Below are 72089 nucleotides of genomic sequence, written 5' to 3'. Positions count from 1 at the left end.
AAAATGTCAAAAATTAAATGGGTCAATATAGCTATCAGTCATCCGATTGTTTTACTGACGAAGGGACTGTTTGGAAGAAACATTTCGACATAATTAAAGAAGGACGTATCTTTCTGCGAATGTGTTGTTGTTTCAAGAAATGTATTTTTTTTAAAAAAGGAGAGAAAAAGGAGAAATAGAGTTCGTTTTGTGGCTTTTGTGTTTTCTGTTTTTCTGTGGAGAACAAATATTCATCTTTCTTTTTTCTCTGAGGAAGCGGATACAGTTAGAGATGGGTTAACAGACCTTCCAATTAAGTCCGAATTTGATGTCAGTTATTCATTAGAAATTACGGACATATAAAGCAGGCACAGGTGGCAATATTGTGTTGGTGGAGAATTGTGCATGAAGTTGGACCAAAGAAATAAAGATATCCTGTGAAGTAGAACTTGTGTCTTCTTTACTCTACAGCAACCGAGAGGTTCAAAAATGAGTCGGGGATGTCAATGTCCGCCACCAAGTGTGGCTCGGCAGCAGCATTACTGATCGAGCTAGTCGGGGCCTAAAGGATATAACTGCTAAACTGAGTTTGCAGCAGGTCGTGAATGAACAAACAAGAGGAAAAAAAAACAGACTTGACTTCATCCTTTCCAATCTGCCTTCTGCAGATGCATCTGTCCATGACAGTATCAGTAAGAGTGACCATCGCACAGTCCTTGTGTAGACGAAGTCCCGCCTTCACATTGAGAAAAAAAACGAGTTGTCAACCTCGTGAAACGACATGCAGGGATATTTGCATGTCAAACGGCTAAGAAATCAGCAAGTGATTGAACTAAGCAATTCCACAACCAACGGGGCATATCAAAGCTCAGCAGTCATAGAATCATAGAAACCCTACAGTGCAGGAGGAGGCCATTCGGCCCATCGAGTCTGCACCGACCACAATCCCACCCAGGCCCTACCCCCACATATTTTACCCGCTAATCCCTCTAACCTACGCATCTCAGGACTCTAAGGGGCAATTTTTTTTTTAACCTGGCCAATCAACCTAACCTGCACATCTTTGGACTGTGGGAGGAAACCGGAGCACCCGGAGGAAACCCACGCAGACACGAGGAGAATGTGCAAACTCCACACAGACAGTGACCCGAGCCGGGAATCGAACCCGGGACCCTGGAGCTGTGAAGCAGCAGTGCTAACCACTGTGCTACCGTGCCGCCCAACAATGGAGTACTGGAGTCCTTCCACAATGAGTCGTGAATGGTGGTGGGCGGAAAAACAACTCACTGGAGAGGAGGCTCCACAAATATCCCCATCCTCAATGATGGACGAGCCCAGCTCCTCAGTGCAAAAGATAAGGCTGAAGTATTCGCAACAATTTTCAGCCAGAAGTACCGAGTAGATGATGAACCTTGGCGTCCTCCAGTGGTCCCCAGTATCACAGATGCCAGCTCCAACCAATTCGATTCACTGCACGTGATATCAGGAAGTGGTTAGACCACTGGATACTGCAAAGGCAATGGACCCTTATAACATTCCGGCAATAGTACTGAGGAATTACGCTCCAGAGCTTGCCACTCCACTAGCCAATATCTTCCAGTACGGTTATAACACTGGCACTTACCCAACAAAGTGGAGAATTGCCCAGGTATGTCCTGTAAACAAAAAGCAGGACAAATCCAACCCAGAGAATCACCGCCCAATATGTCTACTTCCTATCATTCGTAAAGTAATGGAAGGGTCGTCGACAGTGCGATCGAGCTGCACCTGCTCAGTAATAACCTGCTCAGTAACGCCTAGTTTGTGTTTCGCCAGGGTCTCTCGGTTCCTCACCTCATTAGTGCCTTGGTTCAAACATGGGCGAAGGTGCTGAATTCCAGAGGTGTGTTGAGAGAGACAAACCTTGACATCAAGGTTGCATTCAGCCGAGTGTGGCATCAAGGAGCCCGAGCAAAACTGGAATCAGTGGATATCAGGGGGCAAACGCTGGTTGGAGTCGTACGTGGTACAAAGGTAGATGATTGTGGTTGTGGAGTGTCAGTCATCTCAGCTCCCGGACATCTCTGCTGGAGTCCATCAGGATAGTCTCGTAGGCCCAACCATCTTAAGCTGCTTCATCAATGACCATCCCTCCCTCATAAGGTCTGAAGTGGGAATGTTCGCCGATGACTGCACAATGCCCAGCACCATTCGCGACTCCTCAGTTACAGAAGCAGTCCATGTTCAAATGCAGCAAGCTCTGGAATATATCCAAGCTTGGGCGGACACGTGGCAAGAAACATTCGCGCCACACAAATGCCAGGCAATAAACAACACCAATAATAGACACTGTAAACACCGCCCCTTGATATTCAATTGTGTTATCGTCACTGATTCGCCCACTGTCAACATCCTTAGGGTTAACATTGACTAGAAACTCAACTGAACTCACCACATAAACATAGTGGCTATAAGAGCAGGCCAGAGGCTAGGAATAATGTGGCGGGTAACGCACCTGCAAACTCCCCAAAGCCTTTCCACCATCGACAAGGCATAAGTCAGGAGTGTGATGGAATACTCCCCACTTGACTGTATTTGTGCGGCTCAACAATGCGTAAGAAGCTTCACACCATCCAGGCCAAATCACCCCGCTTGATTGCACCACATCTCAAAATATTCAATCCCTCCCCACCGACCCTCAATAGCAGCAGTGTGTACTATCTAGAAGATGCACTCCATCAATTCACCAAAATCCATGGACAGCACGTTCCAAACCCACTACCCCGTCCCATCTTGAAGGACAAGAGGAGCAGATAGCAGACCATCACCACCTGCAATTTCTCCTCCAAGCCACTCAACATCCTGACTTGGAACTACATTGCCATTCCTTCGCAGTAGCTGGGTCAAACAACGGAAATCCCCCCGAACGGCATTGTGGGTCAATCCACAGCAAGTGGACTGCAGGGATTCAATAAGGCAGCTCACTACTCCCTTTTCAAGGGCAACGAGGGATGAGCAATAAATTCTGGACAGCCAGCGACGGCCATGTCCCTCGAATGAATGAAAAAAAAACTGGAAACTGTTTTTGATTTTTGATAAACATACATGCGTATATACATATATACATATATATACAAACACACACACACACACAATGGAGGGTCGTGGCGAGGTTGGGAATGCATTGACATTGCATCTTACCTGTCTGTAAGCGTCTGGTAAGTCAAACATTTATTATCTATTACGGGATGACGAGCAACTGGCTTGAAACACATTGTCTCTATGGTTTAGGTCCATTCATTGTGACATTAAGAACGATTTCCTGTAGTTTACCCAGAGCTTCTGAAGGCACGGTGATATAGTTCCAAATCAGTATATTTTGTTGCTTGGAATGGAAAATGCAGGTGACGTTATTTGTATGCATTTTGCTGTAACTGTTCTACTAGATTGTGGGAACTTAGGAACAGATCGTGGAATTAAGGAACAAAACGTAGAATCGTTATGGGTAGAGATAAGGAATAGTAGGGGGAGAAATACACTTGTAGGCGTGGACTATAGGCCCCCAAATAATAATGTTGAGGTGGGGAGGGCTCTAAACAAGAAAATAATGGATGCGTGCAGAAACGGAACATAGAACATAGAACATAGAACATAGAACAGTACAGCACAGAACAGGCCCTTCGGCCCACGATGTTGTGCCGAGCTTTATCTGAAACCAAGATCAAGCTATCCCACTCCCTATCATCCTGGTGTGCTCCATGTGCCTATCCAATAACCGCTTAAATGTTTCTAAAGTGTCTGACTCCACTATCACTGCAGGCAGTCCATTCCACACCCCAACCACTCTCTGCGTAAAGAACCTACCTCTGATATCCGTCCTGTATCTCCCACCACGAACCCTATAGTTATGCCCCCTTGTAATAGCTCCATCCACCCGAGGAAATAGTCTTTGAACGTTCACTCTATCTATCCCCTTCATCATTTTATACACCTCTATTAAGTCTCCCCTCAGCCTCCTCCGCTCCAGAGAGAATAGCCCTAGCTCCCTCAACCTTTCCTCATATGACCTACCCTCCAAACCAGGCAGCATCCTGGTAAATCTCCTCTGCACTCCTTCCAGCGCTTCCACATCCTTCCTATAGTGAGGTGACCAGAACTGCACGCAATATTCCAAATGTGGTCTCACCAAGGTCCTGTACAGTTGCAGCATAAGCCCACGGCTCTTAAACTCCAACCCCCTGTTAATAAAAGCTAACACACTACAGGCCTTCTTCACAGCTCTATCCACTTGAGTGGCAACCTTTAGAGATCTGTGGATATGGACCCCAAGATCTCTCTGTTCCTCCACAGTCTTCAGAACCCTACCTTTGACCCTGTACTCCACATTTAAATTTGTCCTACCAAAATGAATCACCTCACATTTATCAGGGTTAAACTCCATTTGCATTTTTCAGCCCAGCTTTGCATCCTATCTATGTCTCTTTGCAGCCTACAACAGCCCTCCACCTAATCCACTACTCCACCAATCTTGGTGTCATCAGCAAATTTACTGATCCACCCTTCAGCCCCCTCCTCTAAGTCATTAATAAAAATCACAAAGAGCAGAGGACCAAGCACTGATCCCTGCGGCACACCGCTAGCAACCTGCCTCCAATCCGAAAATTTTCCATCGACCACCACCCTCTGTCTTCGGTCAGACAGCCAGTTGCCTATCCAATCGGCCAACTTTCCCTCTATCCCACACCTCCTCACTTTCATCATAAGCCGACCATGGGGGACCTTATCAAACGCCTTACTAAAATCCATGTATATGACATCAACTGCCCTACCTTCATCAACACACTTAGTTACCTCCTCAAAAAATTCTATCAAATTTGTGAGGCACGACTTGCCCTTCACGAATCCGTGCTGACTATCTCGGATTAATCCGCATCTTTCTAAATGGTCGTAAATCCCATCCCTAAGGACCCTTTCCATCAATTTACCAACCACCGAAGTAAGACTAACTGGCCTATAATTACCAGGGTCATTTCTATTCCCTTTCTTAAACAGAGGAACAACATTCGCCATTCTCCAGTCCTCTGGCACCATCCCCGTGGACAGCGAGGACCCAAAGATCAACGCCAAAGGCTCTGCAATCTCATCCCTTGCCTCCCAAAGAATCCTAGGATACATTTCATCAGGCCCAGGGGACTTATCGACCTTCAGTTTATTCAAAACTGCCAAGACATCCTCCCTCCGAACATCTATTTCCTCCAGCCTATTAGCCTGTAACACCTTCTCTTCCTCAAAAACATGGCCCCTCTCCTTGGTGAACACTGAAGAAAAGTATTCATTCATCACCTCGCCTATCTCTACTGACTCCATACACAAGTTCCCACTACTGTCCTTGACCGGCCCTAACCTCACCCTGGTCATTCTTTTATCCCTCACATAAGAGTAAAAAGCCTTGGGGTTTTCCTTGATCCGACCCGCCAAGGACTTCTCATGTCCCCTCCTAGCTCTCCTAAGCCCCTTTTTCAGCTCATTCCTTGCTAACTTGTAACCCTCAATCGAGCCATCTGAACCTTGTTTCCTCATCCCGACATAAGCTTCCCTCTTCCTTTTCACAAGACATTCCACCTCTTTCGTGAACCATGGTTCCCTCACTCGGCCATTTCCTCCCTGCCTGACAGGAACATACCTATCAAGGACATCCAGTATTTGTTCCTTGAAAAAATTCCACTTTTCATTAGTTCCTTTCTCTGACAGTTTCTGTTCCCAACTTATGCCCCCTAATTCTTGCCGAATCGCATCATAATTACCCCTCCCCCAATTGTAAACCTTGCCCTGCCGTACGGCCCTATCCCTCTCCATTGCAATAACAAACGACACCGAATTGTGGTCACTGTCTCCAAATTGCGCTCCCACAACCAAATCTAACACTTGGCCCGGTTCATTTCCCAGTACCAAATCCAATGTGGCCTCACCTCTAGTCGGCCCATCCACATATTGTGTCAGGAAACCCTCCCGCACACACTGCACAAAAACTGCCCCATCCAAACTATTTGACCTACAAAGGTTCCAATCAATATTTGGAAAGTTAAAGTCCCCCATGACAACTACCCTGTGACCCCCACACATATCCATAATCTGCTTAGCAATTTCTTCCTCCACATCTCTATTACTATTTGGGGGCCTATAGTAAACTCCTAGCAACGTGACCGCTCCTTTCCTATTTCTAACTTCAGCCCATATTACCTCAGTGTGCAGATCCCCCACGAAGTGCCTTTCCGCAGCCGTTAAAATATCCTTGATTAACAATGCCACTCCTCCACCTCTTTTACCAGCTTCCCTACACTTAGTGAAACATCTATACCCCGGAACGTCCAACAACCATCCCTGTCCTTGTTCTACCCACGTCTCCGTAATGGCCACAACATCGTAGTCCCAAGTACCAATCCATGCCCCAAGTTCATCTACCTTGTTCCGGATGCTCCTTGCATTGAAGTAGACACACTTCAACCCACCTTCCTGTCTACCAGTACCCACCCTTGACCCTGATACCTTCCCCAATACCTCACCACCCTCACTGACTTCTGGACTACAACTCCCTTTCCCACTCCCCTGACAAATTAGTTTAAACCCCCCTGAAGAGCCGTAACAAATTTCCCTCCGAGGATATTGGTGCCCCTCTGGTTCAGGTGCACCCCGTCCTGTTTGTACAGGTCCCACCTTCCCCAGAACGTGTTCCAATTATCCACGTATCTGAAACCCTCCCTCCTACACCATCCCTGCAACCACATATTTAACTGCACTCTCTCCCTGTTCCTCAACTCGCTATCACGTGGTACCGGCAACGTACCAGAGATGACCACATGTTTCGTCTTGGCTCTCAGCTTCCAGCCCAGCTCCAGAAATTCCTGCTTTAAATCCCCGTCCCTTCTCTTACCTATGTCATTGGTACCAATGTGCACCACGACTTGTGACTGTTTCCCCTCCCCCTTCAGAATCTGGAAAACACGGTCTGAGACATCACGGACCTTGGCATCCGGTAGGCAACATACCATCCGTGAGTCTCTTTTGCTGCCACAGAACCTCCTATCTATCCCTCTAACTAACGAGTCCCCAATAACTATCGCCCTCCCGCTCTCCCCCTTTCCCTCCCGAGCCACAGAGACGGACACAGTGCTGGAGATCCTCTCACTGCGGCTCCCCACTGGTATGTCATCCCCCTCAACCGTATCCAAAGCGGAATACTTGTTGCTAAGGGGAACGACCACTGGGGATCCCTGCACGGACTGCTTCCTCCCAGCCCCTCTCACCGTCACCCATCTGTTTTCAATCCTCGGAGTAACTGTATTCCTAAAGCTTGTGTCTATGGCCATCTCTGCGTCCCTGATGATCCTAAGTTCCTCCAACTCCAGCTCCAGTTCCCTAACACGGTTTTGGAGGAGCTGCAGATGGGTGCACTTCCCACAGGTGTAATCAGTAGGGACACTGTCGTCGTCCCTCACCTCAAACATAGTGCAAGAGGAACATTGCACTGCCTGCACACCCATCCCCTCGAGATACCTTGCCAGTACCAGGTAGAAAGTGCAAAAATGAATTCAAACTCACCCCTACTCGCCCTTTCTGCCTAAGCCCTGTGAGCCAAAGTCTTATAGCTCACACTCTGCTTCCCACACACTACACTGCCCGCTCCCGACGCTGCCCGCTGTATACTGCAGCCTACCTTTTATACTTCACGCGCTTAAAAAACCCTTCCCAGACTCCTTTGCTGCCCACTTCTAGTTTTCACTTTAAACTTGAAAAACTGCTGTTCAAGTAAAGGCCAAAAAAATACACACACTAGCTGACTAATTAAATAAATAAACAATTCAATTAATCCAATTAATCTCTTACCAGCACTGCTGCTTTTCAATCACCCCTCTCAGCTTGCTCCAGTGGATCAATGAGGGGGAACCTCCCAGGTAACTGACTTTTAAAGTTAAAATAAAAACCCTTCCCAGACTCCTTTGCTGCCCACTTCTAGTTTTCACTTTAAACTTGAAAAACTGCTGTTAAAGTAAAGGCCAAAAAAATACACACACTAGCTGACTAATTAAATAAATAAACAATTCAATTAATCCAATTAATCTCTTACCAGCACTGCTGCTTTTCAATCACCCCTCTCAGCTTGCTCCAGTGGATCAATGAGGAACGGCAATAATCATGGGGGACTTCAACCTGCATATTGATTGGCTGACTCAAGTTGGAAGGGGTGGGATGGCAGAAGAGTTCTTAGAATGCTGTCGGGATAGTTACCTTGAACAGCATGTTAGAGAACCGACGAGGGAACGAGTTATCTTAGATCTGGTAATGTGTAACGAGTTAGGTAGAATTAAGGATGTTCTTGTGAAGGACCCTCTTGGGTCAAGTGATCACAATATGGTCGAATTTCTGGTACAAATGGAAGAGGAGAAAGTAGGGTCCCATACCAGTGTCCTCTGTTTCAACAGAGGGAAGTACGATAGAATGAGGGCTGAATTGGCTAAGATGGACTGGGAGAGCAGACTGGTATGGAGGACAGCTGAGGAACAGTGGAGGATTTTTCGGGAGATCCTTTTCAGTACTCAGCAACAATATATTCCGGTGATAAAGAAGGACTGTAAGAAAAGGAATAACCAGCCGTGGAAGACGAAGGAAATTAAGGAGAGTATTAAATTTAAGGCCGATGTGTACAGAGTGGCCAAAAAAAAGTGGAGAATCGGAAGATTGGGAAAACTTTAAGAAACAAAAAAGAACGACTAATAAAGCAATAAAGAAAGGAAAGATGGGTTATGAAGCGAGGCTAGCTCTAAATATAAAAAATGATAGTAAAAGCTTTTACAAATATATAAAAAGGAATAGAGTGGCAAGAGTGAATGTTGGACCCTTGGAGGATGAGAGGGGGGATTTAATAGTGGGAAATGAGGAAATGGCTGAACCTTTAAATACGTTTTTTGTGTCGGTCTTCACGGTGGAAGACACAAATAGTTTACCGAATATTAACGATAGAGGCTTGGTAGGAGGAGAGGTACTCATTACAATTAATGTTACCAGGGAGGCAGTGCTTGGTAGATTAACGGGACTGAAGGTGGACAAGTCCCCGGGCCCGGATGAAATGCATCCCAGGGTACTGAAAGAAATGTCAGACGTAATAGCGGATGCGTTAGTGGTTATTTATCAAAATTCGTTGGATTCTGGTGTAGTGCCGGTGGATAGGAAAACGGCTAATGTTACGCTGCTGTTTAAAAAGGGAAATAGACAAAAGGCAGGTAACTAGAGGCGGGTTAATTTAACGTCTGTAGTTGGGAAAATGCTGGAATCCTTCATTTATGAAGAAATAGCAGGCCATCTGGATAAGGATGGTTCGATTAAGCAGATGCAGCATGGATTCATGAGGGGAAAGTCGTGCTTGATGAACTTGTTGGATTTTTATGAAGATGTGACTAGTACGGTTGATAGAGGGGAACCGGTAGATGCGGTGTTTTTGGATTTCCAAAAGGCGTTTGATAAGGTGCCTCACAAAAGGTTGCTGAAGAAAATTGGGTCACACGGAGTTGGGGATAGGGTGATAGCGTGGATTGGGGATTGGCTATCAGACAGGAAGCAGAGAGTCGGATGCTTTTCTGGTTTGCAGATGGTAACTAGTGGCGTGCCGCAGGGATCGGTACTGGATCCTCAAGTATTTACCATTTATATAGACTATCTGGAGGAGGGGACTGAGTGTAGGGTAACAAAGTTTGCAGACGACACAAAGATAAGTGGAAAAGTGAATCGTGTGGAGGGCGTAGAAGGTCTGCAGAGAGATTTGGACAGGCTGAGTGACTGGGCGAGGATCTGGCAGATGGAGTATAACGTTGACAAATGCGAAGTTATTCACTTTGGAGGAAATAATAGCAAATTGGATTTTTATCTAAATGGAAGAAAATTACAACATGCTACTGTGCACGGGGACCTGGGGGTCCTTGTGCATGAGACGCAAAAACCCAGTCTGCAGGTGCAACAGGTGATCAAGAAGGCAAATGGGATGTTGGCCTATATCGCAAGGGAGATAGAATATAAAAGCAGAGATGTCATGCTGCATCTGTACAGGGCATTGGTGAGGCCGCAGCTGGAATACTGTGTGCAGTATTGGTCCCCTTATTTGCAGAAGGATATATTGGCCTTGGAGGGAGTGCAGAGAAAGTTCACCAGGTTGATACCAGAGATGAGGGGAGTTGATTATGAGGAGAGACTGAGCAGATTGGGTTCGTACTCTTTGGAATTTAGAAGGCTGAGGGGGGATCTTATAGAGACCTATAGGATAATGAAGGGGCTGGATAGGGTAGAGGTGAGAGATTCTTTTCACTTCGGAAGGAACCTAGAACTAGAGGGCACAGCCTCAAAATAAAGGGGGGTCAGTTAAGGACAGAGTTGAGGAGGAACTTATTCTCTCAGAGGGTGGTGAATCTCTGGAATTCTCTGCCCACTGAAGTGGTGGAGGCTAACTCGTTGAATATGTTTAAATCACGGATAGTTGGATTCCTGATCGGTAAGGGAATTAGGGGTTATGGGGATCAGGCGGGTAAGTGGAACTGATCCACTTCTGATCAGCAATGATCTTATTAAATGGCGGGTCAGGCTCGAGGGGCTAGATGGCCTACTCCTGCTCCTATTTCTTATGTTCTTATGAGTATGTCATTCAGCCTGTCTCGCCTGCTTAATCATTTAATACGAGCGTGGCTGATCAGATCAATTATTTTTTTTACGTTTGAGGTAGAGATTGATAGATATCTGATTAATATCCAGTAAAGTTTTATGTGGGTCAACCCACAGAACGTGGACTGCAGAGATTCAATAAGGCAGCTCACTACCACCTCTTCAAGGGCAACAAGGGATGAGCAACAAATTCTGGCCAGCCAGTGACGGCCATGTCCCTCGAATGAATGAAAAAATAACTGGAAACTGTTTTTGACTTTAGATAAACATGTATGCATATATACAAAACACACACACACACATATACAATGGAGGGTCGTGGCGAGGTTTGGAATGCATTGACATCGCATCTTACCTGTTTGTAAGCGTCTGGTTAGACAAACATTTATTATCTATTACGGGATGATGAGCCACCGGCTTGAAACACAATGTCTCCATGTTGTAGGTGCATCCATTGTGACATTAAGAATGATTTCCTGTCGTTTACCCAGAGCTACCTTAAACCTAAAATAAAACAATTGAACTGCCACAGCGCTTGGGGTAGTGAATTCCAAAGATTCACAACTCTTTGCTTAAAAACAATCCTCAAATTAGTCCGAATAGCAGTTCCTTATTAATGTAACTATGCCCACTGTTTCGAGTCCCTCTGACCAAGGGAATCGTCTTTTTTTACATTTACCTCATCAATTCAAATAAGTAGAATAAAAGTAGATGTTACATAAGACAGAAGGCACTCTCTCATCTCCGGAAGAAGTCTGGTGGAACAAGCTGAACTCCGTGTATGTCAATCATCCCATGTCTGAAGTAAGAGGATGGAATCCACACACTGTATTCCAAGTGCTGTCTAACCACGTTCATGTACATTACCTCACTACTTTGTACTCAAACCCACTTGCCACAAAAGCTAGGCGTCGCGGGTTTTGAAGGTTTTTTTCAAAGAGGCCTTGGCTTTTTTTTGCAATGCAACTTGTGGATGGTAAACTGTGTTGCCAATATTTAACAATTGTCCCGACAGTGTATGTTTAACGTACTGGTGACGAGTTCTATTTAAACAAGTTCCTGATACTAGAAGGCATCAGACCTCGAATCGAGTTTTGGAACCGCGCTCTGCCCCTTTTATTCCATATGCTTACCTGGAAGAAGAAGTACATAATTTTTTTGTTTCTGAATGAGAACAAACTGCTAACTTTAGAAGAAAACACGTATCATCTTGAAACTCTACTGGAACATGGCATACATGTTTAGAATTAAGAAGATTTCAAATTTTGCATTGGCAATACACTGCTAGCAATATATTGTCAGCAAATAATGCAGCATCCATTCAAATCAATAGAATTAGTGTTTCAGAACGGTGAAACACTGGTGCTGCCTGGCCTTCTGCAATTTAAATGCGTGGTTTTAAGGGTAATGGGCCTGGGTGGGTTTGTTGTTGGGGAACATACGATGGGCCGAATGGCCTCCTTCTGCGCTGTTGGCATTCCATTACTGTATGAAATTACCCCTAATGTTATGAGACCTTGTATGGCAACTAATCAAAAGTCTTCTGGAGTTCCAGAGATACTACAGCAACAGGATCACCATTTTTCACCTTGCTTCTTAAAACTTCGAAGAGTTCAAGCAAGTTAGTCAAATATGATCTTCACCTTACAAAACGATACTGAGGCTAATATATTTGCTTTTGACATTGTAATGATATTCCTTCCTTTCTCGTATTATTACTTCCTTTATCATAGATTCTATCAATTTCCCAATGACAGATGTTACACTAATTGATCTGGAGTTTACTACATTTTGACTGTCGAACTTATAAATCATTCTTTTTTTTTCCATGTTTCCAATCCACCGGAATCACTCCTAGATCCAGTGAACTTTGTAATATTGTGGCCGAAGTGAATAACTTCAAACGTTCCTACAATATACTGCATCTAACGTGTATTTCCCACCCATCCATCTTGCGGATTCCTGAATATTCATTGCTCGTTGTAGACTTAACACCAGAAGTGGACGACGGAATGCTTTATAAGTTTTTGTTGAAAAGTTGCGGAGAAAAAGATTACCGCCAAGTAAATGTTGCAGAGAAATAACAATGGCATGAAAAACCGAAAACTTCACCGCTGTGAGCAACAGAAATCCTCGACCACTGCGAGATTAAATCCAGAACTTTGGTGCTATTCGCACCACGCTCCAACAATCTGGGCTAACTGATGATTAGCGAGCACCAGCACTTGTATAGACATTGCAAATGAGCAGGAATATACGCCTGGAAATCAGCTGCGAGTGATTACTCCTTCCTTAAACTGTTCCCGGGCTCAAGCTGGAAAGTGAGCACATTCACTTTCACAAAACCAAAGATTCCTCTGACCAGGGAGCTGCAATAATCTTAATTTCTCCATAGCAGTCTGAGTTTTACAAAGTTCCGAACTTCACACAGTAGCTGAACAAAAGCTCCACATTGTTAAAAGTATCCTGTTCAATACAACCCACCTGCTGTGTCATTCCAAATTATCAAACGCAATGAACTTGTACACAGAGTTTGCAACTTCCCCTCACTCCATGACCAGTCTGTATTGCCCACTCGGAATTGCTTTTCAGAAAAAAAGAAATCAAATTTTATCGAACAAGGGTTACACCAAACTCTCAAAGCAAAATATGATGCGGAAAAAAATTTGACTAAAATCTGTACAACAAAATTGTCAATAACGGTAAATTGCCCATTGTCAGGCAAGTGCATTGCCGGCAATTCATCGTAAAATCCAATTGATTCATCGTCTATCCATTGAATTTTATGTTCAGTCCAAACATTTAGCGTTGTTGCAAGGACACGGAAATGAAAAATCTATCTACCTGGTTTTCAATCAATATTTTATTTATTTATGTGGAGTTCGTAGGAGGTTGGCATTATTTCCCTGAGATCAGTGAAGGGCAATAGAACAGAAGAGTTCAAATGAGCAAGTTTTTGATGTTGATGGAGAAAGTATTTTCACTGAAACAATGATCAGGCACAGAGTAAGGCAAATTCATTGTCTCCTGTAATTGTTAAAGGAAACAGAAAGGAATTTTTGAGTGAGTTGTTTGATCTGGAAGGAACCATCTAAAAGCCACAAGCAACTCGCAATCCTGGCCCCTCTCCAACTGCCTGATTGAGGATTTCAAGATTTTGAAAGGCATTGATCAGTTGACAGAAACTGTAGTCACTGGCGTGGGAGTTCAGAACACCGGGCAAATAGTTAAAAATCAGAAAAAGGATATTGAGAACCTAGAACTTTATTGTGGGACAGTCCAATGTTAGCTGGCCAGCCCTTAGTTGGGTACCAAAATTATTTTGTTTTCAAAATGTTCTGCTTCTAATATTAGTGTCACTAACAATACTCAAGGCGGCACCATGTCACAGTGGTGAGCACTGCTGCCTCACAGCGCCAGGGACCCGAGTATCATTCCGGCCTCAGATGATTGCGTGTGTGGAGTTTTACATTTTCTCCCCTCGTTTACGTGTGTATCTTCCAGGTGCTCCGGTTTCCTCCCACACGCCAAGGATTTGCAAGTTGGGTGGATTGGCCATGCTAAATTGCCTCTGAGTATTGGGGGAATGGCAGAACAAGTACATGGGATTGTGGGGATAGGGCCTGGGTGGGATTGTTGTCGGTGCCGGCTGGATGTGCCAAATGTCCTCCTTCTGCACTGTCGGGATTCCATGATTCAGATTTCTAAAGACTCGGAGACCTGCAACGCGCTGCTGACTCAGAAAATAGATCACCATCTGACGTTCCAGTAACTGTCGCTGCCCCTTTCCCGACTCCCATTGTCTCGGGGCTCCCGAGCAGAGTCATTGTCTACAGTAACATACTGCTTGTTCCCTCGTTACTGCAAGCAAGGCGCTAAATCTGGCTGTTGTAACAATTGTTGTGTCATTAATTTGAAATGACAGAGCGGAATTCACAGACAGGATTCTCATTAATTTGCCATTGAGTATGGCCAAGGATCCTAACGTTATGTTTAGGTGCCAGTTTCCCCTGGAGGCGTGTTCAAAAGCCACTTCTGAACAATGACTTCCTAAATTTTATTCAATACATAATTGGACGGGTCTTAGTGACCCGAGAGCTATGGAGCGGCAGACATGTAGGTGGAGCAAATCAACCAGGATTTATTGAATGGGGGAGCAGCCTTGAAGGCGAAATGATCCATTGATGTTCGCCTATCGTGTTACTGATGGTGATTGTGAATTTGAGCCGCTCTCTTACAGTTTTCAGTTTCGGCCAGCAGACGTCGCCACACTTTTGAAGCATGACGTTTAAAGTTGAGAGAAGGGCACGAAATACAATAATTGTTCAAATTTCTGTGTTCTCGAGCTCTCGGTACTATATAACTTCTACAGTGCAGAAGGAGACCATTCTGTCCATGGAGTCAGCAATGACTCTCCGAAAGTGCTTTTATAGTTTATGTGAGCGAGATCCGTTGAGTCTTCCTCCACCTCACTTACTGTCACGAGTACGAGTATTAACATTGGAGCAGGATTGGACTATTGACACTGGGAATTGGGGTTGCAAGATTCATTTGTCAGTCTCTGGAGTTGTCTGTGAATGTGGCGTTCATTCTGTATCTGTCAGCGTCCCGTGTTGCGTGTGAACGTAGGCTCATTCTGTATCTATCAGTCTTTCGTGCTATATGCTTGTTGGGGATTCAATGTGTTCCTTTCAGTGTCTGATATTGTCTGTGGGCGTGGGTTGCATTCAGAGTTTCTCAGTCTCTGCTGATACTATATGTCAGTTTTGGAAGCAATCTGTATCTGTCAGTCGGTGGTACTGCATGTGACTCTTAGGTTGATTCGCATTTCAGATTCCAGAGTCTGTTTGCAATTCTGTTGCAACTTCGTAATTGTCTGCTGTATGGCTGTCACTATATTAACGAGAATTACATTGAATGGCGAAAAGCGTGGTGTGATCAGGTTTTGAATTGAGGCATTAACAAATTCACCTGAAAATGGAGGGTTATCCCAATACTTTCAGGGATCAGTCACCAAATGTTTGACTGGATGGTCCCGAGGCTTCCTTCACTTATCTCGGAGTGAGAACAGGGCTCAATTCCCTGACGGGGAGAAAAATAATTTTATTTGTTATGAATTGAGAGCGCACATTCCCATTGGAAACATGTTGATATACATCAGAAAGTCAGTGCGGATTGTGCGTCAGTGACACTTAGTGAGAACTTTGTTGAAGATCAGTAACCAGACCGCTGTCTGAAAGTTCAGAGCTTACTGGGTTAAAAAATAAATAGAAACCCGGCTTCAATAGGAAAGCAGGGGCGAAATGCTGAGCCTTTCTGACTGACTAATCAGAGCCCAGAAGGAGAATCATCATCCATTCCGGACACCAAACTTTAGGAAAGATGACAAAGCATCAGAGGAGATTTACTAGAATAATATCAAAGATGCGGGACTGCAGCTATGCGGAAAGAGTAGGAAGCCGGAGTGTCAGTCTTCCAGCAGAGAAAGGTCTAGAAGGTAGGGATGTGTTCGGCACAACTTGTGGGCCGAATAGTCTGTTTGTTCTGAAGTTTTTCTATGTTCTAAAGTTAAGCGAAGGTTTAATGGAGCTGCTAAAAATGCTGAAGGCATGTTGAATAAAAGCAGAATGAAGGGGGCAATTCTCCCGTTCCGCTCACCACGAAACTCGTAGCGGGCAGGGACGGAACATGCAAAGGTGCATTGACCAGAGGGATTCTTTGGTTTGGGGATCAGCGCGGCCGGAGAATCCCACCCAACGTGTTTCCATTGAGAGACGTGGCGCTAACCAAATGACAAGGGGACGAACGAGGGGTAGACAAATTGGATTTCTCTTCAAAAGAGACAGCACGGGTAAGATGGGCCGAATAATCTCTTTCTGTGATGCAACGTTCCATTATTGTATAATTGATTGAGGTTAACAAATCTTTTTATAAGCTCAAAGTGCCGCATTAATCTCCCTCTTTCAGTGCAAAATACTTACTTATTTTAATGTTGAACCATTATTCAGTCCATCCCACTCTGGCACAGTCCATCTTTGATCTCACCAAGAATCCTATATTGGAGTTTGCATCATCGGCTGTCAGTTCACCCAATATGAAAATCCATGAATCGGACAAAATTGGGGACAGCACATTTCCTGGGAGGCCGAGTCCTCAGGAACAGATCCGGAGCTGCAGTGTCAGAAACAGAACAGCTGTGATACTCTGCTCTATTCACTGACTCTTCAGTGCAACCAGTGCCAGGGGTGATTTATGTTCAAGTATCCATGAAAGGCAGGTATGCTGTGGGGAATGATCCCAATGGCGCTTCTTAAGGCGGCAAACGTCAACTTCAAAGTTTCTCAATCCTTTGTCCCAGAGTGAGACGTTTTGTTCAGATTCTGAGCACAGGGAGATGTGCAAAATCCTTCATGCTAAAATGTTCTAGAGACAGGCAAGGCAACAATCCTAATGTTAAACATTAATGACTGACACTGTGTCCATGTCACCTAATATCTCTGACTAAACTGCACGATTTCAGACAGACTGATGGAATATTGTCTCATGAATAAATTATATATCCATATCCTGAAAATACTCCAATTCCGACCTGTCTCAGCCCTTCTGCTGCTGAAACGCTCTTCCTGCGTTTGTTCACTCGAGATTTGACTATTCCAGCGTTTCTCTTCTGGGCAACCAGCCTTGCACTTTGACATATATCTGGGCTCATCCAAAATTCTGCTGCCTGAAAGCTCACCTGAACGAAATCCAAGATTAATCCCTGTGTTTGCTGACATATATTGGCTCCCGGACCGGCAATGCTTCCATTTTTAAATGTTCATGCTTACTTTCAAATCCCCCATGTCTTCCTCTTCACTTTCTCTGTGACCTCCTCCAGCCCAGCAGATCTTCTAGATTTCTGCTTTTCTGCTATTTTGTGCATTGCCGGTTTTAATCGCTACAGCATTGGCAGTCGTGATTTCAGCTGACCTGCTCTAAAATTTTAGAATCTGCCCCCTAAAACTCTCCACTTCTCCAGCTCCCCCTCCTCTTTAAGATCCTCCTTCAAATCTACAAGCATGAGCCACATATCCAACTATCTCCTGTGGTGGACCAGCAACAGGGTGTTTCACTTTTTTATTGATGATGTTTTGGTTATATGTCTTGGGATCATCGGTCAGAGTGCTATTGCCTACGAACGTGTTCGGTTCAGTGCCATCACAGTTGTTGCTTTCTTTAAAAAAAAGTCTCAAATCAGAAATCTAAGCATGAGGCTGAATTTGAACCGTTGCTGTGAGGTTATTGTTCTGCAAAAGCGTAATCCATATAAACCAATTTCCAATGTCCAATTATGGTCCATTTAAAATGTAACTCAGCTTTGTTCCTTATTGCTGATAATGATGGTTGTCAATGAATTGTAGCGTGGAGCCGGGATAGCATTACTCGGATTCAATGAACTTCACTGATTTTCTGATTTTTATGTCCCTCCACTTCTTCCAATGTCTTACTTGAAATTCGATTCTCGCCATTTGAATTATTTTATTGTTCAAAAGTTTGAGACTGCTCACACTGGGAAACGGGAATAATGACAGAAATTTCTGTCAATATTCAACAGGTTCGGCAGCATCTGTGGAGCGAGGAAGGAAGGATCAAAGTTTCAGATCAAAGTAGAGTCAAAAACAACAGAAATACTTGAAGATTGTCTGAGCTGCTGTGTTTTTCCAACATTTCCGTTATGTTTCAGTGTAATTCGTTTTGTGTTTTGTTCCCATTACATCTTTACGTGATACTTCCAAAGTTGTGTTCAGTTGTTTGCATAGTTATGCTTTATTTGGAATGATTTAGAACGTATTCGAAGAAAACAGACTAAACCTTTCTTAATCTGCAGTAAAGTGTTACTGATGAGATTGAAAAATAGCCAGCTTGGTTCTCAGCACTTTTTTTTATTATTCATAAAAATTGGTTATTTTGAATTTTAACTCTGAACCTGTCACAGAGTGTCGAATTTACAGAGAAAATAGATTTGCTAACATTTTCTGTTTCTTTTACGCTGGCAGCGAATTTACGTCAAGAGGATTAAAATCTCGATCAGATCACATTTCATTATTCTATGGTCAAGAGAAGAGAATCAAGGCGAGGTTCCTCAAAGGGAACATGTACAGTGACCAGGGAGAAGGCTGCGGAGCACTTCTGGGAGGACTGCTCCTTCAGCGAGCCCGTACAGTGGCTGGAGCAAGTTTGGAGATGGAAATCAGCTCTGGAGCGTTGGCCAGACTCTGTTCATCCCACTGTGGAGTGTACAAAAATGTATTTACGCTACAGAATCCAATTTAGGGTGCAGATCGTTACTCAACCTGTTACCTACCACACCAAACACCAGTTAAACCAACGGAGAGTAGAACAACTCGAAAGAGTTGACTATGAGGAGAGGTTGAATGAACTGGGATTGTTTTCACTGAAAAGGCGGAGGCTGAGGGGAGACCTGATTGAGGTCTACAAAACTATGAGTGGCATTAACAGGGTGGATAGCCAAAGGTTTTTTCCCAGGATGTAATTGTCATTTACAGGGGGGATAGGTTCAAGGTGAGAGGTGCAAAGTTTAAGGGAAGTGTATCGGGGAAGTTTTTCATGCAGCGAGTTGTGGGTGCCAGGAATGTGTTGCCAGAGGAGATGGTAAAATCAGACATATTAGCAACATTAAGAGGCATTTGGATGTTTGCAGGAATATGGAGGGACTGGAGGAATACAGACAGAGTCGGGCGGAAGTTGTTTTCTTAGCTTACTTATGGTAATATGCTTGTCACATGATTGGAGGCCCGAGAGGCTATACTTTTCTCTGTTCATTTCCTTTTCTCTTAACTGAATCACTGCTAATGTCTTATTGTTACTATAATATTTAAACGTTGCACTCTTCCGGGCATTGAGAGTGTTTAATATCAAAATCTGTTTGTTGTGAGGTTACCAGCAAATTTGGTAGATCTGGAAAACGTACACAACATGCAATAGCTAGGAACGCCTATTCAATTCCCACTTTTTGTATCATTGCTGGTCCCGCCACCACTTACCTAGCAGCACCTGTGACGCTTAAAATGAAGAAGGAAATACACAATTCTCTGTTAATGCCACGACATCTAATTTCCCTTCTGAATCACGAACACTGGCCTGTATTTGTTTCAGTCGTGCTCCAAAATCATTGAACTAAGATAATGTAATTCCCTGTAAAAGTATCCTGGAATAGATATATTTTTTCAGAACACTATTGTAGCAATGAATCTCTGAAGGACACGTTTCATATTTCTATGCTACAGGGGCTAAGAGGGAAACTAATTCAAAGTTGCTGGTCACAACCACATCCTGAGAGCAACTGAAAAGAAAAACTACGCGAATGGCGAACAAGCAAGATTCACATGAATGGTGCAACAGGATGTATGATGTTCCACCTTTCCTATGCCATCGGAGAGCACTATATTTACATTAGTACTGGAAGCACTTCATTGACATTATGAGGATTGGAAAGGTAGAGCAGTGAGCAGCTGTGCTTTCCACGAATGCAGATGGTTGTCATACCTCAATGTTATCTAACCCCGGAAATGTGCAATGTCTTGAATTGTTGTCACTTGACGGGTGGCACTCGAATCCCAGGGGGACCAATATCCTGGCAGGAAGGTTGGCTAAGGCAACTGGGGAGACTTTAAACTGGAAAGGTTGGGGGGAGGGAATCGTGATGAGGTGACTGAGAGCGAGGAGGTTAGCCCGCAAACAGAGAAGGCTTGTACACAGTGTAAGAGGGAGAATAGACGGGTGATGGACAAGGGGAGAGCTCTGACCAAAGTTTTGAAATGTGTCTATGTTAACGCCAGGAGTGTAATGAATAAAGTGGTTGAGCTTAGAGTGTGGATCGATGCTTGGAATTGTGACGTGGTGGCCATTACGGAGACTTGGGGACAGGGACAGGACTGCATACTTTAGGTGGCGGGTTTCAGATGTTTCAGAAAGGACAGAGAGGGAGGCAAAAGAGGGGGGGGGGGAGTGGCACTGCTGCTCATGGAGAGTGTCACAGCTGTAGTGAAGGTGGAAGCCGTGGAGCGGAAGTTCAGAGCGGGAAGGGGTCGATAACTTTGTTGGGTGTTTTCTACAGGCCGCCCAATGGTAACAGGAATGTTGAGGAGCAGATAGGGAAACAGATCCTGGAGAGATGTAGCAATAACAGGGTTGTCGTGATGGGAGACTTTAATTTCCCAAACATCAATTTGAATATCCCTAGGGTAAGGGGTTTGGATGGGGAGAAGTTTGGTAAGTGTATTCAGGAGGGTTTCCTGACACAGCACGTGGATAAGCCTACAAGAGGAGAGGCTGTACTCGATCTGGTACTGGCTAATGTGCCTGGTCAGGTGTCGGATCTCTCAGTGGGGGAGCATCTTGGGGATAGTGATCATGAATCTATCTCCTTTACGCTAGCATTGGAAAGAGATAGGATCAGCCAAGCCAGGAAAGTGTTTATCTGGAGTAAGGGGAAATATGAAGCCATCAAGCAGGAGATTAGAGGCGTAAATTGGAAGGAGACATTCTCGAGGAAAAGTACTGAAGTAAGGTGGCAGATTTTCAAGGAACTCATGGAGCTCTGCATGACAACGTTCCGATGAGACAGGGAGCTGTTGGTTGGATACGGGGACCGTTGTGCACGAAAGCTGTGCTGAACCTAGTGAGAAATAAAAGGAAAGTGTACAAAAGGTTCAGAGAGCTAGGTGATGATAGGGATCTAGATCAGTATAAGGCTTGTAGGAAGGGACTTAAGAAATAAATTAGGAGAGCCAGAAGGGGTCACGAGAAGGCCTTGGCACGTAGGATTAAGGAGAACCCTAAGGCATTCTATAAATATGTGAAGAGTAAAAGGATGAGATGTGAAGGAATATGACCTATAAAAGGCGAAGATGAGAAAGTCTGTCCAGAACCGGAAGAAATAGCAGAAGTGCTTAATGAATATTTTACCTCTGTATTCACGGTGTAAAAAGACCTGGGTGGTTGTACTACAGGATTGAGACGCACTGAAAAGATTGAGCATGTGGGCATTAAGAAAGAGGATGTGTTGGAAAATTTGAATAGCATCAAGATAGATAAGTCGCCGGGTCCGGATGGGATGTACCTCAGGTTACTGTGGGAGGCGAGGGAAGAGATTGCAGAGCCTCTGGCGATGATCTTTGCGTCGTCGATGGAGACGGGAGAGGTTCCAGAGAATTGGAGGATTGCGGATGTCGTTCCTACATTCAAGAAAGGGAATAGGGATAGCCCAGGAAATTACCGACCGGTGAATCTAACCTCAATGGTTGGTAAGTTGATGGAGAAGATCGTGAGGGACAGGATTTATGAACATTTAGAGAAGTTTAGTATGGTCAAAAGTAGTCAGCACGGCTTTGTCAAAGGCACATCGTGCCTTACGAGTCTGGTGGAGTTAATTGAAAATGTGACTAAACACATAGACAAAGGAAAAGCGGTAGACGTGGTTTACATAGACTTCAGCAAGGCGTTCGATAAGGTCCCCCATGCAAGACTTCTCGAGGAAGTGAGAGGGCATGGGATCCAAGGGGCTGTTGCCTTGTGGGTTCCGAACTGGCTTGCCTGCAGAAGGCAGAGAGTGGTTGTAGACGGGTCTTTTCCTGAATGGAGGTCGGTCACCAGTGGAGAGCACTAGGGATCTATTCTGTGACCCTTGTTGTTTGTCATTTTCATAAATTACCTGGATGAGGAAGTGGAGCGATCGGTTGGTAAGTTTGCCGACGAGACGAAGGTTGGTGGTTTTGTGGATAGGTTGGAGGGATGTCAGAAGCTGCAGCGTGACATAGATAGGATGCGAGACAGGTCAGAGAAGTGGGAGATGGACTTCAACCCGGATAAATGTGTAGTGGTCCATTTTGTCAGGTCAAATGGGATGAAGGAGTATAATATCAAAGGTAAGACTCTTAGCAGTGTAGAGGATCAGAAGGAGCTTGGGGTCTGATTCCATAGGACTCTTAAATTGGCCTCGCAGGTAGAGGAAGTGGTTAAGAAGGCGTATGGTGTGCCGGCCTTCATCAATCGAGGGATTGAGTTTAGGAGTCGGGAGATAAGGATGCAGCTTTATATGACCCTCTTCAGACCCCACTTGGAGTATTGTGCTCAGTTCTGGTCGCCTCATTACAGGAGGATTGTGGAAATGATTGAAGGGGTGCAGAGAAGATTTACAAGGATGTTGCCTGGATTGGTTGGCATGTCTTATGAGGATATGCTGAGGGAGGTCGGTATTTTCTCCTTGGAGAGACGAAGGATGAGAGGTGACCTGATAGAAGTGTACAAGATGTTGAGACGCAAAGATCGGGTGGATTCTCAGAGGCTTTTTCCCAGGGCTGAAATGGCTCCTACGAGAGGGCACAGGTTTAAGGTGCTGGGGAGTAGGTACAGAGGAGATGTCAGTGGTAAGTTTTTCACTCACAGGGTGGTGGGTGAGTGGAATCGGCTGCCGTCAGTGGTGTGGAGGCAAACTCGATAGGGTCTTTTAAGAGACTTCTGGATGAGTACATGGGACTTAATCGGAATGAGGGTTATAGGAAAGCCTATATATAAGTCCAGGTAGGTGAGACAAGGCCAGCGCAACTTGTGGGCCAAAGGGCCTGTTTGTGCTGTATTTTCTCGATGTTCTATGTTCTGAAAGTCTCCTCCTTTTTAGCAGTGTCAAGTGTAGAATTAGTTTAATCTTTATAACTTAACCCATAAAGTTGTAAAATAAGATCTCCTGAAAGAGAGATGCCAAACATGGAATGAAGAATTCCCAAACTTCCAGAGAAGACTGCAGAACATATGGAAGAATTTTGAACTTGGCAACACAGAAATCAACCCCAGCACAGGGTTATGCTCTGAGGTTCCTTCCAGAATGCTGTAATCTAATATCAAGCCTGAAGGAAATAAAAATAAGAAACAGCCCCATTGAGACCCGGCAAATTAAGGAGGAATTTACCTGTGCACATATCCCAAATTTCGATACGTCATTTGTGCATCCAACCTGCCATCTGTAGCTGGTCCTGGGCAAACTTGAATTGGTGCCAATCAGTGTTCATACAGGAGCTCTATTTCTTACGTACATTGAGTCAAAAACAGGGGCCCACGCGATTTCAAACAAAAGCATATACCTTTATGATTGTTATCTGCCATTTTAATACTTTAATTGTCAATCCCTTCTAAAACGCATGTCCATCCTTCAAGCGTCTTCCTTGGCTGCAGAATTGGTCTGATCGATCTTGTCATTTATTTCAGAGGGCAGTCCTTGCAATGTCAGATGCGTCGTACAACTGGCTTCCGCCACAATTCCTAGTTTGCAGTTATTTGACGCAGAAAGCTGAGATGCACAGCAGTAGGTCACCAGGCAGGGCGGCTGACAGCATTGTGGGTCAGAGCATCTAACCGGTGAAGACTAGTGTTCCGTCATCGAATGTGAATGAGCCTCCAACCAAGTTGATGAGGTCAGAGAACCGGATTTTCATTGTCTTGATCTCAGAAGCAACTGTCACCAAAACGTGCGATATTGTCCCCTCAGTGAATTTCCAATGGATGCAGGAGAGTAGCTTACACGCGTTAATGTTGAAGGGCAACCTTTTATACTTGCAAATGTACTTGGTATGCGAAAATTCCAATGACATTTTGCTACATCGTTCAGCAATATTTTTTAAAGATGCACATTAACACAATTCTACTGAAATGCACATTCTTTGAATATGAAGTTATGTTGGGGACACTGCATAGAGTGGCTCGGCGCCCGATCCCTAATAGTTTATACAAAACATACAAGGCCAGATCAGGGCGGTGATAGAGCATTCTTCCATTGACCGCATGAGTACACACCTGTTCTGGATAGAGCAGTTTGCTCGATTGTTATACCTCTCAAAAGGTATACCTCTCAAAAACTCATCCTATATCACCAGAGTACTCGGAGTGGAGTAAGCACAATTCATAAGTAAAACTGAAGCAAGGGACAATTTTGAGTTCAACATAGCAACATATCCACTATCCCCTTCCTACCGGCTCCACCACGCCATCCACAATCCCCACCCCACCTCAGAGAGGCTAGTTAGGGTAAATGCATGGGATTATGGGGATAGGGTCTGAGTGGGATTGTGGCCAGTGCAGACTTGATGGGACGAATGTCCTTCTTCTGCACTGTAGGATTCTATGATGCTATGATTCTATGAATCTATGATTTTATAATCGTGACAGGGACTTCAAAGTCCACCATTCTCTTTGTATACCTAGATAGGCAAAATTGCCGGTCTTGCCAGTGGTATGCACACGAATACAGTGAAGTAGGCCATTTTCCAAAGCCATATTTTTATTATCTCATCAACATTCATCTCATTAAACATATTCATTTATTGGACTGATTGGCACCATTCATAACGTGCCCACAATGCAGAGGGGAACACCCGAATGGACATTCGTTTAAATCCCCCTCTGCACAGCTGAGAAACCTTTAATTCAAGTTTGATGGAAGATCCTTATTCTGCCCAGCAACAGCACGAAGCTGCATTTTAAAACGGCCCTTGGCCAGAAGATCGGGATATCTGCGAGTCAAGACCTGGCAGTGGGATATATGGCATAACTGTACTGTAAGTAAAATATTATGGGAATAAAATGGCCAAGGCCGGCAAAGGAACTTAATAAACCAGGATCGAAAGAATAAAAGATTAGATTAAATCCCCCGACACACAGCAGGACAAAATGACATTAACATCTAATCTCGCAAGCATAGAATACAGACACAAGCATCGGAGGTCGATTTAGATAAGGGGACTCATAGAGAGGATAATGGGAAACACATTAAAACACCGGGGCAAGAAAAGACAGTCCCATTAACACGGACACACACCATACAGCTGCAAATTGACAAAATCTACCAGGAAACTTCCTGACCGGATAGGATACATACTCTTAGTGTTCATTTGTTCGAATCGAAACTGTCCGCCAAATCCTCAGGGCAGCAATTAAAGAATCCCGCCACTTTTTAGGTATTGTAAAATGTATAAGCAAATGTTCCCGCTCGAATTTGGATTCCTATTAATATCCAGAGCGAATGTGTAACTGTTGAGATCAACGTGGCCAAGCCACTGTTTCTAAGCTGGCTACGGGGGTTTCCTTGGGATCACAGTAATTGTACAATAAAGAAAAACGCTTTGAACTTTGCCTTGCGACTCGACCTCCTTGAATGCACTGGTACAAGGGATTTTGCCCTATAACAAATGGCGTAGTCGGCACAGGAATTGATATCTGACTTCTGACTGGTGGCCACGGTCTGGAAACCGGGATCAAATTTAAACGAATCTGATAAAAATCCAGAGCAGTCAGGGGCGAGTACAGGTCTCCATTCAAAGTGCGGTACCTTTAAGGGTTAGGGATTGTCCGTTTTAAATAATGTGTTGTAGAACTGTATAATCTTGCCTAAGTTTTTAAAATTGAAACAGAATTCTGCACTAAAGAAGTATAGGTCAGAACGACCGCGTGGAAGAAGGTAAGTAACTTTATTAGAATTAGAGGACCAGAGGTAAAGATAACAGGTTTTGGGCTATTTGATAACGGGAATAAGGAATTAAGACTAATATAAAGATAAGAACTGCAGGCAGAACTAATTGGTGTAACTAACCCAGGAGTGTAAACGAAACCTCTGTCTGTGCCAAGGCAATAGGACAAGGGCGTGCTTGACTCAAGGTGCCCTACCCTAAACCGGACGTTAAGAGGAGAAATCTCCAACGCTGAGGTTGGGTTTTGAAGCGGGCGCTAAGAGGCACAGGCACTCAGGGTGCAAGGCACGGACAGTGTAAATTGGGTAACAACACAGACTCTGAAGGGACGAAAAACCTCAGAGTCGATACAGTTACTAATTATAACAGGGGCTTTGATAACAGATACATATGTGGAAGTGTTGAGGAAGAGGGGACCCGATCCATCCTGACCAAGAGACACGGCGACGGAGAATCCACCAGGGACCCGGGCGGAGTTTGATAACCTTGTTCGTCTGTAGGGAACACCACAGTGCATAGCAGGGTACCAGGGAGCTGAAACTCCCTTTTTGGTGTAACGGATCAACCTTGCTAGGGGATGTGGTGGCCAAGCGGGAGGCGTTGTACTTAAAGGGGCTGGGGACAGGGGCCGACAAACTCACTAAAGACCAGCACACATCCCAATAAGACAACACAAAATAGACCAAGCGTGAGGTGTCAGGAATAGTTGGGGGAGCACAGGGGCAGAGACCCACGGGGACCCCACTACGAGACCCGACAGCAATGCAGACGGTGCTGGAGCAGTATCAGTGACAGGAGAAAGAGAGAGAGAGTTGGGGCACTTTTACTGTTGGAACCAGCATACGGGGGTTGCAGGACTGCTAGACAGAAAAATGGCAGACCACGTTATTGAGGGAGAAACTGCAGTAGCTCTCATTTGTAAGTATCTGTTAGCCAGAGAAGCGATTGTTGCAAAGATGAAACGGAACGGGTGGAACGCATCACAAACTTTAGAAGATCAGAGAAAGTTGGTAGACGGAGTTAAACGGGACAAAACAAAAGTAATGGGAGTAATGTTGGTGACCCAGTTAGCTGGACTAATTGAGAAAGTAAATGCCTCCATGGAGGAGAGACACAAAGAGACAGAACAAATTAAGGTATTGCAGGAGAGAGTGAGGGAATTAGAATACAGAAAACACACTGCGGAGATAACGCAGAGATCAGAGGAAACGGACCCACGGCCCTCATACGAGTCAGTGCAGAAACATGCAAGCGCTCCAGTATCAGACGGGGACATAAAAAATTATAATCGAGCGCCAGTCACAAGAGGAGGGACGTTAGCACAAACAAAAGCAACCTATAAGCCTTTTACCCCAGCGGAAAGGCATCAGATTATGGCATCCCTGGGGAAGTTAAAACCCAGAAGCGCAAACCTGGGATTTTGGGGCGAATTAGATTCACTCTGGGTAGGACACCAGTTACATTTAAGGGACATACATCAGCTGGTCAAGGCAGCCTGTCCAGCGGATAAATGGTGGTTGGTGGCCGGAGGGCCAGCGATCCAAGCAGCACAGGACTATAATGGAGGAAGGTGGACACATGCCATTCCTACAACGGCTGAGATAGACGACCAGCAGGCACCCTTCACATTATTTAAGACCGAAATCCAACGGGTCTTAGGGAACTCCCCCACTAATTGGAACAGAATCACAAATACGAAACAAGGACAGGGGGAAAGTGCATCGGAATTTAGAGAGAGATTATTCCAGGTACATAGGGAGTGTTCAGGACAGGACAATGTGGACAGGAGAGACAGGGCTTTTAGAACATAGAACATAGAACAGTACAGCACAGAACAGGCCCTTCGTTCCACGATGTTGTGCCGAGCTTTATCTGAAACCAAGATCAAGCTATCCCACTCTCTATCATCCTGGTGTGCTCCATGTTCCTATCCAATAACCGCTTAAATGTTCCTAAAGTGTCTGACTCCACGATCACTGCAGGCAGTCCATTCCACACCCCAACCTCTCTCTGCGTAAAGAACCTACCTCTGATATCCTTCCTGTATCTCCCACCACGAACCCTATAGTTATGCCCCCTTGTAATAGCTCCATCCACTCGAGGAAATAGTCTTTGAACGTTCACTCTATCTATCCCCTTCATCATTTTATAAACCCCTATTAAGTCTCCCCTCAGCCTCCTCCGCTCCAGAGAGAACAGCCCTAGCTCCCGCAACCTTTCCTCATAAGACCTACCCTCCAAACCAGGCAGCATCCTGGTAAATCTCCTCTGCAATCTTTCCAGCGCTTCCACATCCTTCCTATAGTGAGGTGACCAGAACTGCACACAATACTCCAAATGTGGTCTCACCAAGGTCCTGTAGAGTTGCAGCATAACCCCACGGCTCTTAAACTTCAACCCCCTGTTAATAAAAGCTAACACACGATAGGCTTTCTCCACAGCTCTATCCACTTGAGTGGCAACCTTTAGAGATCTGTGGATATGAACCCCAAGATCTCTCTGTTCCTCCATAGTATTCAGAACCCTACCTTTGACCCTGTAATCCACATTTAAATTAGTCCTCCCAAAATGAATCACCTCACATTTATCAGGGTTAAACTCCATTTCCCATTTTTCAGCCCAGCTTTGCATCCTATCTATGTCTCTTTGCAGCATACAACAGCCCTCCACCTCATCCACTACTCACCAATCTTGGTGTCATCAGCAAATTTACTGATCCACCCTTCAGCCCCCTCCTCTAAGTCATTAATAAAAATCACAAAGAGCAGAGGACCAAGCACTGATCCCTGCGGCACTCCGCTAGCAACCTGCCTCCAATCCGAAAATTTTCCATCGACCACCACCCTGTCTTCGAACAGACAGCCAGTTACCTATCGAATCGGCCAACTTTCCCTCTATCCCACACCTCCTCACTTTCATCATAAACCGACCATGGGGGACTTTATCAAACGCCTTACTAAAATCCATGTATATGACATCAACTGCCCTACCTTCATCAACACACTTAGTTACCTCCTCAAAAAATTCTATCAAATTTGTGAGGCACGACTTGCCCTTCACGAATCCATGCTGACTATCCCGGATTAATCCGCATCGTTCTAAATGGTCGTAAATCCCATCTCTAAGGACCTTTTCCATCAATTTACCAACCACCGAAGTAAGACTAACCGGTCTATAATTACCAGGGTCATTTCTATTCCCTTTCTTAAACAGAGGAACAACATTCGCCATTCTCCAGTCCTCTGGCACCATCGCCGTGGACAGCGAGGACCCAAAGATCAAAGCCAAAGGCTCTGCAATCTCATCCCTTGCCTCCCAAAGAATCCTAGGATACATTTCATCAGGCCCAGGGGACTTATCGACCTTCAGTTTATTCAAAACTGCCAGGACATCCTCCCTCCGAACATCTATTTCCTCCAGCCTATTAGCCTGTAACACCTTCTCTTCCTCAAAAACATGGCCCCTCGGTGAACAATGAAGAAAAGTATTCATTGATCACCTCGCCTATCTCTACTGACTCCATACACAAGTTCCCACTACTGTCCTTGACCGGCCCTAACCTCACCCTGGTCATTATTTTATTCCTCACATAAGAGTAAAAAGCCTTGGGGTTTTCCTTGATCCGACCCGCCAAGGACTTCTCATGTCCCCTCCTAGCTCTCCGAAGCCCCTTTTTCAGCTCATTCCTTGCTAACCTCTAACCCTCAATCGAGCCATCTGAACCTTGTTTCCTCATCCCTACATAAGCTTCCCTCTTCCTTTTCACAAGACATTCCACCTCTTTCGTGAACCATGGTTCCCTCACTCGGCCATTTCCTCCCTGCCGACAGGGACATACCTATCAAGGACATCAAGTATTTGTTCCTTGAAAAAGTTCCACTTTTCATTAGTTCCTTTCCCTGACAGTTTCTGTTCCCAACTTATGCCCCCTAATTCTTGCCTAATCGCATCATAATTCCCTCTCCCCCAATTGTAAACCTTGCCCTGCCGTACGGCCTTATCCCTCTCCATTGCAATAACAAAAGACAACGCTTTTATCCAGGCATTCAAGGACGGGCTATCAGAGGTACACCAAGAAATCCTTAAGATGGGGGTGATAGCGTTCCAAGACTATGACGAGCTTGTCGAGTGGGCTCGCGGGATAAAATAAGGGAAGGTTGCCCAGACAAAGCCCAGACGAGAGAGAGCTGGAACCTCCCATAACGGAGATAAGGGGAGAACCGGACTCAGCTGCTCCACGTGTGGCCAGCCAGGGCATATCGCTAGATTCTGCAGGGGAGCACCATTCAAAGGGAAACCCGAGAATGGCAGGCCCCGCTGTGACCACTGCCACAGGGCAGGGCACACCGAGGCAACGTGTTGGGGGAAACATGGGAGACCCCAAGACAGCTATAGACCAACCCCGGGGGCACCACATTCCCGGAATCCACAAGGGTGACTAGAAGGGACCCCAAACCAGGGAGATGGGAGACAGGAGAGAATTAGTGTAGCCACGCCCACAGACGACGGTGAATCCCGACAGAAGCCGGTGTCCATCCACCCCACTCATCGACCAACATTGGTCGAAATCTCACAACCCGTAGCTCCCATCCAAAACACGAAAGAGGGAGAGAGAATACATGTAGAAGCCTTGGTAGGGGGTAGGGAATGCCACATGTTAGTAGATACGGGAGCAGCCATATCAATTACAAACCGACCCCTGCCACTGACCAACAAAAGAATACACATAACCGGGGTAGGGGAAGAGAGATTACCCGCCTATCTTAGCGAGACCACACTGGTAGAAATCAACCACAAGTATATTCCAAGGCAATTTTACGTATGTCAGAATAATGAGGGCACACTAATGGGGAATGATTTAATGAGCGAATACCAGGTGCTGATAGATTGTGGGAAAGGGAAACTAATTTGGCCACAACCTGACGGTAGGAAGACCGGAATAAGGACATTAGCAAGCCACCTGGGGACGGTTGGGGTAGCCACCATTGTGTTCCGAGATTGGGATCAGGAAAAAGAAGGTTTCAGAGCCATCTGCGCTTCCATTCCCGAAGCCTGGGCTAGGACAAAATTAGATACCGGACTAACCGACACAGAACCGATAAAAGTCCCAGGGCCGGAACACAAGCCCCACCGACAATACCCTGTCAAGAGAGAAGCGCAAGGGACAGTGGTAAAAATAGTCAGGGGTTTAATAGAAAAGGGAATCCTCAGGGAAACCACCAGTACCACCAATTCCCCCACATGGCCAGTTATAAAACCTGACGGGAGCTACCGGCTCACCATCGATTACAGTTTTGAACAAGGTAACACCTAAATTAAACCCCACTGTGGCAAACCCCTCGACTATTTTAAACGGATTGGCACAAGACCACAAAAGTTTCACGGTGCTAGATTTAGCAAATGGGTTCTGGTCCCTTCCACTGGACACAGAATCCCAAAACAAATTCGCCTTCACTGTGGGAGACAAACAGTATACATGGACTCGCCTCCCACAGGGATTTCATAACAGTCCTGCTATATTTCACAGAACAATGAGCGATATCCTGAGTAGGGTGAAATTGCATGAGGACAATACAGTCCTCCAGTATGTGGACGATGTGTTAATAGCGTCCAAAACAGAAGAAGGGCACAAGGCAGCCCTGTATGCAGTACTAGAAGGATTGGCAAAAGCCGGGCTGAAAGTCAGCCCACATAAGGCACAAATTGCAAAACCCCAGGTCCTGTACTTAGGACACCTAATTTCCCAGGGAATTAAAGAAATGCCCGCAGATCGCAAAACCGCGATTAAAGAAATGCCCGACCAGTTACAGTAAGAGGGGTCCGAAAAGTTTTAGGACTATTCAATTACAGTATGAGTTTTATCCCTGACTTCGCAAGAATCGCGGAGCCAATTCAGAGACTAGTGAAGGGAGGAAAGCCAGCCTTAGAAAGTATACAGTGGGGACAAGAGCAAGAGACAGCATATGCAGAGTTGAAAGCGTGGTTAATTTCAGCCCCAGGGCTGGGACTGCCAGATGGAAGCAAGAATTTCCACATCTACTGTGATAACCAGGATGGCTTCTATTCTGCCGTTGTGGCACAGACTCGTGGAGATAGAAAGAGACCCGTAGGGTATTATTCAGCGGCTGAGGGACCAGTCGTCACCGGGATGCCCAGGTGCATAGCCGCCCGAGATTGTGCAGCATGGGCTGTGAGGATAAGTGAGCCCATTGTCATGACAGGAGATATCGTGCTACACACAAAACATACATTGGTAGAAACGCTAAACACGGGCAAACTCAAAACAATCTCGAATATAAGGAGGGCAAGGTGGGAGGCCACACTTCTACCACCTAACAAGTCAGTCACCATCATTAGGGACACGGGAGAAAACCCCGCGGAAGGGATTTTAGATATTGGGGAAGCGCACAGCCGTGGAGAAATTGACGAAGATAGCAAGGAAGGAAAGATTAGAGACGAACCCTTTCCAACAGCAGATAAGACATTCTATGTGGATGGGTCCCGCAAATATGCATCCGGATTACCATGGACAGGGTGGGCAGTAGTAGAATCAGAACGGATCGACGGGGGTCAGTCCGCTCAGGTAGCAGAATTAGTTGCCCTCACCCAAGCCTTAAGATTAGCAGCAGGGAAAACAGTAAATGTGTATACAGACAGCCAATACGCGTTTGGTGTGATCCATGATTACATGTCCGCATGGGAGAGAAGGGGGTTCATTACTACAGGAGGTAACCCCATTAAACACCAACAGCAGATAAGGGCGCTGCTAGCAGCAAGTGAACAGCCTACAGAGGCTGCAGTAATTAAAATAAAAGCGCACCAGCGGGAACCCGGAAGGGACACCTCGGGGTGGATTCATTTCAAAGGGAATCAAGCCGCAGACACAGCGGCACAGCAAGCACCAGAAAACAGCGACATTAAAAGCCTGCCGCTTGCAGCGATAGTGGTAGAACCGGAAGAAATTGAAATACAGAAATTACATGGGGACATTCCCCAACAAGAACGAGATAGGTGGGAGGAGCTGGGCGTAGTTAAAGGGACTGACGGGGTGTGGAGAAAAGATAACCGGGTATTGGCACCAGGATGTATCCAGAACACTTTACTGGAACTACACCACGGACTTCCCCATACAGGCAGGGATGCAATGAAACAGAGCCTGGGGAGAGAGTGGTGGTGGAAAGGATTGGGACGGGATGTGGCCGCATACTGCCGCAGATGCACTATATGTGCACAGCACAACCCCGGGAAGCCCACAAAGGTAAAGATAGGACACCAACCCAGACCACAAAGGGACCCTGGGAACAGATACAAATGGACTTCATAGGACCATTGCCCCCCTCTCACGGGAAAACATACTGCCTGGTAATAGTAGATCAATTCACCAGGTGGGTAGAAGCATTCCTCACAACCAATTGTACAGCCCTAACGGTAGCCAGGATTTTGGCAGCAGAAGTCATTCCCCGATGGGGGATGCTAATTCAAGTTGATTCGGACCAGGGAACACATTTCACAGGAAAGGTTATGAAAAACATTTGCCAACTATTAGGAATAATACAGAAATTTCACCCACAAAGTTCCGGGATGGTGGAGAGGATGAATCGGACTCTAAAAATAAACATGGCAAAAGCAATGCAATCCTCAGGTAGAAATTGGACAGAAGTCCTACCTGCAGTTATGATGAGGCTTAGGGCGACCACAGATCGAACGACCGGCTTGACTCCATACGAGCTGATGACCGGGCGAGCAATGCACTTACCCGAAAACATTATTACAGGCTGGACAGATGTGGGTCCGATAAAGGATAAGATCCGTCAATACATCCGAGACCTTAGCACCCAATTGAAGGGGATGCACCGATCCGTAATTTTAAATCAGGCACAGGTTGATACAGAGGAGGACTCAGAAATATTACCAGACGTCCCAAAAGCCGGGAGCCGGGTCTTAACAAAAGTGCTTCCTGCAAAACCAGGATTTGCCCCAAGATGGCACGGACCTTACGAGGTCATTATTAGCGGAGATACCTGTGCCTGTATAGATATAAGGGGACAGGGGATCTGGAAACATTGGACCCAATTAAAGCTGTATGAAGACAAATGAACTAAAGATACCGTTTTCGTTTGTTCAAATTCCACAGGAACCAGGACCAGATCTACTATCAAGACGTCGGAACAAACTACTTTTAATTTAATTACCTGTTTATTTTCTGTATATACTATAACTGTAAAAGTACTGTTGTAAAAAAAAAACGATATGGGAATAGGGACATATTTGATGATAACCATGACCATTGCAAATACGTTCCAACACATGGGGGTTAGGGGAGCAGAACCACCGATCATGGAAGAAAACCTATTCCTGAAAACACACATCCAGATCTATGGAAATAGGACCACTTGTTATCCTTCAGCGCGATCAGTACACTCCCTATTCATCGCAACACCAGGGTGGCTCCCACAAGAGTTATTCACTATTGACACATCGGGGGCACCCTGCAAGGAACATATTGGGTACTTTAAACAAGGGATACAAGGAAGGTGTGCAGAGCTCACTGAGCCGGGAATTCTAGGGGGGATGGGACCCCAATGGGAGGAGACACATGGGAACTACCCACAATGTTTTAAGGGAGAGGGATGGGGATGCGTGCATGCCTTTGTCCCTAAAAATGATTCGTGCGCTGAGGCACATTGTGCTCTCCAGGAGTGCCGGGTCCGGGAAGGACACTTCACTTGTGACTGCAAGCAACAAAAATGCATTGCAGTCACCGCAGGTAGGCAGCTTATGTGTGGCAAGTGCAACGGCACCCACGTAAGCTCAGCCTCGGGGACATACCCATTTGATTCTCACCAAGGGGTAAAATCAAGTGGACAGTCCCGGGGGAGGGAAGGTTCCACAACATGGGACCATGTGGTCAGACGACCCCGGGGTAATGCATGTTATCGGGTTAAAGAAGGTGATGCGTTTTTATTCAAAAATGTACACATGACGGCCACAGACAGGCCTCCAAGGTTCTTTTTCGTAGGGACAATCAGACCTCTCACGGTTCCGTGCCCAAGCGAAGGGCATGTCCAGAAACGCATAGTGACCAGGACCATCAGTGCAGAATTCTGCGCCGACTGGCAGGCCCCTGTCACATTAGGATCTTCTTTGGGGTCTGGATTTCTGGGGACGCTATCCCTGGGGGGCGCCGCAGGGGTGATCAGTGCCAGTAATAGGAATTTCTTCATATGTGGACTTACCATCTTAGGAAACAGCACCCTACAAGCACTGGGTGCAATTGACCAAGAACTCGCAGAACTCAGACTATACACACAGCAAACGAGATATGCAGTAGACTACCTGCTAGCCAGACAAGGAGGCGTATGCACCATCATCAAAGGAAAATGCATCACATATGTACACGACGAGACATTAAACATAACAGCAGCCAAGTCCGGGATACAAAAGCAATTGGATAGCTTTAAACAGGGATTTCCAGGGACTGATGGGTGGTTAGGGTGGCTGTTTAACACAGTTTGGGGAGCATACATTATGAAGGGATTAATTTTAAGAGTAGCCATCCTGTTCACACTCTGCCTGGGCCTAACCTGTATTAAAGTGATATGTGCAAATATTGCATCAAGAATGCTACCCACTGCCAGTATCCAGATGCAAGAATTTAACCACACCACAGAGGAAGAGGAACAACGGCAAGGACGACATCTGCACAAGTCACTGTCCCCCTGAAGATCGTCCATGGGGGGTCAGCCATGAATGGGACCCCCTGCACGAGAGGAGGGACTGAAGTAGGCCATTTCCCAAAGCCATATTTTTATTATCTCATTAATATTCACCTCATTAAACATATTCATTTATTGGACTGATTGGCACCATTCATAACGTGCCCACAATGCAGAGGGGAACACCCGAATGGACATTCGTTTAAATCCCCCTCTGCACAGCTGAGAAACCTTTAATTCAAGTTTGATGGAAAATCCTTATTCTGCCCAGCAACAGCACGAAGCTGCATTTTAAAACGGCCCTTGGCCAGAAGATCGGGATATCTGCGAGTCAAGACCTGGCAGTGGGATACATGGCACAACTGTACTGTAAATAAAATATTATGGGAATAAAATGGCCAAGGCCGGCAAAGGAACTTAATCAACCAGGATCAAAAGAATAACAGATTAGATTAAATCCCCCTACACACAGCAGGACAAAATGACATTAACATCTAATCTCGCAAGCATAGAATACAGACACAAGCATCGGAGGTCGATTTAGATAAGGGGACACATCGAGAAGATAATGGGAAACACATTAAAACACCGGGGCAAGAAAAGACAGTCCCATTAACACGGACACACACCATACAGATGCAAATTGACAAAGTCTACCAGGAAACTTCCTGACCGGATAGGATACATATTCTTAGTGTTCATCTGTTCGAATCGAAACTGCCCGCCAAATCTTCAGGACAACAATTAAAGAATCCCGCCACTTTTTAGGTATTGTAAAATGTATAAGCAAATGTTCCCGCTCGAATTTGGATTCCTATAAATATCCAGAGCGAATGTGTAACTGTTGAGATCAACGTGGCCAAGCCACTGTTTCTAAGCTGGCTACGGGGGTCTCCCTGGGATCACAGTAATTGTACAATAAAGAAAAACGCTTTGAACCGTGCCTTGCGACTCAACCTCCTTGAATGCACTGGTACAAGGGATTTTGCCCTACAACAACAGTAAGTAACATGACAAACAGCACTGCTGTGGAAAGCCTATATTAAAGCGTTCCAGTCGTGATTTGTTTACATATTTGATGATTGTGGAGTAAATGAACCGGGTGCTATGTCCAAGATTTGATGAGGGCAAGACCGGAGATAGTAAATTTAACATTCCAGGAAAAAGAACAAAAAAATAAGCAACTATTTTCACGCAGAGTGTGTAAGGCATAAAACAAACAACATTATACCAATGCAAAACTGCAGGGAATTGGTTTGATTGTTTTTTTTTCAGGAGACCAGCACAGATGTGCTGGGTAAATAATTCTCTCTGTGTTAGAAAAATGCAAATCTTCGAAACGAAACCGAGTAATGCAAGGACAATGTGCATCAATAAACCACTTTTAATGTAAAATATAAAGCGTACAATTACAAATCCTAGGGTCATAATCTAATATGAATGAATGACAAATGAAAGGAAGCAACATCAGCCTATTTTGCAACAAAAAACTTTGGAATGGTGAGATTTAAGGAGATAGTTTGAAAGAAACGACACAGATCAAAGGGAAAGTATTTTCGGGAGGGCTTTCCAGAACCCTGGCCAGATGAATGGCCTGGCAGTAGTGCATTGCGAGTGAGAGCAAGCGAAAAGTGGTCACACCGAATGAATAGTGATTTCGCATTGTAAGATTGTGATGCAGGACTTTTACATGATACAGGTTTTGAAAGAGACATGGCCATGAAGAGGAACAAATATGGTGATGTGAGTCAGTAATTTGATACATTGTGGGAACTAAGTTTTATATAGCTCAGCACGATTGGTAATGACTGGGAGTGCGCCTGCTTCATGAAAACGTATGGCTAGAAGAAAATTGGCTTCTACTCATTTACAGGTGGCATCTCTATAGGTATATGTTTCAGCAGCAGCTGCACTAGCAAAGGGGACAAGCGATGTCACAGATGAGAAAGCGTGCTCGCGGCGATAGAGCAGGTGTGAAGGATATCAGCAGATACGTTTAAAGGATCCCAGCACAGTAAGAGAGTTGAACTGCATGAAACAGAGACCAGGAGAAGGATAGAATGAGCGGGGGATATTACATTTGGAACACACGTTCATAGCTGTCGTGTCGCCCATATGTAACTAGATCAGATTGCATCGCATCCAGTATTTGATGACAAACAAGCAACTTGATAACCCAAAACATTTGAAGGCGCGAAGAAATATGCGGGAGACGTAGAGCTGTGTCCTATCAATGTATCTGCTCCCCTGGCTCGAGATGATATCCTCCAGTGGCAGCTTGTGTTTGAGGAAGATAAAGGCTCTGCATATCGTTCTTGGATTAAATCAGAGGTAGCAGCGCAGGGACAAAACAAGAAGTTATTTGTGGGTATGCGCTGACTGGGACATGGCATTTAATAGCTGAACTTGGCGAGTACATTACCATTGAGTTGCCAAATACAAAGAGATGCTTCAGATAGATGTTGTGTTAATGGTTGGGAAGGAGGAGTCAAGGATGTGCATAAGGAGAATGACAAATTCAACATGGTCACACTCATTATAGTATATGTTGTAGTGCAATGACTGTAAAGCGATAATGTGAGATCAAAGTTGAAAAGGGCCTGAGTTATAGCGCTATAAATGCAGTTCCTGTTGTGGATTATTTTTACGTTGCCGTTAAAATAATTTAAGAATGAGAATAAATGGATATTTAAAACCGTTATTTAACTCCTCTCTAAATTTCCTCTGTGTTAGTGCATAAATACAGGTGTTGGTGCACGAACTCAGAAGCCGTAGCATGTATCCACATTGCTGGGCGATATAGACTGGATTGGTAAAACTCTTGTCTGTGTAATTATAATTTACAATCTGCCAGTTTAAAGAGTGTACAACATATGGAATCCATAGCACTAAAAAATTGGTGGACAATGTAAAAAGTAATATAATGGATTTCCTTCTGTTCTCCACTTCTGGGTCAATTTGATTATCTGATTTGCCTTGGCCCCGGAGGCCCTTACGGAGCCGATTGACAATTATAATGTTTCTTGCCGTCAAAGAGTTGAACACTAAAACCAGGGCAAATGGAAGCAGCGGAGTTAGTATACTGTCAATCCGCTCACACGCTATCCAAAAAGATGAGGTATAATAGTCGTCTTTTTCAATGCAAAACCAAGGTACATTGTTGATAGTTATTGACGGAACAAAGGCAAAGTACCAGGGAATGCCCCTCAAACAACTGACAACGCTTAAAATTCCTATAACCAGAGTTGCAGTTCTCTTGGTGCAATATATTGTCTTTAACTTCTGACAAGAAATGGCCACAAAGCGATCAAAGGTAAAAGCTACCGTGAACCAGACAGAACAATTAATGGCTGCAAGAAACAAAACTATTTTCAGCGCACACACTGGAGTAACGAATAAGAAATTAATTGGGAAATGAATGTTATTAATTCGATTTAATATGACATCGATGATGACGAGGAGTAGATCTGCCGTTGTCATTGCCATTAAGTACTGAGTGATACATTTGGAGAGGCCACATTTCCCTCGTTTCAGAATCACAATCGCCAGTGAATTAACTGCAGGAAATATAATTAAACAGCGACATTTCAGTGGGAAAATAGCAGTGAAAAATGTCAATAGTTCAACAGCCAATAGTTCCGTGCCAATATTACAATTATACATCGATTGTAACAAATTTGTGGTCTATCTCCAGAACAACACAGTAACATCTTAACATTGTGAATGCTGCAAAACTTCAATTAAGTAAAAGGACTTAGGCGGCACGGTAGCACAGTGGGTGGCACTGCTGCTTCACAGCTCCAGGGTCCCGGGTTCGATTCCCGGCGGCTCGGGTCACTGTCTGTGTGGAGTTTGCACATTCTCCTCGTGTCTGCGTGGGTTTCCTGCGGGTGCTCCGGTTTCCTCCCACAGTCCAAAGATGTGCGGGTTAGGTTGATTGGCCAGGTTAAAAATTGTCCCTTAGAGTCCTGGGATGCATAGGTTAGAGGGATTAGCGGGTAAAATATGTGGGGGTAGGGCCTGGGTGGGATTGTTGTCGGTGCAGACTCGATGGGCCGAATGGCCTCCTTCTGCACTGTAGGGTTTCTATGATATCAATGGTTCTATGAAAATGTTTGTTAATAGATGCTAATAGTGATAAAAGGCATTGGAATAAAGAGATAAAATGTTACAATCATCTGCCATGCAATTAAGTTTGTGTTTGAAAGTTGACATTTCAGTCCCGACATTGTGATTGTAAATCTCAAGCTGTAAAATTCAGTTTACTACAGCTGTTGAAGTGTGTCGTATAAACTGAGAACATGACATTCAATAAGCATTCAGGGCAAGGAACCATTCGCTTTATCTGAACTGGGAGCCTCGAATACGTTATCAGGTTAATTGATGCGTAACTGAAAGTTGGTAGATTTTCATCAGCACCTGATGATCGTAAGAATGTACAAAATTGAAGGATGAGTAGGATTTTGGACTGCTGGACATGCTCTGCTATTAAATAAGATACATGATCTAACTGTGACTTTCCACCCACTTTCCTGCACAACCGTCGAAATCGTCGAGTCCCTTTTCAATAAAAAAATGTCCAAATCAGCCTTGAATACATTTAGTGACCCAGCCACCGCTGCTTTCTGGGAGAGATTATTCCAAAGACTAACGCCATTTTGTGAGAAAATGATGCCCTTCTTAAACAGGTTAGAGTTACAAGTTTAAGAAAAATGCATCTCCGAGAAGCAATGAACGAAAGGGAACACAAGGAAAGGTGGGAGAGCTTCGATGACGATGGGGATAATGCTGAAAATTAAAAGCAAACGATAACAGTATGGGTGAATAAATAAAAATGAATCTGGCAGTGATGTAAATTACCACCATCTTCACTTTTTCGTCATTTAGCCTCATGCGGTCCACGAAATCACAAATCATCTGTTCTTATTCCCTCCTCCCCTTGTTATCCTTTCCTTTCCTCTGCCATAGCTGGTGGTTTACCGGGACACAATTGGGGCAAGTCTGGTAAACTGTGAAAATTTTAATTGTAAAGAAGTGCGTGGCATTGTCTTCCAGGTTCAAGGAATTGCACAACATGTTATTATAGACTAATGAGCTGAATTGTGGTCGAGGCAGGAGGAAGGTAGCACAACGCAGGCAGACACTTTCTGACAGGTAGCCAGTGAAGAACCAGGGCAGATTAAATTTAATACATATAAATGTGGGATTCATCTTGGGAGGTTAATTCTGAAAGAATAAATGCAGTTCAAAAGTGTAACCATTTGGAAGGTTCCCCTGTGCTGTACAGAGACAAATGATTGAGAGTGGCAGCTCAAACTCAGAAAGTTGTAAGCAGAGAATACAGGCCTCAGAAAGAGGCAGAGGGAAGGAAAACAACTAAGATGCGTGAAAAATGTATAAATCACTGGTAAGACGATGTAGAATATTGTGAGAAATTCTGAAAATGAACTTCAGAAAAAATCAAGAATTCTTCAAGGAAAACGTACAGAGGAGTTCGAATAAAACTTTACCAGGACTGATGCATATCAGTTACTGGAGATTCTGGAGAAGTTGGGATCATTCTTCGTTGAACGGAAATTATAAGTAGATCCACTAGCGAGGTTCATAATTATTAAGTTTGTTGATAGCTGAGGAAAGTAGTGTCGCTCTCCCCTCAAGAGTTACAATTTTAAAATGACTATTTAGTTTTTATATTGTCCGAAAGGTCCAATATATTCATTAATGCAATTCAGGTCAAACAATAGTAACCCTGTCTGACTGACTCTCAACTACTTTATGAAGTGGTCCATTCATCGATCCAGTTGTATCAATGGATAGCAAGCAGCAAAGTGGATGCACGGACAGCAAGAATTAGGGTCACAATTGATACCACATATCAGCGCAACTAATGCCGTGCAAATCCCAAAATCGAATCAAAACCGGACCTTTAAAACTACGAATTAATTTAAGTTTTATACAGCTGAGAGGGAAATGCATCATTTTGTTTAGAAAACTAGATGGCCGTTTGAAATGATATTAATCCAAATTAGTATACTAAACTGACATGGCGTGATCAGAATTTTAAGAAACCCTGAAATACTTATACCTACAGAACCTCTTTAAGGGGTGCAGAAATTGAGAACGGTCTTTCAATCAAATGAAATACTTTTAAAATGTTGTCGCTGCTTTATTTTGCGAAAATCAGTGTGCAGTCTGTTCATGACAAGAGCTCACAAACAACAATGTTAAAATGTCAACATAATCTGTTAATCTAACGATACTTGGGACATTGGTTCTGGTCAGGACATCTGCGATAATTCATAGACATATTCATTGAATCCTTCACTGCAGAAGGAGATCATTTGGCCCATCATGTCTGCACCGATCATAACCCACCCAGGTTCTATCTCCATAACCCCATGCATTTAGCCTAGCTAGACCCCTTGACGTTAAGGGGCAATTTAGCATGGCCAATTGCCAACCCGCACATCTTTGGACTGTGGAGTAAACCGGAGCACCCGGAGGAAAACCGCGCAGGCACGGGAAGAATCTGCAAACTCCACACAGACAGTGATCCAAGCCGGGAATCGAGCCGCAGTTCCAGGTGCGGTGAGGCAGCAGTGTTAACCACTGTGCCGCCGTACCGTCCTTGGTTCCTTCTTTCTGAGAAATTGACATGCGAACGTGGTCGCCCATTTCCTACAGGAGAAAGTGACACAGTCCAGCGACTCATCTAAAAGATGGAGGTTCTGTTGCGTAACGCTCCCTCAATCACACACTCAAGAGTGGGCCGTCGTTGTTGTTTACAAGACCTGGAGGTAAACTCCAATCATAATCTCCTGACACAGAGGCATGAGTGCTACTCACGGTTGACACATTAGATTGCAATATTAACAGTATTAATATTTTGCAATTAATTAATTTCTGGCAACGAATGAACAAGTCTGTCCATAACGCTGAGAAAATGAGGTGTATTGATGTGCGGTGTCAAATGTGAGGAAAGGGTTTAAAATGGCCAGCCAGATTTCAAGCTGCAGATTTTTCTCGATTAATCCAGCCGCCGGAAGCAATTGATATTTATTACGATGGTCCAGAATCGATTCATTCCTGTTAATTTGTCTTTGAGCATTAGCAGCAAATGATGGGTGTATGACATAAACAGGAAAATTCCATCTTAATATTTACTATACAGGAGCCATTGATTATTTGTTTTATTCACTCACTGTATGAGGGCATCCTTGCCGAGGTCAGCATTTATTGCCCGTCCCTCATTTCTCTTGATAAGGTGATAATAATCGTCTGTCTTGATCTGTAGGGCATTTCGTGTAGGTACTAGGTCCAGTATAGTTGGTAAGTTTGCCGACGACATGAAGGTTGGTGGGACTGTAGATAGTCTGGAGGGATGTCAGAAGTTACAGAGGGACATAGATAGGATGGAAGACTGGGCGGACAAGTGGCAGATGGACTTTAACCCAGATAAATGCGTTGTGGTCCATTTCGGTAGGTCAAATGGGATGAAGGAGTACAATATAAAGGGAAATACTCTTAGTACTGTAGAGGAAAAGAAGGACCTTGGGGTCCGGATCCATAGGACACTAAAGTGGGCCCCGCAGTTGGAGGAGGTGATTAAGAAGGCGTATGATGTGCTGGCCTTTATCAATCCAGGGATTGAGTTTAGGAGTCCGGGGATAATGATGCAGCTATATAAGACCCTCGTCAGACACCACTTGGAGTACTGTGCTCAGTTCTGGTCGCCTCACTATAGGAAGGATGTGGAAAACATTGAAAAGGTGCAGAGGAGATTTACAAGGATGTTGCCTGGATTGAGTGGCATGCCTTATGAGGATAGGCTGAGGGAGCTCGGTCTTTTCTCCTTGGAGAGACGAAGGATGAGAGGAGACCTAACAGAGGTGTATAAGATGTTGAGAGGCATACATCGGGTGGATTCTCAGAGGCTTTTTCCCAGGGTGGAAATGTCTGCGACGAGAGGACACAGGTTTAAGTTTCGGGGGGGGGGGGCGGTAGGTACAGGGGAGATGTTCGGGGTAAGTTTTTCACACAGAGGGTGGTGGGCGAGTGGAATCAGCTGCCGTCAGTGGTGGTGGAGGCGAACTCAGTAGGGTATTTTAAGAGACTCCTGGATGAGTACATGGAGCTTAATAGGATGGAGGGTTTTAGGTAGGTCTAGAAGGTAGGGATGTGTTCGGCACAACTTGTGGGCCGAAGGGCCTGTTTGTGCTGTAGTTTCTCTACGTTCTATGTTCTAACTTGCTTATTAGCAGAAAATGAGCAATTTGGTTTCACTCGCCTATTATAAGCAATGCCCACTCGTAAATAACATAGACGACATTGGTCCCAAATATCAGTTGTTGAGTTGGCAGCCTCCTGATCCAATACCAGTCGTTTTGAACTACTATAAGAGATGCATGTTGTTCTCTCAGAATCTAACATCACGCAGTACGCAGTCACAGAAATTATGAAAGGCAATTTTTCATAAGAAATAATATGACACATCTCGTGGCACAAGAATTCAATTGGAAATGCTAATATGTTCATTCGCATCACTAAGTTCATCTTAGAATTACATGTGAAAAAGCCGTTTAAGAGCACACGGTTTTCCTGAACAGAGCGCGAAGAATTCAATCAATGAATCCATTAAAATGAAAAGTTCATTCGACTACTCATTTTCAAAAAACGATCAAACTAATTTTAGCATTCAGTAAAAATAATAATTTTGAAAGAAATATATATATACATATATAATGCATTATAGATTATACATATATTCCTAAAATATATTTATTCATCTAATTTGAACGCGCAACCTCCTTCATATTGTGCAAGAATTTAAAATGACATTCATAAATACTTCGGCTCCAATAGTAACATTTTCGCTGGAACCGTATGTTTAAGAATCAATAAAAGGCATGAAAATCAGCAACATTAACTGTATTGAACACTGAAGAAAATAAATGAATTTTTACAAATAATCAACCCACAGTAAACAATGACACTAATTCTGGTTGAACTGGTAACACTAAATAACTGACTTCAGAACAAACAGAGCAATCCGAACATTTTACAGTTCAAAGCATGGAGCAAGAGTAGTAATACTTCAACACCATTAACACTGCATTCAAAACCTTACCGGTGACGCCAATAGTTGCAAGGACAGGATAGTAGATGCGTTCTACTTGAAAGATAATTGGATATCTCATCTTTCTGTGAGCTTCTGTTTAAAAATCATTGCACATTAGAAGAAGCCAGTATTTATATTGGGGAGAACTCTCCGGTGAGACAAGTACAGGGATTACACAATAAACACTATTACTTACACGTTTTAAACAGACAGTCAAGGAACAACTGTACACCGAAGAAAATGATGTTCATATTTTTTTGACTTTCTTCTGAAAATAAAAATGTACTCATGTGCAGGCAGAAATAGTTGCTGCTGAATACATGTTCTCAATTGGGCATACCCCGAGTTCCCCCCCCCTCCCCCCCCCCACACTCTCCCCCTCCCCCCACACACCCACTCTCCCCCTCCCCCACACACCCACTCTCCCCCCTCCTCCCTACACACACACTCTCCCCCCTCCCCATCATACACATTCTCCCCCCTCCCCCCACACACACACTTTCCCCCTCCCCCACACACCCACTCTCCCCTTCCCCCACATACCCACTCTCCCACCTCCCCCCCCACACACACACACACTCCCCCGTCCCCCAACATACACATTCCCCCTCCCCCCCCACACACACTCTCCCCCCTCCGCTCACTCAAACACACACTCTCCCCCCTCCCCTTCAGCTCCTCCTCGAATGCAAATCCTCTGCATGCAGATATAGGAACAGATAATCAGGGAACATGGGAACATTTCAGTATTTCTTTTCCAATCACACACCATCCTCTTATAGATATATACATTTGCACATTATTTCATATTGGCGACCTCCTGCTTTAACCCAATTAAACTGCGTACATGATGTTTATTTCACTGGAGCTTGTAGCCTTTTCTTCTCAACGTCATGATGATTCTCATTGCCTTCTCTTGTGGGCATATTGACACTGATAGTGGATAAATTATCCTTTTGGATACAATAAATCTCGCAGACGATTCCAATTACTCTAATGTTAAAGTAGTTTTCTCGTTACCTAAGCAATGTATTCTACCAAATTCGACATGCTGCCACTTTGGAAGCAAAAACAAGAAGGCAGATTACTCCCTGAATGGCAGTAAATTGGGAGAATGAAGTATGCAGCGGGACCTGGGAGCGCTTGTGCAACTGTCACTGAAGGTAAGCATGTAGGTGCAGAAGGTGGTACAGAAGGCAAATGGCATGTTGACCTTCGTTGCGAGAGAGTTCGAGTTCAGGAGCTGGGATGTGTTGCTGCAGTTATACAGGACACTGGTGAGGCCACACCAAGAGTATTGTGTGAAGTTTTGCTCTCCTTTTCTGAGGAAGGATGTTCTTGCTCTCGAGGGAGTGCAGCGAAAGTTGGCCAGGCTGATTATGGGGATGGTGGTAGTGATGTATCCGGAGAGATTAACTATGTTTGCATGATTTTCGTTGGAATTCAGACGAATGTGTAGCGATCTCATAGAGCCTTATAAAATTCTAACAGGACTCGACAGGGCAGATACAGGGAGGATATTCCCGATGGTGGGGGAGTCCAAAACCAGAGGTCACAATCAGAGGATTCAGGGTAGACGATTCAGGACGGAGTTGAGGATACATTTCTTCATCAAAGAGTGATGAGTCTGTGGAATTCATTACAACTGGAAGTAGTTGATGACAAAACATTGAAGGTATTAAAGTGGGGACTAGATATAGCAGTTGGAGTGAATGGGAACAAAAGTTATGGGAAAAGGCAGGATTAGGCTATTGAGTTGGGCGATCAGCCATGATCGTAATGAATGGTGGAGCAGACTCGAATGGCCAAATGGCCTCCACCTGCTCGTATATTCTATGTTTCTATGTGTTTCCATGCACGTTGTTCGCAACATTTATTTATTGATCGAATGTTGTTTTACAGACAGCTGCAAATAATCAAGAGCATAAAGGAATATCCTGCATGTTGATTTCATCCACGTTCGTTTGGAGCCATTGCAGAACAGGAGCCAAAATGAATTAAGCGAAACGCTCCGCTGGTTGGAGTCATAGTGACACAAAGGACGATGGTTGTGGTGCATGGAGGCAAGACAGTTCAGTCGCAGGACATCACTGCAGGAGTTCCTTAGGATAGTCTCTGAGGAACATTCATTTTCAGCTGCTTCATAAATGACCTGAAATAGAAATGGTCGAGAGTTTCAGGTCCTTAGGTGTCCAGATGACCAACAACCTGCCCTGGCTCCCCAATGTCGAAACTATGGTTACGAAAGCTTGCCAATGCTTCTACTTTCTTAAAGGACTATGGAAATGTAACATGTAAGCTATGACTCTCACCAAATTTACAGATGCACCGTTAGAAGCATTCTTTTTGGTTGTGCCACAGCTTAGAATGGCTCCTGCCATACCCAACATCGCGAGAAACTAGAAAATGTCATGAATGTAGCCCAATCCATCAGGCAAACCAGCCTCCCATCCATTGGCTCTGTCAACACTTCCCGCTGCCTCGACAAAGCAGCCAGCATAGTTTAGGACCCCAGGAACCCCGGACATTCTCTTGTCCACCTTTTTTCCGTCGGGAAAAAAGATACAAAATTCTAAAGTCACGTACCAACCGATTCAAGAACAGCTTCTTCCCTGCTGCCATCAGATTTTAGAATGGGCCGACCATGCATTGAGTAGATCTTTCGATACAACCTGGCTATGGTTGTAACACTACATTCTACACTCTCTCATTTCTTCCTCCATGAACGGTATGCTTTGTTCTGTATAGTACGCAAGGAACAATTCTTTTCACTGTTTTTTAAGTCATGTGGCAATAATAAATCAATGCAAATCAAATTAATATCAGAAAAGAGGACGCTCACTGATGACTGCATAATGATCAGCTCCATTCTCGACTCCCCACATATTGAAGAAGACAATGTCCGAGTGCAGAACGACCTGGACAATATCCAGGCTTGGCTTAACAAGTGACACGTAACTTTCTGCAAAAATTGTCAGGTAATGACCATCTCCAGCAAGGGAAGATCTCACCATCGTCCCTTGAAAAATCAATTACCATCGCTGAATCCCCCATTATCAGAAGGTAACATCAGGAGCTAACATTGACCAGAAATTTAACTGCACAGCCATATAAATACTGTAGCTGCAAGGGCAAGTCAGAGGCTTTGAATCTGTGGAGGATAACTCATCTCCTGACATCCCCATGTTGTACAGCATCCTGCCCTGACGTTGAAATAAATCACTGTTCTTTCACTGTCGTGTTGTCAAAATCCTGGAACTCATTGGCCACTAGCTGTGTGGGTGTGCCGACACATCACCGACTACAACTGTTCCAGAAGGCAACTCACAATATCTTCACTTGACTAGGACTGGAATCAGTTGAATGGAAATATGTTGGAGTCCTTTGATGTACATCGGGCCCATTCGTTCTTTTAATGATCCACTGGGCAAGGTTTACTCAGCGCAAGTGGCCAAGATGGCTATTTGACACAATTATCTTTCCCGCGCCAAAATAAGCAGCATCCATCGCTGCAAAGCTTCTCCCAACGCCTCAATCAAGCGCAGCTCTGCCCCTACAGCGGACCTCCTTTCCAGCTCGTCCCTCACCAGAAATAAGTGCGGGGGCGATGTGTGTGAGTGTGGGTGTGTGTGTGGTGTCTTTGCGTGCGCGTGTGTGTGTGGTTGGGGGGGGGGGGGTGCAGGGGGGTGGGGGGGGGGGGTGGGGAGGATGGATGACACAAATATTAATGTGTTAGCCAAACAATGAATTGACTTGGACATTTCATTTCAAATGAGCCTGGGCAGCTCGGTCCCATTTTACATCAAATCAGTCACATTTAAAGATGACATTTCTGTTGCAGTTACGTTCAGCTTGTGTAACTGTTAACATTTTGGATTAAAATGTTTATTTTTCCTCAGGAACAATATCCAGTACAAAGTTAAGTGCAATATCTTGCAACACAGAAAAAGACTCTGCAAATGTAGAATCCTCAGGCACAGATAAACAAAGATTTTTATTACATGGTTAAACACATCCATCCAATCAATCTTTGGCACTCTTCTAACCTTGTTCTGCCAACTTCTGTAATGTTTGTTCAATAATAAAGTTGGTAGTATTCTCAGTTGTCAATCTTTATTTTAACTTTGTTCGATTTGAACAAAACGAATAAGTTCCCACGTATCAAAGAGTAAAAGTTACACCAAATGTTACCAACAAATTCGGAACATGCTTCTGTTTAATGCCAGAGCGTCATCAATGCTGGTGACATAACAGCCTACTGCCGGAATTATTCAGCCTTTCACGCCGGCAGTTTTCTCCGGTCTCGGTAACGCCCAAGCTCGAGGGTTTCCCGTCGGCGTGGGGTGAGGTCAAATGGGAACTCCCATTGAACAGTGAATCCCGCCTCGAGCACACAATGCGCCAGCGGGGAGCACGCGGCTCAGAGGCCAGAGAATCCCGCCCGACATTTCCACATTTAACTCTGTGATGTCGAAGCATGGGGCCCCAAAACGTGTGTCCCGAACGGTTGCCGGGATCCGGCGCCCCTAAGGACTGCTCTGTGTCCAACAACTATCCTACCAAGGCCAATCAAACGCTGTATACTTCAATCAGATCACAGCTGAATCCTCTGAAACTGATACGACTCCATCTGCCATGTCCCGAAATGCCATCATTTACTTCCATCGCTTATCGTCCTTCAGAAGATGGTGGTAAACCCTCCGTTTAAACCGCTGCTGTTCCTATGGTTTAGGGACATCCAGTATTATGTTAAGGGAGATTCCCAATTTTTGACACAGTGACAGTAAATGAATGGTGATGCAGTGCCAAGTCAGTATAGTGCGTGCATTGTACTGCGTTTTCCGTCCTTGTCCTTCAACGTGTGAAAGCGTGCCTACCATGTTGTTGCCGTTTAATGTAGTATTCGTAAGCACTATTGCCACTGAGTCCCAAATTTGGAGGGAGTGAATATTCAGTGCGGTGTTGAGGGCATCGATCAATCAGGTAATTGCATCATTGAGCTGAATCGTTATCCCTGTGTTTGTCCATATGCAGATATTTCTGGCTCTGCAGAATACTTCCAGAACTTCCCGAATTTCCTGAATAATTTTTTGTCCAACAGTGACTGCTGTTTGCCTTTTGCTTTAAGTTAGTGCATTGTTGTCTTGGTATTAAAAATAAAAGAAAGAGTGAAATGCAGGCAGTGGGAATTTTTACATTCAGTTTAAATCTGTTCATTGGTGGGTCAACATAAAACCCCACGTAAACATCACATGGGAGAGACAGAATATTGTTCCATTTTATTCAGCCTCACATCACGACACAACTCGCTCAGCCCGGGGACCAATCAGTGAACCTTCCCTATGCCACCACCAATACAATATCTTCCGAAATCTTGTGAAATTGTGGCAAGATTAATTTATTCTCGCACTTCCATGCATTTGCAGTAAAGGCCATCATGTAATTTGCCTGAATATAAGCAAAGATATGCGTCTGGATGAGGTAATGAATGATTGCGAAGCAAATGCGCAAAGGCAGTATGAAGAAATAAACGGAACAAAATCAAATCGGAAATAAAATGAAATAAATTGGTGGCGGAGCAAGGATGTTTTTTAACTCATTGTTGAGTTGAGGAGACTACTGTTCTAAATAGAAAGAAATGGACGGCTGTAATCAACGCTTTGCTTTTGGTGAGGCAACACAGTCCCTGGGTTCCTTTTTTTGATCCAGAGATATCATAGCCAGTTGGGAACTAACCATTTTCTAAAATGTACATTAATCGGTTTGTATAATTTTTTTTTTAAAGAAACACCATCAATTAACATGTGCAAATTTCGAGCACCCTTGGAAGTTTGCAATGTCAGTTACCAAACACAGAAGCAAAGCAGCTTGCAGGGAGCGCGAGTAAATCAGCAGGTCGATCAGGTCGAGCAACCACGCTGCCCTATGGTCCTTGACTCTCCTATGAGGGGGAACAGCCTTTCAGCATTTACTCTGTCTAGCCCGTCGACAATCCTTTATGTTTAAAGGAGATCTTCCTGCCCCACCCATTCTTCGATATTCGACAGAAGTCTCAGCCTGTTTAACCTTCCTAGATAAGGAAATCCTTCCATACCGAGAATTATCCGAATGAAACTTCTCTGAACTGCCTCCAATGAAATTATGTAACTTCGGGCCCCAAATGTCGGCTTCCGCTGATTAAGCGCTGGACATGCGCGTGGGACATCACGAAAGTCCCGGCGCATGCAATGGTGCGTTGACAGAGCACCAATTTTAAAACTCCGATGGATGTTCAGGAAGCTGCCGCACTGAAGCGCTAAACCCTAATTAGGCCAAAACGTCCGACACTTACGCTGTTATTAGGCAATGTTTTGCCATTATTTATTTGCACTTTTATTTTATGGTCTAGCTGCAGCGCATAGAGGCAGCAGACATTCTTTGGGGTTATTTTGTGGACCATGTTTCAAAAAGTTGTTGTACATATAAATAAATAACCGAAAGTGAACCAATGATTTTTATTTCTTTACAACTTTGTGATAACAACTAATTGCATTAAAAATGTTCGCTTATATATAGCAACGTAGGTGTCAAAGTGGAATGAATTTCAGCATTTGGAATTTGATATATTGTCGAAGCAGTTTTTAACCCTATTTTAAGAGTCTCCTGATGCAACGTGAATCCTTGTGTAACTCGGCTAATTCTAATGCTTCAGGAAAGCCTATCACTTAAGATGACATATGCAAGGCTTCTGTCAGCTGATGTGAACTCAGTATCCAGTGCAGCTTGAAATCTGGACTGATGTTCAACCACCGCTGGAACATCAACCTTTTCACTTGATTCTTAAATGAAGTTCATTTTGAGACTTTGATGTAGGCATGGAAGAATCATGCTACTTGTAAATTCCAAACTTACCTCTCCCATTTCCCCATCCCCCCTACTCCCCTCCTTTTCTCTATCCCCTCCTTTTCCTCTCCCCTCCCTCTCTCCTTCCCCCCTTACCCTTCTCCTCCTTACCCCTCCTCATATACATCCCTCACCTAAGACCAGAAGACCATAAGAACATAAGACATAGGAGCAGTATTAGGCCACTCGGCCCATTGAGTCTGCTGCGCCATTCAATCATGACTGACATTTTTTCATCCCCATTCTCTTGCCTTTTCCCCATAACATCTGATCCCCTTATTAATCAATGACCTATCTGTCTCTGTCTTAAAGGCACTCAATGACCTGACCTCCACAGCCTTCTGCGGCAAAGAGTTCCACAGATTCACCGCTCTCTGGCTGAATGAATTCTTCTTCATCCCTGTTTTCAAGGATCGTCCCTTTAGCCTGAGTTTGTGCCCTCTGGTTCACGTTTTCCCCACTAATGGAAGCATCCTCTCCACATCCACTTTATCCAGGTCTCGCAATATCCTCTAAGTTTCAATAAGATCCCTGTTGTAGGTAAAAAAAAAAACCTCTGACACTATTAGTGGTTCAAAATGCAGTGTTTATTTTCACAATTGTGGGAGAAGTGAGGTTCCTAACAGTGGACCCAGGCCTCCTCATCGAACACAAGTAAGAACAGAGTTTATATATGTCCCGGGCCCCGCCCTCATTTCATTGCAATTCTCTAAGATGTCTGCCATTGTTCATAGTGAGATTCTTGTTGTATTAGCAGTATCTTCCTCTGCGTAGTTTGTTCGATCTCCAAGGCCACGATTGTTCGTCATTTATATCCTTGAAACAACATCACAGGTTCTGCACAAACAAGTAAACTAATATACATACAAGGTTGTATAATACTTTATATCAGGATAAGATGAATAACGTATGATGAATATATATATATATATATATATATATATATATAAATCTATGGTTATACAAAGACAGAAGGCATACATGTCAACTCCATCGTGTTAAACAAAGGTACATGAAAATGGAGAATGTTTAGCTTATTTCAAGCTGGGTTCATCGCATTTCTGAATAACAGTGGAGACAGCAAAAAATAGCTGTCCCTCATATCTGGTACTGGCATGAAAAACACCGAACTCTGACGAAAACATGAACTCTGCAGTGTTCCCAACAAAATCACAGAGTTCGGGTCTTAATGCTTAAGTGTGACAAAGTTCATTAACCCATTCCCGACTTCAATCCCCGCCGCCCCCCTTCATCTTTCTAAACTCCAACGAGTACAAACCAAGAGTCCTCAACCGTTCGTCATACGACAAGTTCTTCATTCCAGGGATCATTCTTTTATAGAAGGTAACCCCCTTGTTTAGTGCAATAGATATTCCATTGATTTTTAGAACATAGAACATAGAACATAGAACATAGAAAGCCACAGCACAAACAGGCCCTTCGGCCCACAAGTTGCGCCGATCACATTCCCACCTCTAGGCCTATCTATAGCCCTCAATCCCATTAAATCCCATGTACTCATCCAGAAGTCTCTTAAAAGACCCCAACGAGTTTGCCTCCACCACCACCGACGTCAGCCGATTCCACTCACCCACCACCCTCTGAGTGAAAAACTTACCCCTGACATCCCCCCTGTACCTACCCCCCAGCACCTTAAACCTGTGTCCTCTCGTAGCAACCATTTCAGCCCTTGGAAATAGCCTCTGAGAGTCCACCCTATCCAGACCCCTCAACATCTTGTAAACCTCTATCAGGTCACCTCTCATCCTTCGTCTCTCCAGGGAGAAGAGACCAAGCTCCCTCAACCTATCCTCATAAGGCATGCCCCCCAATCCAGGCAACATCCTTGTAAATCTCCTCTGCACCCTTTCAATGGCTTCAACATCTTTCCTGTAATGAGGTGACCAGAACTGCGCGCAGTACTCCAAGTGGGGTCTAACCAGGGTCCTATAAAGCTGCAGCATTATCTCCCGACTCCTAAACTCAATCCCTCGATTAATGAAGGCTAGTACGCCATACGCCTTCTTGACCGCATCCTCCACCTGCGAGGCCGATTTAAGAGTCCTATGGACCCGGACCCCAAGGTCCTTCTGATCCTCTACACTGCTAAGAATGGTACCCTTCATTTTATACTGCTGCTCCATCCCATTGGATCTGCCAAAATGGATCACCACACACTTATCCGGGTTGAAGTCCATCTGCCACTTCTCCGCCCAGTCTTGCATTCTATCTATGTCTCGCTGCAACTTCTGACATCCCTCCAAACTATCCACAACACCACCTACCTTGGTGTCGTCAGCAAACTTACCAACCCATCCCTCCACTTCCTCATCCAGGTCATTTATGAAAATGACAAACAGCAAGGGTCCCAGAACAGATCCCTGGGGCACTCCACTGGTCACTGACCTCCATGCAGAGAAAGACCCCTCCACAGCCACTCTCTGCCTTCTGCAGGCAAGCCAGTTCTGGATCCACAAGGCAACAGCCCCTTGGATCCCATGCCCTCTCACTTTCTCAAGAAGTCTTGCATGGGGGACCTTATCGAACGCTTTGCTGAAGTCCATATAGACCACATCCACCGCTCTTCCTTCGTCAATGTGCTTGGTCACATTTTCAAAGAACTCAACCAGGCTCGTAAGGCACGACCTGCCCCTGACAAAGCCGTGCTGACTACTTTTGATCATACTAAACTTCTCTAGATGATCATAAATCCTGTCTCTCAGGATCCTCTCCATCAACTTACCAACCACTGAGGTTAGACTCACCGGTCGGTAATTTCCCGGGCTGTCCCTGTTCCCTTTCTTGAATATAGGGACCACATCCGCAATCCTCCAATCCTCCGGAACCTCTCCCGTCTCCATCGACGATGCAAAGATCATCGCCAAAGGCTCCGCAATCTCCTCCCTCGCCTCCCACAGTAACCTGGGGTACATCCCATCCGGTCCCGGCGACTTACCAACCTTGATGCCATTCAATAGTTCCAACACATCCTCTTTCTTTATGTCCACATGCTCGATCCTTTCTGTCCTCCGCAATCCAGCAGTACAACCACCCAGATCCCTTTCCACCGTGAATACCGAGGTAAAGTATTCATTAAGCAGCTCCGCCATTTCTAACGGTTCCGCACAAACTTTTCCCCCTTCACCTTTTAAGGGTCCTATGCCTTCACATCTCATCCTTTTACTCTTGACTCTTTTGTTAGAGAAATATATTTTAGAAGAAATTTGAAATGACGAGGGAGGTAAAAATGTCAGTGCAGCTGCTCAAGTAAAATGTTTCGTTAAATGTTAAACTGGTGTGACTTTTTGTATGTGTTGGACTGTTTTTGTTAATTAATATTCTCCATTAAACTACAAAATTCTATCAATGCTTTATTAAAACGAAGCAAACATTTCAATATGAAATAACACAATTGTTTTAGTGAAACACACAGAGCAGTTAAATGAAGTAAGCAAGGCAGAAGAATATTAGCGATAGACAAATCTCGATTTTCCACTTCCCAAAACTGAACTCTCCTTTGACTGATTTCATACTGGTATATAAATCATGATTGAAGAAGTTCTGACCATATTCTGAATTAAAAGACACAAACACTTTTCAGCATGCCACACATATTTTAAAAAAACTACATAATGACACAATCCAGATTCAGGGCGATACGGTGGCACAGTGGTTACTACTTCTTTCTCACAGAATCAGGGACGTGAGTTCAATTCTGGCCTTGGGTGACTGTCTGTGTGGAGTTTGCATGTTCTCCGCGTATCTGCTTGGGTTTCCTCTGGGTGCTCCTGTATCCTTCCACAGTCCAAAAATGTGCTTGTTAGGTTGATTGACCATTAGTGTGAGGGGTGAATCCATGGAAAAATAGGGATAGGGGATATGGGTGAAATTATTTTCGGTGCATGCACGATGCGCCAAATTTCCTCCTTCTGCACTCTCGGGATTCTATGGCAGGATTTTCTTTTGGCTTCGCCCTCCCTCTGATTCAGTGAGACTGGGATCTCACTGATTCAGAGGGAGACATTGTTGTACATATCATTGGGTCACATTCAAAGGAGAGGTTTGCTGCGACATTAGACATGTATTGATCACTTTTATTCATTCTGTCCTGGGTGTGAGAGTCGCTGCTGACGCAATCAATTATTATCCATTCTTCCTTTTCCTTCAGAAGGTGTTATTAAGCAATTTGCTTGAACTGCTCCAGCCTCTCCAATGCAGGTAAAAATAGTGCAACATTGAGCACGATTCTCCGCCTTCTGACTGAGCACCAGTGAAGGACTCTGAATACATTTCTCAGTCAATATAGTGCACAAGTTAAAGGGAAGCTTCAGATGGTGATGGCCGCATGTGTTTCCTCACATTGGCTGTCTGGGTGGTGCAGATGGCGACTGGGACACCGGAATAGAATACCAAACTTGATAGGGTGTGTCAAAATACAGTGTATGATCATCTGTAACGAGAGAGTGTGAGAGTGAAAGACGTCTGAACTGAGCCCATATGGACAAGGAGGCAATTGACTCTCACACGCAGCCTTAGACCGGTTGTTAAGAGGGGAAATCCCCCATGCGATTGTCAGGAAATTAAAATGGGTGTTGAGTCTGGAAAAAGGTTACCTGAGGTGTGATGTTCAGACGTGAGTGAGAAAGAGACTCTGTGAGTGATCGCCGGAGTCGAAGGAAAAGCCTTCATGTAAAAGCTGGCTTAATAGTATTAGCGGTGGTACAGAGGGATCTGATCACCCCGGACAGGTATCACCAGACTCTGATAAGAGCGACCTAGGAGGGGAGAGCGAGAAGGGAGAATAAAAGACTACAGGTGGTGAGTATAAACTTATCTGTATTATGGCGGGATCACAAAGACAGTGGGGACTCCCGATAAACGAAACGAATATATGACTGAAAGGGAGAAACTCATTAAACAGATGATAAAGTGGGGGTGGGGGGGGGGGGATTCATCCCATACACGAGACCAACATCGGAAATGGTTGGATAAAGAAAAGATAAACAAGACAAAGACGATAGGAGTATTGTTATTACATCAGTTAGCTGGAATATTTGAGCAAGTAGTCACCTCGACTAAAATGTGGAGTGAAGATAAAGAAAAGATTAGAGAGGTAGAATCCAGAGTAAGGGAACTGGAGAAACAAAACCCTGTGTTAGAAGAAAAGCAATGGAGAGGGGAAACAGTTCCTCTACCTCCTTATGAGTCCACACAACAGGGACCAACCGCTCCTCCAGAGGAGTGGGAAGTGCTGGAACACAACTTACCGCCAGTAACCCGAGGGGAAACAGATGCGCAGCCAAAGGCAAATTATAAAGCATTCACCCTAGGTCAGAGACAGCAAATAATGGCTTCCCTGGTTAAATTACATCCTAGAAGCGCAAACACTGAATTCAGGGAAGAATAGACACAATTTGAGTAGGACACCAATTACACCTGAGAGACGTACACCAGCTGGTCAGGGCAGCCTGTCCAGCGGATAAGTGGAGGCAGGTACCAGGTGGACCCGCCGCTCGTCCAGCACCGGACTATGGTGGGGGCCGGCGGACACATATCGTCGCCCTAACATCGGAGATAGATGCCCAACAGGCACCCTTCACACAGTTTGAAGCAGAGACTCAGGGTATGAGGGGATGCTCCCACTTACTGGAGCAGAATTACCACAACAAAACAGTTAAGAGGGGGATAATGCACGTAGAAGAGGGATCAGTGTATGTGATAATGAGGGAAACCCTAAAACTTGGGTAATGTTCAAGAGGGAATGTGAGGAGTATGAGAAGGACAAAAGCGATCGAACACAACAAGAGAGACTGCAAAGGAAAGACGAGACCGAGAAAAAGGATTAGAATGGCAAGCCGAACAAGGGAAAGATAAAAAACCGGAGGTATCTGGCTTGCGAATGGAACCATACCTGTTGGCCGTAGCTACTGTTTACAGCAGATTAATGTCACTCATGACGCTTGGGCCATGGTACAACAGGTCACAATCCAGTGCCCAACAGCCACTGTCCCGGTTTGCCTCTCCTCTGCTTATATAAGCAGGATGACTGCATATAATGGTACCTATTTTGTCTGTGGAAACAATGCCTACCCGTGGCTTCCCTGGGATTGGCAGGATCGGGTTATTTAGCATTTGTGGTGCACTATATTGCACTGACTTACGGGACCACCCCGAGATACACCTGCCTAGGGCCAAGCGAGCCATTAGTAAGACAGAACGGTTCTTCATGATAGCTTACTCACTTTATAGGACGGCAAAAGCAGCACAGGAACTTATCCAGGTGGCCTCGACCCGAGAGAGAATTGCAAATGAGACTAAAGACGGGTTCGAGGAGGTGAGCTCGGCCGTCTCTGAAATATCAGCAGAGGTCGTAGATATTTGGACTGTGGCGTGACAGAACCGGTTGGCACTCGATTATGTGTTAGCCTCCCAAGGAGGAACATGTGCTATAATTGGCTCAGAAGGCTGTACGTATATTCTGGATGCTTCGGAAAATATAACTCGCTGAGCAGATCATATTAAACACGTGGCGAAAACAATACAGGGTGAGGGGAACCAATATAACAATTATAGCCCCCCGGGCCAGCTGGTGTAATCGTTCGGGTCGTGGCGTTCATACCTGATGCATGGATTGATTGCATTAATTGTAATTGTTATTGTTTGCTGTGTTTGTATGGTATTCTTGAACACGTGTTGTAAAACAGTAACAGCACGGATTATGCTGGGCGCAAGTGTACAGGCAGAAGGGGCAGACCTCCTGACAAAGGAGAAGGGCCCATATGCTGGTGACATTTTGTTCTAAATTGGTCATGGGGTCATGCTTGGGCCCGGCCCCGACCAAAAAGGGGAATGAAGACGGGAATGAGTTAATGAACTTTGTAATACTTCGAGATTTGTAAAAGGCAATGTAGAACTTGTTTTCGTGTCTGTCAAACTTGTTTTCATGTATCCAAACCAGATAAGAGAAGCAGCTGTGCCTGCTGTTGTAGCTAATTGTGTTCAGGAATGTGGCTAAGCCAGCTAGAATCCATTTTGTGTTCTGTTATGTTGTGTACTTCTGTTGAACACGGTGGAGCTTACATGTATGCCTTCTGTGATCGTATCATCATATATATACATTATATGTTATTCATCCTTACCGATATAAATTGTTATATAGGCCCCTCTACCTCAGTTAACTTGTTTGTGCAAACTTATAATCCTGTATGCTGGATAAACAAACCACAGATGTCCGCAATATAGAGGCGACAGAACAGACAGCCTTGAGGTGGCACGATGCGATTACACAGACTACGCAAAGGACAGAACCGCCGAGGCAGCAATAATCGTGAGAAAATGCGGACGTGACCAGGGGCGAAAATATATGTATAATTATTTGCTCTTATCCTGTATTCGGTGAGAAGTCTGGAGACCGTGTTAGGAATCAGACTTCTCCCACAAGCTTGTGAAAATAAACTACTGTACTTTGACTCACGACTCGTCTGAGAGGTATTATTTACCTACAACACAGTGGATCTTGGAGATGGTGCACACTGCTGTCAATGGACTTCAGTTGTGGATTCAGTGAATGTTCGAAGTGGCAGTGCAGTTGTGCGGATCAACAAACTGCCTTAAAGGAAACATTATTGAAACTCTGGAGCATTTTTGAAACTGCTCTGAGCCCCACCTATTCTATGTCATTATCTGCAAGGAAGGGATGATTTTTTGCTTCTGAATGTGAAAAGGTAATACGTTTAGAAGAAAGTTTACATCTGAACTGCTGGAAAATATCAATTCTGGCAAGAACTCATCGACCTGAATTTATTCCGGTGTTTGCTTCTACCAAAATATTTTGACCCTGTAGGATATTTCCAGTATTTTCTGAATATCTCACTCTGCAAAACGAATGACAGTTTGCCTTTTGTTTTATGTTAGTATATTGTTGCCCTGATATTAAATAAATAAACTAAAATGTTTGGCGAGTGGGAAGTTTTAAATTCAGTTCAAATTTATAGGCTGGTGGTTCAGGATTGCCATGTGTGCAACGAGCACCTGGGGAGAGCCAGAATGCTGTTCCATTTTAATTAGCCTGCCATCGCTGCACAAATCCCTCATCCCGAGGATCAATCAGTGAACAATCGCTGTGCCGCCTCCAGTACGGGTATCCCCCTCCTTAAATACGGGGCGGCACGGTGGCACAATTCTTAGCACTGCTGCCTTACAGTGCAAGGGACCTGTGTTCAATTCCAGCCTTGGATCACTGTCTGTGTGGAATTGTGCCCATGCTTCCTGCGTTTGCAAGAGCTTCTCCAAGTGCTCCAGTTTCCTCCCACAGGCCAGAGATGTGCAGGTTAGTTGACTGGCCAAAATAAATTGTCCCTTATTGTCAGCAGGACTCACAATGTCAATAAGTGGGGTTACCAGGATGGTGCCTGGGCGGGATTGTTGTCGGTGGACTCAATGACCTCCTTCAGCACTGCAGGAATTCTTTGTTTCTAACTCCCACCCTTGAGTAATATATCGGTCCCGGTTAATAACAGCCGATAGCTACTCCAATGTTCACACTGACTGATGCAACACGGTCACATTCTACTGATTGATGCTTGTGTTTCAATCTGATTATAAGAAATTCCTAACCGACCTGAAAATAGCCTAAACTCTAAACTCCAAAACCCTGCACCAAATCTGCAAGTGTCCTCAATCCCTTTGTGCATAATCGTTTTGATAAAACACAAACACGATATAATTTATTCCTTGCACCAATTTTCCACGTTGTTTTAAAGAGTGTATGTCCGCGTGGGTTTCCTCCAGGTGTTGCTGCTTCCTCGCACAGTCCAAAGATGTGCAGGTTAGGTGAATTGGCCATGGTAAATTCTCCCTCAGTGAACCCGAAGAGGCGCCAGAGTGTGGCGACTCGGGGATTTTCACATTAACTTCATTGCAGTGTTAAGGTATGCCTACTTGTGACAAATACTAAATGAACTTTATATGGAGACCATGTAAACAATATTCAAAATATGGTCTCACTGAACAACTGTGCAAGTGTTGCAAAATTATTTAACTTTGAGTTCCAAGCCCCTTGCAGTAACGGGCAAAATGCCATTTGTCTTCAAGTTAAAAAACGTCTGTAGATAATGGCTCCATTATCATGAAACATGAAGGAACTACGACACGAATTGTTGTTGAAATAATGGGGCATTCATCATTTCCCCATCTCGCTTAACAGTTTGTTTGGTCAGTGGTCAAAAAGTCTGTTGTTTCCATCGTGTGGAGGATATCTCCTGGAGGATATATGGAGCATGTCTGACACGCGAAAGGTCGCTTGACACCTGACAACCATTTGCTCCCCCGTGCAGCGGCAATTCCTAACATCACTGCAATTGTCCTTCACCAATGAATATGATCTAACAGGTTGGCTGTTTTGTAAAATGTACTTCCCTGACCGCGAATCGAACCCAGGCCGTGGCGGTAAAAACACCGATTCTTAGCCGTTGGATAACAAGGGCATTACATGGGAATGTTTGCGAAAATTTTAAATGCAATTGAACTGACCGGAGGCCATTGGGTTCTGCTTTTGATTTTGTGTGATATATGCAAATTCAGTCTCTTCATGGCTCCTTTGGTCACAGATCTCTTGACTTGCACCTGTATATTGTGTTCATTTATTCGGCAGCACCTGATTTGATTAGCAAAGTTTTTTTGTACTATTTACCTACCTCTTCTATTTACATATTCTGACGAACATAAATATATTGAGAAATGCAGATACACACAGATACATCTCTCTACACTAATATATTGATGCATCCACAAACCGATTGGAAATATCACAATATTTTCGTAAATATTGCTAGTCCGGAACTGATGTAACCCAAACCCGAGACGCTGGAATATCTTAACTAAAAATGCTGTATAAACATAAAGGCTTTTTGGGGGAACATGAAGAGAATCTATTTGCATTCGTCCACAATTATCTGTATTTTTCCTGCATTTTCGTTTCAGAGGCAAGCATTCAAAAGGCTGCAGATTTCGATTGTTTGGATGAAAATAAATTCCTTCCTCTGGTAAAGTGGAAAGGGTGCATCGGCTGAAATGCAAGGATAGTGAGCAGTAGAAGCAAACCCCGACAGTAGGAATGCAGGAATTACATAAAGAGCATATTGCCGGCAGCAGGTGAGAAAGCGGCTGAATATTTTCTCAGTGATGAGAAACAAGGGACCTCAGAGCAAAGTAACAAAGGGAAATTGGCCTGCAAGTACAAAACTCACGAAAACTAATTTCAGAATTCCACTTTCTTGGTGGTCAAACGCGAGGTGTTTTTGCTATTAAGCCGTTAAACAGTTCTCTCGAATGTTGAGCAACAATCTCGTCCAACTGCGTCCGTTGCTGTTCCATTGCACACACCCAGCATCCTCTTCGTTAAAAAAAAAACTAAATGCCACAAACACTGAGTTTATTTTATCCTCAAGGTCGGGATGAACATAGACTTCTGATAGTGGCAGAAAGACACTGAGCTTATAACAATTTAGACATTTCCGTGTTTACTTCAGATTATTGTATTTGCTGCTTTCTACCTTATACTGAACTTGGTTTTTCAGTTATGATTCCTGCTGTACAGAATTTCGTAATTTGGTCCGACTAGTTCAAATTTGGCAATATTTCAGACTTTCCATTTGCAATAAATTCTTAAACATTCACAAAGCAGCGCTCTATTGATTGAGATCTCTCTATCTATCTATCTATCTATCTATCTATCTATCTATCTATCTATCTATCTATCTATCTATCTATCTATCTATCTATCTATCTATCTATCTATCTATCTATCTATTTTCTCTCTTCTGGGCAGTGTTTGTTGCAAGGGCTCTGAAATAATGAATACGTCTGATTATGAAGCCTCGAGCTCAAGAAGGAAAGAGTCCCATTAATAATGATGCTACGAAGCTTTAATATATTTACATACAAATAAAATAAAACACAGTTATTGGAAATTTGAAATGACGATAGAAAATGCTTGGAATACTCAGCAGGTGATGCAGCATCGGTGAGAGGAACACAATAAATGTTTTAGGTCTGTGACCCAAAGATGCAGCCTGATCGTTCAGTATTCCCAACAATTTCTAACGTCGAACTTCCGATAATAATTTTCTCGCATCATCGCTGGTTTTCAGTGTTCAGGTGAGTAATTTTGTTATTTGAGCCAGTATTCTCTTAATTTTAGAATAATGTTTAACGAGGAGATATTCCCTCATTCGGGGGTTTGCGAATCTTTGAAATGTTCCACCGCAGATGTCTAGGAACGCCCAGTATATTCAAATTTGAGATCTGGAGATTATTCAGAAGGTCCCGGGATATGGGACCATTCCTGAGTTAATTCATCAGCCGGTTCACACAAAGAAATCAATGAGAAGAAAGTAGAAGCACAAACAGATACACGTCCAAAAAATGTCAGACGGAGAATAGAAGATGGGATCCCTTTTCATTTCTTGAAAGTGGCAGAGCGAATGAAAATAAGATCTCCTCAGAAAGGAGTTCAAAATGTAAGACACACACATGTTAAAATACGTTAAGTTAGAAAAAATTCAATACGACGATGTAAGAAATGAAATTCTGAACTTCGAGAGGATAATATGGAAACTCAGCAGTTTGGATTGAAAGACATTCACAGAAAATATAGATGAGAACGTCAATGCAAAATCTGACCGATTGTCAAATACGAACAGTTCAGACACTTTCGAGCAGAGTTTCACAATGTTACGAACATTGTTCTAAAGCTATTAACCTGTTCACGTTCTGAAGCAAAAAGTACATTTTCAACTTAAGCCATGGGCGGCCAAAAGTAGGTGATTTTGTGCGCACTTACCTACGTTGAAAAATCGTGATCCAACTTCTGATGGGGGCAGCAACCATCGATTTTAAGCGATACAAAGTCAGCAGGCCTTAGCGCCACGCAGGAGGACACAAGTCACACTCCCTTATGACGGGTACAAACTGGGAACGTCCAATAAGGTGTGGCATTACAACAGATGTTTTGTATTGCAGTCACTGAGATTAAATTAAAAAGGTATGTTGAAGTTATTTTTTAATTGTTCAGTATGTATTTTAAGCACTTATTCCTATTGTTGGTGGCCCATTTAAAGTCCAACTTTACTTTTTCCGACTGGAAGATGGATTTTATTTAAGACGTATCAATGAGCATATGGTAAAATCCGTGAAAAAAAGTACAACTCTGTCATGACAACTAATTACAGCAAAAAAAAATCATATATGCCAAGATGGATGTTAGTGTCCGGAACAAGTTTCAACTGAAGTCCGTTTGGATTTTACTATACATTTTAAGCAGTGTTGTCCCAGTTTTAAGAGTCTCCCTGATGCAAAGTTGCTCCTTAGAAGCCTACATTTACGGTGGGAAGCTTGCAACTTGGCTACTTCAAGAGCTTTAGAAAGCTGCATTCCTTAAGATGTAATATGCAAGCCTCCTGTACGCTGATGTGAACTCCATCTCTGATTGATATTGCATAATTCAGTGCAGATTGAAAATCTGGAGTCATGTTCCACCACCACTGGCACATCACACTTTTAGCTTGCCTTCTTAACTGAAGTTCTCTTTAAAGCTTTGACTTTGGCCGCAGAAGAGTCAGGCCACATGTAAAATGTGCAGCCTCTACGTCCAGCACCACCTACTCTCCTCTCCCCTTCCCCTCCCTTTTCTCCCTTCCACTCCCTCGCTTTCTCCCCCACTTCACTCTCCCTCATTCCTCCTCGTTCCCCTTTCCACCTCCCCCAATTTCCCTCCGTGCATTCCACTCCCTTCCTCCGACTCCCCTCCTAACCCTTTCTCCCATCCCTCCCTCACTTGCTTCCTTAAACAACAGAACCGTTGTGCTAATGTATAATCATATTCAATTGATCGCCAGGTCAGAACATTAAAACGTGCATTTTGTTAGAAAGTTTAAAAGTCGAGGCAATTAAACAAATGTTTTAAAGTATATTTATTAGTGTCACAAGTAGGCTTAATAAAATACACCGCAGTGAAGTTATTGTGAAAAAACCCAGTCGTCACATTCCAGCGCCTGCTTGGGTACACTGAGGGAGAATTTAGCATGGCCAATGCACCTAACCAGCATGTCTTTCGGACTGTGGGAGGAAACCCAAGCAGACACGTTGAGAAGGTGCAGACTCTGCACAGACAGTGAACCAAGCCGGGAATCGGATCCAGTTCCCGTGTACTGTGAGGCAGTAATGCCAACCATTGTGTCACAGTGCAGTTGCTAAAATGAAACGTTTAGTTAAAAGTTAACATGATATCAAACATGCTTATTTATAACATTTTTATTGAGAAATGTTTTCCATTAAACTTTAGAAAGTCTACTAATGCGTTATTGAAACGTTAGACCAAAACCTTTAACGTGAAATTATGCAAAAACCTTATTGATACATCAAAACAGAACAGTCAAATATGAGATTGCAAATGAGGTAAGCAAGGCAGAATAATACTAATGATAACACATATTGCTTTTTTACGGCTTAAATGTGAATTTTCCTTCGCTCAACCTCATGCAAAACGTATCCAATTCATGTTCCGATATGTACCGATCTCTTATCTTCACAATTAAATTTTCAGTTTCCGTATTTTAAATTAAAATATATGAACACTTGTAAGGATGCAACGTGTAATGCAGATTTGAATACTACTTTCACAGAATTAGAATAAATAAAGCAAAATCTCTGTTCATTTATACGTTAAATAATACTCATTTTTCAATTAAGAAGTGCATTTTAAATTATCTAATAACAATAGGATTAACTATTTGGAATAAATTGCAAAAGAACATGTGAAAACAAAGTTTCAACATACCTCTTCTAACAGCTGGGAAATCCTTCTCTGTTTTCAAAGCAAGACTGTTTTTACCAAGCTGGAACTCAAAGAACAAAGAACAAAGAACAAGACAGCACAGGAGCAGGCCCTTCGGCCCTCCAAGCCCGCGCCGCTCCCCGGTCCAGGATTGAATCCTGAATCCAGGATCCCCGCCCAATTATCCAGCCTATCTACATACCAATATCCTATCCACCGAGCTGTCCCTCACAGCTACGATGCTTTGTTCATCACAACCTATTAACTCACCCCCACCCCCCGATTCCAGACCATGTGATCTCCAGGGAGAGGCGAAAACCCAGAGTGAAAACCCCAGGGCCAATATGGGGAAAAAAAAATCTGGGAAATTCCTCTCCGACCCCCTGAGGCGATCGAAACGAGTCCAGGAGATCACACTGGCCCTGATCGGAAAATGCTTCCCAACCCTATTCATTTCCACTTCCACGAACACCATATGAATTCCCTGCCCCCGAGACAGGTTCCCAACTATCCGCAGTCTCGCTCTGTACTGGCACCAGCAAGATGATCATAGAATGAAGCCTTGAAACGAGAAACAAAGAACAATTAGCCCGCGCCGCTCCCTGGTCCAAACTAGACCACTCTTTTGTATCCCTCCATTCCCACTCCGTTCATATAGCTGTCTAGATAAGTCTTAAACGTTCCCAGTGTGTCCGCCTCCACCACCTTGCCCGGCAACACATTCCAGGCCCCCACGACCCTCTGTGTCAAATATGTCCTTCTGATATCTGTGTTCAACCTCCCCCCCCCTCTCACCTTGAACCTATGACCCCTCGTGAACGTCACCACCGACCCGGGGAAAAGCTTCCCACCGTTCACCCTATCTATGCCTTTCATAATTTTATACACCTCTATTAAGTCTCCCCTCATCCTCCGTCTTTCCAAGGAGAACAACCCCGGTTTCCCCAATCTCTCCTCATAACCAAGCCCCTCCATACCAGGCAACATCCTGGTAAACGTCCTCTGTACTCTCTCCAAAGCCTCCACGTCCTTCTGGTAGCCATGGATGTTCGGAATCTGACTGCTTCTTCGGGCGCGCTGGCGCCCACGAACATGCTTCAGCTGAAGTCCGAAAGCTGTTGCTCCCATCAGGAATTTAAAACAGTTAAATGCGCAAAACAAAGCATTTTTGGCGGTTCATCACTTGCCGCCGTTTATCGGAAGTCATGGATCTCTCACTTTACGCCCGAATCGTGGCTTAAGACGACTGTTCCCGCCACGTGCGCGGGGCACAACGGAAGTCCTGGCGCATATTTATGCGAGTTGAAAGAGCGCAAATTATGAACTTCCGATTCGCTCACCCTAAATCCGTCACTTGCGCGGATGATCGATGAGTTTTTGCATTATTTATTTGTAATCTTTTTTCTTAGTCGAGCTGCAGCGAGTAGAGGCAGCAGGCTTTCTTTTGGGGTTTTTTTTTTTGCTAACTGTTATTCGTTGAAGTTCATTATTAATGTCACAAGTAGCCTTACATTAACACTGCAATGAAGTTACTACGAAAATCCCTTCGAACAAAAGGATGCTCAACATATATGCAATACACAGAAAGCGAAGGAACGACTTAACAATGTTTTACAACGTTCTCATGACAGCTAAATCCCGTAAAGAAGGTGTGTCATATGTAACAACGTGGATGCTTCTGACTGGAATAAAAATCAGCTGAAATCCATTTGGATTTTGCCATATATTTTAAGCAATGTTTATCCAAATTTTGTGTCTGCTTGATGCAACGTTGACTCTTATGCACTATTGGGACATGAGATTGTATTCGCAGATTAGGCAAAGGAAAATCCAAAGATCTTCTGCAAATACATAACGGGCAAAAGAGCAACAACGGAGAGAGTAGGGCCTTTTTAGGATCTTGAAGGTCATCTATGTATGGATCCACAAGAGTTGGGTGAGATCCTGTATTTATTGTTGAGAAAAGCATGGATGTTAGGGAACTTGGGGAAATAAATAGCGATGTCTTGAGGAGTGTATATATTACAGAGAAAAAGGTGCAGGAATTCTTAAAGCTCATCAGGGTAGATAAATCCCCTGGATCTGATGAAGTGCATCCCAGGACATTGTGGAAGACTCGGGATGAAATTGACTGTTCCCCAGAAGAGATATTTGAATAATCGATAGTCACGGGTGAGGTGCTTGAAGATTGAAGGGTGGCAAATGTGCTGTCGTTTGAAAAGGGCTGCAGGGAAAAGCATGGGAACTACAGGCCAGTCAGCCTCACATCTGTGGTGTGTAAGTTGTTGGAAGGTATTTTGAGAGACAGGATCTACAGTCATTTAGAGACGCCATGATTGAGTTTTTTGAAGGGGTAACCAAGAAAGTAGATGAGGGCAGTGCAGTTGATGCTGTCTATATGAAGTTTGACAATGTACCACATGGGAGGTTGTTGCATAAAGTTAAATCTCACGGAATCCCGGGTGAGATATCTACATGGATACAAAATTGGCTTCTTGACATAAGCCAGCGGATGGCTGTAGAAGGTTGTTTTTCAAATTGGAGGCCTGTGACCAGCAGAGTGCCTCATGGATCAGTGCTGGGTCCACTGTTATTTGTCATTTATATTAATGATTTGGATGAGAATATAGGAGGCATGGTTCAAAGGTTTGCAGATGACACCAAGATTGGTGGCACAGTGGAGAGTGAGAAAAGTTATCCAGCATTGCAACGGGATCTTGTTCAATTGGGCCAGTGGGCTGACGAATGGCAGGTGGAGTTTAATTTAGATGAATGCAAGGAGATGCACTTCTGTAGATTGATCCATGGCACGACTTACTCAGTTCATGGTAGGGCGTCGGGGAGAGTTACGAAAAAAACAGATCTCGCAGATGGACAGAGTGGTGAAGACGGCATGTAGCATGCTTAGTTTCATTGGTCAGAACATTGAATACAGGAGTTGGGACGTCTTCTTGAAGTTGTCTAAGACATTGATAAGGCCACACTTGGAGTACAGTGGACAGTTCTGTCACCCTATTATAGAAAGTTTTTATTAAACTAGAAAGAGTGCAGACAAGATTCAGGCGGATGCTACTGGGACGTGTTGGTTTGAGTTATAAGGAGAGGCTGAATGGACTGGGACTTTTTTTCTCTGGATGTAGAAGGCTGAGGGGTGATATTATAGATTTCTATAAAATAATGAGGGGCACAGATCAGCTAGATAGACAATATTTTTTTACCAAATGTAGGGGAGTCTAAAACTAGAGCCATAGGTTTAAGGTGAGAGGGGGCGAGATACAAAAGTGCCCAGGGCGGCAACTTATTCTCACAAGGGTGGTGAGTGTCTGGAACAAGCTGCCAGAAGTACTAGTAGAGGGGGGGACAATTATGTCTTTTAAAAAACATTTAGGCAGTTACATGGGTAAGATGGGAATGCGTGCAATGGGGATTAGCTTAGGGGTTTTAAAAAAAGGGCAGCATGGGCAGGTTGAGCTGAAGGGGTGTTGTCATGCTCTAAACCTCTATGACTCTATCCAGTGCAAGTGCTTTAACGGATTAACTGATCTCCTTGTCATCCTTCTCATTGTAAGACATAGGAGCGGAAGTAAGGCCATTCGGCCCATCGAGTCCACTCCACCATTCAATCATGGTTGATTTCAACTCCATTTACCCGCTCTCTCCCCATAGCCCTTAATTCCTCGAGAAATCAAGAATTTATCAATTGTACGACATTAACCACTGTGAAAATTATGAGCAGATTTCCCAGATTTCCCTGATAATGGATCCAATGTTATTCTTGTTCTCACATTGTCCTGCATTGATGTTTCAGCCGATAAAGCAAGAAAGGTGTAAAATGTGCTGATATCTCCATATATGAGACTACAACTTTGCTCATATCTTCTCTTCCTTGCAGCGAACCTGCTGACAATTGTGATTCTCAGCCGAGGAAACTGGGGCCTTTCCAAATGTATTCCCGCCGAGACGCTGCTCATGGCAGCTGCAGATCTACTGGTCATGCTCATCAATGTACTAATTTATTAGATTTTGAGCCATAGCTTTCCATTTTCATTCCTCACTCGCACCCCATCTGTGCGTTCATTCTATGCATGGCTCTGGTCACCTTTGACTTGTCTGTTTGCTCTACCCTTTCTTTCTCCTTTTATCCTTTCCTCTCTCTCTGCTGTCGGAAGTTTAACAAAAGTTATTGCACACGGAGAACTGCGGCCGTCGTTCTAACAGCATTCTCTATATTTGTCTTTTTCAAGGATATTATATTTCTGTTTGCACATGGATCTTAGCGAATAATTAACAAGGTGAATTGGGGCTGTGTTTTCCACCTTACCGTTCATCCCAGTGTCCATCTGGTTTCACAGTGCCTGGGCTTTTTTGCTTCCTTTCACTCTAATTGCTTTGTTTAGTTATTTAATTGTCTGACGTATTTTAATTTCGAAACGAGCCCGTAGGAGATTGCAAGGTCACAGATGTGAAGATCACAGCGGTACAGATATGTCGAGCAGAAACAAATGCATTATTTTACTTTTCCCTATATCTGGCTGTTTTGTGGTGAATAGCTTCAGTGAGCTTTGTAACTCCACGATTGTCAAATACAGTTTATTACCGAGGCAAAAGCACTGCTCCTACATACATTACCACTGAAACCGGAGCTTTCCTGAAGCTTTTGAGTTTGTTGTAAAATCCGTATATTTATGCAGCGACCTAGAGGACCTTTAGAGCACAACTGAAGAATGTGGTGACAGGTTCCTGGACACTAATCCGGAGATTATCCAGATAATTATGATTAAAATAAGCCCAGCCATTTTGAAATGCGTTTTCCATACGAATATCTATTGCAGAACGGCTAAATGTGTAGGAACTAGCCATTTAACAAAGTTTATTTTCGACGATCAATCACTGAAACTCCATAGAGTGCAGGAAGGAACCATTCAGTCTATCGACTCTGCATCAACTCTCTGAAAGAACATCTGACCAAGCTCCGCGGCCGTCCCCCTTTCCCTCTCCCACCCAAAGACCCTTGCTGAGTTTATTTTCTGCGATTGTTCCAATGATAACAATGCTGCAGCTAAGAAGTGGCGAGAAAAATATGGACACAAGAGAAATGGCCAATATAACAATCACCCAAAGTGTCTATAAAATGAATGGAATGTCAAGCGATTGCCAATGTGGGTCTCTTTGCATGGTATTTTGCTGTAACACAGTAGGTACCAGTGCCACTGTTGTATACGATCACCAATTGAAACTCAGGTTACGTCGTAATTTTTCAATAACTGAATTCACAGACTGAAATGACATTTTAGCTCGCTTGTCCCAGTTCGAGGCATACAATCCTGCTTCACTCCGAATGATATATCTGATCATTCAAATAAGATTAAAGTTATATTTCCTATTCTGCGTTCTATTGAACTATTGCAAAGGGTACATTTTCTGCAAAAAAAACAAGCTGAATGCGATGACGTCAGATTGGAGATGAAAAAGAGAATAAGGGGGATTTTGAGAAAAAGATTGGGAGACAACATAAAGGGGATTTCGAAAGTCTTCTACAGGAAGAGGAGGGTGAGCCATAGTTGAATTTTTAAATGAATGCGTTGCATCTGTCTTTACCAAGTAGGCAGATTCTACACCAGCCACAGTAATAGAGCATGAATTGCTGTCACGATAGGAGTTCAACATTTATCAGAAAGAGGTATACAAACATTAAAGCTGGCAACGTATCGGGACCAGATGAGATGCATATAAGTGGATTGATGGCAGTGAGGTGGGAAATTGCAGGGACACTGGCCATAACCTTTCATTCTTTCGGAGTTTTGGGGAGGACAGGAGAATTACAGATATTATGCCCCTGTGTTTTTGTTTAAATAAGGACAAGCAACGCAATTACAGGCCAGCCAATGGCGGAGAATATTCGGTTAAAATCTATAATCACATGGAAAAAATGTAGATTTATTAGGACGAGCTAATATGTATTTCTTAAAGGACAATGGCGATAAAGAAATTTGCTTAGTTTTTTGAAGAGGCATCAAAGAGGTGATTACGTCATGATTTGATATCGTGTACATTGCCTTTCAAAACGCATTAGACATAGTGTCGCACAACAGACTTGTGAAAAACGTTAAAGCTCATGGCATCAGAGAGGCAGTTGTAAGCTGGACACAAAATTTAATGAGTAATAGGAACTGACGAGAAATGATGAATTGATATGTTTTCGTCCTGGACGAAGGTTTGTAGTGGATTATCCCAGGGGACTGTTTTTGGAAACTTGCTTTTCATGAGGTGCATTAAAAATCTAGATCTTGATGTGCCCAGGATTATTTCAAAGTTTCCAAATAGCACAGACTTGGAAGCACTCTAAACTGCGAGGACAG

The sequence above is a fragment of the Mustelus asterias genome, chromosome 16 (genome assembly GCF_964213995.1).
Source record: "Mustelus asterias chromosome 16, sMusAst1.hap1.1, whole genome shotgun sequence".
NCBI classification, from domain to species: domain Eukaryota; kingdom Metazoa; phylum Chordata; class Chondrichthyes; order Carcharhiniformes; family Triakidae; genus Mustelus; species Mustelus asterias.
The sequence above is the reverse complement of the archived record's forward strand: the minus strand, read 5'-3'. Positions refer to the sequence as shown.